General features: G+C 36.1%; 1 protein-coding gene across 2 annotated transcripts; it reads left to right on the top strand.

The window, feature by feature from the left end:
• The first annotated feature begins 15408 nt into the window (after positions 1-15408).
• On the top strand, positions 15409-51695 carry LOC142221409 (calcyphosin-like protein). Of its 2 annotated transcripts, none has more exons than XM_075291126.1 (6): positions 15409-15516; positions 41157-41305; positions 41411-41530; positions 41606-41663; positions 41838-42050; positions 51444-51695. In XM_075291126.1, the coding sequence occupies exons 1-6, from the start codon at positions 15481-15483 to the stop codon at positions 51543-51545; spliced, it is 678 nt and encodes a 225-aa protein (XP_075147241.1). In that variant the 5' UTR covers positions 15409-15480; the 3' UTR covers positions 51546-51695. The 2 variants fall into 2 exon arrangements, with proteins under 2 accessions (XP_075147241.1, XP_075147242.1); XM_075291127.1 differs by lacking the exon at positions 15409-15516 and adding an exon at positions 28299-28431.
• The last annotated feature ends 20394 nt before the right edge of the window (positions 51696-72089 follow it).

Raw genomic sequence — 72089 nt, 5'->3', positions numbered from 1 at the left:
AACCAGCGCTTCAACATTACTTTTTTAATCAATTAATTTTAAATGAAAAAAAAACTATTACACAATCCATACATTGGAAGGTTTAGTGTGACCAAAGTCGTGAGTGTGACCAATGTCGTGAGCGTGATTAAAATCGTGGGCGTGACTAACATCGTGAGTGCGATTGACATCGTGATCGTGATTCAAATCGAGATCGTGATTCAACTCGTGAGCGTGATTCAAATCGTGAGCGTGATACAAGTCGTGAGCGTGATTCAAATCGTGAGCGTGATTAAAATCGTGAGCGTGATTTAAATCGTGAGCGTGATTAAACTAGTTATCGTGATTCAAATCGTGAGCGTGATTTTGTTTTCGTAAGTGTAATTATCAAACATTTTTACTCACGCACATTCACGAAGAATTTTTTTTCGTGACTCACGCTCACGCACGAAAATTTTCAGCTTGATCACGCTCACGCACGCTCACGAGATTGACTCCATCGTGACTCACGGCTCACGCGTGAGTCACGAAAATTTTCGTGAGTCACGAAAATTTCGTGTCACGTGCACACCTCTAGTTTCTACGCAATCCATGGTGGAGGGTACATAATTCGGCCTGGCCGAGCTTACGGCCGTTTATACTTGTTTTCATTAGATTTTTGGGAAACCTATTTAATAATTTTATTTAATGTAAAAAATAAATATTTAATTTCAGAGTAACCCAAATAATTTTGGACAACTTTTTATATTTCCCCTCAGCGTACAATTTAATAGAGAATTGGTAAGTTGTATATTAAAACTTTGGCTTTCTTTCAACTAGAATATTTATTTTATTATATCCTTCACATCGATAACAACACAGTTTTATAAGTTTATATAGAATACTTCATTATTTCTCTAATTGTTTCAAGTACAAATTTTATGAGATACGTTTTCCACAGAAAAGTTGTATTCCTTACACCATTTGATAAAATGTCCCCAAATATGATAAGTTACAAGCTAAAATGAAGAATTACAAAATTATATGTCATTACATGGGGTTAATTTTAACAATTTTCATTATTGCTTCCATTTTTTTCCAGCAAGATATGTTAAAAAAATACCTACGATGAATAAAAAAAGGACAAGTCAAAATATCCAAACAGCGAGTTAAAATAAACTACTTTCTTGTTCCACGGGGCCGTAATTTTTATTCACAAAAACCATTGTATTAAGAACTTTCTTCATAAGTTTTTATAATAAAGTACTTTTGCTTAAAGAAAGTTTAATTTTAATGTATGAAAATTTTCATAATAGTAAAACGGTTTGTTGTTCGTTTAATTATTTAATTTCTCTGTACTGTGGAATGATTGATTTAAAAATAGTTTAGTCGTCGACATTTTAAAGAAACTGTTAACCAATTTTTGTTATCGGGTTTCCCACAAAATAAGCAAGTAAACCAAATTAATACTGACTTTTTAACTTAGTAGGGGTATATTAATCTTATGGTGTTGTAAAAATGAACTAAAATACAATGTTATAGATGAACTAAAATTTATGAGAATTATAAACTAAACAAGTTGAAAAAAATCGTAAGGACTAAAACATGGTCAATATTACTACAGTTTAGTTCATTTTGCAATGGAAAAGGGTTCACTGTTTTTTCAGTGTATGTTGAATAATAAAAACGAATTTTGACAAAAAAAATGTGTTTTTCTTTGTTAGACCGGGGACTTATCAGCCGGGGACTTGGAAGAAAAAATTGGAATTAAAAATTGTTAAAATGTCTTTAGCGCTATATGAAGTTCTAGACATATATGATTTAAGTAAAATGTACTCATTCGAGAAACTTATGAACTCAATTTTAGCAAACTTCACCCATTTAGGAAAACTATGAACTATTTTCATATTTTGTAAAATTGTGTACTTCATTTTTAGAAACTTTTTTTTTATAATTTTTAATTCACGTCGTTAAAGTAAGCAAAACATAATAAAAACAAGTAAGGAAAGTCTAAAGTCGGGCGGGCCGACTATATTATACCCTGCACCACTTTGTAGATCTAAATTTTCGATACCATATCACATCCGTCAAATGTGTTGGGGGCTACATATAAAGGTTTGTCCCAAATACATACATTTAAATATCACTCGATCTGGACAGAATTTGATAGACTTCTACAAAATCTATAGACTCAAAATTTAAGTCGGCTAATGGACTAGGGTGGAACACAATGTTAGTAAAAAAAAATATGGGAAACATTGAAATCTGAAGCAATTTTAAGGAAACTTCGCAAAAGTTTATTTATGATTTATTGCTCGATATATATGTATTAGAAGTTTAGGAAAATTAGAGTCATTTTTACAACTTTTCGACTAAGTGCGATTTTATAAGGAAAATGTTGGTATTTTGACAATTTTTGTCCAAATCAGAAAAACATATATATGGGAGCTATATCTAAATCTGAACCGATTTCAACCTAATTTGGCACGCATAGCAACAATGCTAATTCTACTCCATGTGCAAAATTTCAACTAAATCGGAGCAAAAAATTGGCCTCTGTGGTCATATGAGTGTAAATCGGGGGAAAGCTATATATGGGAGATATATCTAAATCTGAACCGATTTCAACCAAATTTGGCACGCATAGCTACAATGCTAATTCTACTCCCTGTGCAAAATTTCAATTAAATCGGAGTAAAAGATTGGCCTCTGTGGTCATATGAGTGTAAATCGGGCGGAAGCTATATATGGGAGATATATCTAAATCTGAACCGATTTCAACCAAATTTGGCACACATAGCTACAATGCTAATTCTACTCCCTGTGCAAAATTTCAACTAAATCGGAGCAAAAAATTGGCCTCTGTGGGCAAATGAGTGTAAATCGGGCCAAAGCTATATATGGGAGCTATATCTAAATCTGAACCGATTTGGATGATATTTTGCAAGTTTTTCGAGACTCATAAAATATTCGGATGTACGGAATTTGAGGAAGATCGGTTGATATACACGCCAATTATGACCAGATCGGTGAAAAATATATATGGGAGCTATATCTAAATCTGAACCGATCAATAGGGATCGTCTTTGAGCCGAAACAGGACCGTATACCAAATTTTAGGACAATCGGACTAAAACTGCGAGCTGTACTTTGCACACAAAAATACATCAACAGACAGACAGACAGACAGACAGACAGACAGACGGACATCGCTAAATCGACTCAGAATTTAATTCTAAGACGATCGGTATACTAAACGATGGGTCTCAGACTTTTCCTTCTTGGCGTTACATACAAATGCACCAACTTATTATACCCTGTACCACAGTAGTGGTGAAGGGTATAATGACAAAACGTGTTTTCACATTTGTTTTCACTAAAATCAACTAAATTTTATGAAATAAAATAAAGTTAAATTGGCTTTAAAAAATTTCTTTTTTTTGTCTTTTCTTTACATGTTTTCGTTAGATTTGTCTCCTGGGGTTAACTTTGAGAGCATATTGTTCCATTTTCTGTTCCTTTCGATATTAATTCTCTCCGTTATTATTTGAGAAAGTTGTTTTACGCATTGGTTGTATAAATTTGTCTCAGAGTAATTAGAAGAGCGTTGAGCTTTTCTTTTCAAGCATCGTCTGGTGCGTATCAGATTAATAATATTTTGTGGTAAAATGTAATTATTAGTTAGCGACACTTTAGGTGTAGTAAGATCTCTTGCTTTGAGGATGAGATTTGTTAGTTTGGATATCTCAGCGTCAATGGATTGTTTGGTGTTATAAATCGTGGATCTCATAGATATTCTGTCATCAATGAGGTTTTTATATGCTTCCCAATTTGTGCATTTGAAGTTAAAATGTCCTAGATCCATAAAATTCGTTGAAGCTTGTTTGACCCTGCAAATTAGTGGCCGATGGTCAGAAGGAATGTCGTAATCTAATACTTGTAGGCTCAAATCTAGATTAGTATTACTTAATACTATGTCTAAAACAGAGGGATCACGATTTAGTTGATGAGGATAATAAGTAGGTTCGTTTGGGCATTGAAGGAAGAAATTCGAAGATTGTTGGAGGCTGAAAAGACGGTTACCTGCTGTATTGTTCGATGAACAATGCCAAGTAGTGTGCTTTGCATTGAAATCTCCAAGCATTATAAATTCTTTGTTGGTAGTAGCAAGTTTAAGAACATCTTCTGTGAAAAATTCGGTGTATTTGGGAGAATACGCCGTCGTGATTGTAATTGGTTTCTGGTTTATAGTTATCTCAACGGAGATATTTTCAATGATTTTGGTGGCCACTATGCTTAAAAGTTTGTGTTTTAAAGTTTTTCTTACGAATAGTGCTACTCCGCCTCCCCTAGTTTCTTCCCTATCGTTTCGATATATGTAATAGTTTTTTAAGTAAGGTTTGTGTTTTTCATTGAAGTAAGTCTCATTTATTGATGCGATCAATATTTTCTCTTTTTCTAGCACATATTCAAGCTGTTTTAAATTAGAAAAGTTGGATATGCCATTTGCATTCCAATGAAGAATATTTATTGTAGCATGTTTATCGTAAGTCATAAGCTAGACGTACCATGGACATAACAACTTGAATTTGTTCTACTTTTGTTGTGCATTTTTGGAGATCATTCAGAGTAGTAACAAATATGTTAAAGAGTTCTTCAATGTTGAAGAGATCATTGTTTTCTCTTAAGCATGCAGAGTAAGAGGGACCACCGTTTTGGTAGCCTCTGATGTTATTATTATTGTTGTTAATTATGTTATTATAAACAGTGTTGTTGGAGGCATTATGTTGTTGCTCTCGTTGTCTATTGCTACGTTGTTTTATATTAGCACGATTGTTCTTCGATGTTGCATTCGCTCGTTTCTCCAAGTAAAGGGCGCGAAATGGACAATGAATGTCGTTGGCAGAATGGTCAGTGCGATCCCTACCATGTTTTTTGCAATTAAAACACGTGTATACAGCTGGTGTTTTCTCATTATTATTTAGTGGGCACTCATTAGTGTGGTGCAGGTTAGCGCAAATCATACACGCTGGTTGGCGGTGACAGTGCTCACCACCGTGTCCATACATTAAGCAATTCCAGCATTGCGTTGGACGGTCATTTCTATTTTGTTTATGTTTTCTCCATGTAACGATAACATTGCAAATTGATTGTACATTGTGCAAAGATTTTGGATTAAAGTTTTTGCGACGAAACTGTACTTTATAGACTGCATTGTCAGCGCTGCTATATTGTGTGTTGACTTCTGTAACTGATGCTGGTGTTAGGTTATATTCGGTAAGGTCTTCTACGATAGAGTTTGTGGACATCTTGGGTAATCCATAAAGAAATGTTGTATAAAGCCTGTTATTTGGAGTTAAATGAATGAAATTCAATCTTCTTTTCAAGAAGAGTTTTCTTGAAGGTTTCCAATTTCTCAAAATTAGGAAGAAAGATTTTTGTACCTATTGAGGTACGTTTATAGGTGCAATCTTTACCAAATAGTTTTTGAAGTTCGGTAAGAGGTGTTTTTTCATCAACGACCAAAGGTGGGGGCTTTGGCTGATTTGTTTCTGCGATGTTTGACTCATCTTCCAAGTCCATTTCATTTTGGTTTGCTAGAGCACTAAATCTATTGCTTGAAGCGGAAGCAATAGTTGGTAAAAAATTAGTTGGTAATGAAAGCCGTGGTCTTTTTTTATTGGTAGATCTGCCAGAGATCTTCCATGAGTTTTTGGCCCCTGGGGCCATTTTGTCAGTGTGTTTTATTATAAAATGTGGTAATTGTTATCCACTTCACAAAAGTTCAATTGAATAGAGGATGACAACAACACTAATAATGTTCTTATCTTTAATATTAGAAAGTTCACTATGATAACGCACTGAGATTGGTAGAACCGTTCTCTTTGAGAGCAAATATTGAACTCCACTGTGGACTTTTTCCTGTGTATTTAATAGACTACTTTTTTTACTATAACTTAATCACTTCCGGAAAAATATATACTATATTTTGCTGAGCGCCATTGTCTGTCTACGCCAACTTATTCCTGCCCAGTCATCAATATTATGGAATAGCAAAATTAGGCTCCCATAACCTTCATGGGAAGTAAGAAAGTGAAACACACATACACTCTAAAACCCACCACAACCACCACTGTAGACTATGGGCCATAAGTGATATCATTGAGGCCATACTCATAGAATCATATAAGGAATGGCCACAAATGGTTTGATATTTATTACGCTGTTGCTTCCAAAGTCCATAATTCATCCTTAGGTATGAACCGAGGTACATATTGTTCGACAAAACAAATGGACATATTTTACTCTACATTTATTTCTCAACCGAGCGAACAGGCATTCGAGCATTTTATTGATTGCTGCTTTTATTCTTTCCCTGTGCCGTATTGTTTTTGTAGTCAAAGTGACCAAGAACATGTCATTTACCTTTGGATCCAAGCGACAGCCGGCGAGTGTGGAAGCAGATAAACACCCCATTCGGTTAGTCTTTGACCATTGGCCATTGGTCTATGTCAAGGTCTATGCTTATGTTCTATAGACTTATTTATAATTCATTTTTGGGGTGTGATACACCATGTTCCAATTTACACCCAAGGAAAATTGTATTGAAAATGGCAAGCAACAATTTTGTAATAATGTACTTTTTAATTTAAATTTTACATGGAAATCTTTTCGTAGTAATTTGGTATTACATACATGGGTAGTATTCTCAATCACAGCTGTTCATAACACTTCCTTTCTGAAGTAAATTAAATTTTGTGTGCGGAATGAAATTTCCGGTGGCGAAATATTCAAAATACTGCAAAAGACTTTCGGTGGTAATTGTATTTCGCGAGCAAGTGATTTTGATTGCTACAATTTACTCAAAGATGGACTGTAACTCGTTAGCGTTCCAGGACGGCTACCAACATCAAGACATGGTCAACATGTCAATAAAATTGACAATCTATGATTAACAGTCCGAGATCTTACTGACATCGTCGGAATATCGGAGGCATCAGCAAAAACTATTTTAGGTTCCAAATGAATATTATTTGAGTATAAGGCGTCCTTTGCGCAAAGCTATTAACAACAAGTATATACAGCAGTAAGTTCGGCCGGGCCGAATCTGAAATACCCACCACCATGAACCAAATATTATAGTTTCCTTTGAAGATTTCAGGGGGGTTTGATGACAGATATTTTCCCAAACAGATCAGTTCAACCAGTACTCTTCCGAAAGATAAATGTAAAGATTTTACCTATGAAGACTAGATCATATTCTGGATTTATAAGAACAATTTTTGTTTGAGTTTTAGTGGATTCATAAACATCTCTTGTAAGTGTGCAAGAAAATTATGAAATAACGCCTTGATTAGAAATCTAAAATCTGTAGATTTTTACCCAAATTATTTAAATAGTTACGAGAAGTAAAATCTGAAAATTTTACATTCAGTTTGAAGCAATTTTCATGATCAGTTATGTACCCTCAAGATCAATTCTTCAATTTGTGCAAATCGGATAAAAACTACAATTTCTAGAAACTCTAGGAGTTAATGGGGGCTATGCCAAAAACATGGAGGGATACACACAATATTTAGCACATCTAAATTAGTTCTAGAATCTATACCCCTAATCGGAGGGTCAGTTTATTAGAGGTCAAAACCTGGACCGATATATGCCATCTTCGAATTTGGCCTGTGTGCAGACAAAATATGATCCTGTGCCAAATTTCAGGACGATAGCTCCTTTATTGAAGACTGTAGCGTGATTACAACAGACAGACAGACCGACATTGTTATATCGTCTTAGATCAAGAATATATATAATTTATATAGTCGAAAATCGATATTTCGATGTGTTACAAACACAATGACAAACTTATTATACCCCCATAACAATTCTATGGTGGTGTGTATAAAAAGAGACCCTAACTTGGGATATTTGTACTCAATTACTTGCTGAATAATACGCTACCATAATGCCAACAAATATTATTACTTATACGTGAACCTTTCCTAAAAACCACAATCTTCGAGAGTGCATCGATCATGCTCTGTAAATCTTCCTGGGAGTCAAATACGATGGGCAGTGGTTCTAAATCCGCTTTTTGGAAATAATTCTGCAACTTTTAAACGGATAAAGATATAAACATATTTTTTGTTATTTTATGGGAAAGCTGATGTGTTTTCCTCTAAGATTGCAAGTTTGTGGGTCCACGGGCTGACATATAGGTGTTGCAAGTTGGTCACCTCTGGGGTATGAAATTTGATTTAGCTGTCAAATCCGCAATTATGAACCGATTTGATTTTTTCTATGCTGCAATAAAAAAGTTTATTCCTATGCATTGATTTATACCTTCCTTTAAGGATGTTGGTATTGATTCCGAGCCAAAGTTGCAGATTCTTTATAATAAAAACATATTTTAGGAACCAATCTACACTGAAAAAAATATTGACCTAATATAGAAGATTATGCAACTTAAATTTTAGGACTGAAATTAATGCAATGATAAGGACAAAATTCTTTATAATAATGACATTTTAATTAAAAGAAAGTTTATAATCCTTGCTTCAAATTTTTTTCATTAAAATTAGGACACAAATCTTAAAATTTTGCGTCCATCTGTTGAAGTTATAGATCTTTGAAGTAAGGCAAATGTTCCTTAAAATAAAGAAAAACAAACTCAACTGACGTATTGAATTTTTAAATTTAAGATAAAAACGCTTCAAATATAGGCTAAGACTTATTTTAAGGATTTGCATCTTTGGTTTAAAAGTTTTTTAGCATTAAGAAACCCGTTTTTACTTTGAAGTACTTGGCATAATTTGGATTTTGAAACTGGAATTTGTTTGTACATGAATACATTTATTAATATATTGCAAACAGAGAATAATAATTCGATGAATGAGATCTGTATCCAATTTCAATTTTATCGATCCTAGATTTAAAGCCAGGGAGGTCCGTAAAAAATGTCTTTGTTTTAAAGAAGCCGCATCTTTGGCTCGGAATCAATACCAAAATCCTTAAAGAAAGGTCAAAATCTTTGGATCCAAGTAAACTTTTTTTGAGTGTAGCTGTACATCTAGGATCAATAAAATTAAAATTATCATACAGATCTCGTTTATCGAATTTTCATCCTCTTTTTGCGATACATTAATAAAGCTATTGATTAACAATCAAATGTCAGTTTCAAATCCAATTTATAACAGATACATCCAATTAAAAAATGTTTTCTTACTTTCAAAAACAACTTCAAACCAAGGATTATCACTTGGTAAGTCGACCTCTTTTCCAAAAAGCCTCGCCCGTGCGGTGTCCACTAACTGTAAAAGTTTTCTACATCCTACCTGTAAACAGCTGAGAAATATGCAAATCACAAAAAATAACGGTTCTTAACATATGTCTTCACATTGGTTTTGGGGATTTTTATACCATTTTTACACTGAAAAAAAAAAACATACTCGGTTCCAAAGATTTTGTCTTTACTTTAAAAAATTTGGTATTGATTTCGAACCAAAGAAGCGGAGAATACAAGTAAGGATACTTTTAAGACACAATTCTCTTTTAAATTTAGGTTTTGTGTACTTGCTTCTAGGAAGCAAATTTTAATTTTTCGCTTTCTCAGCTTTTTTTCTTCATATGGTATCAAAGTCCTTTAAAAACGAGTTAACGGCAACTTTATTTTCCAAATTAGGACTCGACTTCCAGTAGAAATAATGCTATGTTTGAAGTAAAAAACTTCTTTAAAATAAAGTTTTGAAAAACATGTCCTATATTTGAACGATTTTTTGCTTTGTAGTCAAGATGCAAAAAGACAACAAATTTAAAGACAATTTCATTAAATTTAAAGAATTTTTCTGAATTATTAAAGTCAAGTTGACCTTAGCCTATACATTTTTTCTTTCATGTTAAGATACCCATTTTTAAGTCAAATCACTTAATTATAAGGACAATACGACTTCATTGAAAAGTTTATCGACTTTTGGACAAGGAAAATAACTTTTTTTTAGAGAAATGCGTCTTCTATGCTAAGAAAAATTTGCATTCGTATTTTAAAGACATGAAATCTTTGACCTCACGACAATATTTTTTTCAGTGTAGGAATGGTTAGGTTAAAGTGGCATCCCGATTAAGTTTCACGCTCACTTAGACTATTCAGACTTAGACTATTGTGATATTTAGGAGTGGTGTATTCAGCAATATTTCTTAAAATAACTTTTCCTACAAAAATTTTAACTCCCAAAAAATCCGAATTAAAATAATCGACCTTGCCCTAAAACTTTCAATTTTCGTAATTTTTGTTTTCGATTACATAAGAAGAAACAAGTAAGGAAAGTCTTAAGTCGGGCGGGGCCGACTATATTATACCCTGCACCACTTTGTAAATCTAAGTTTTCGATACCATATCACATCCGCATTAGCGTAGCTAGATAATCTTCGTAGGGGGGGCTATAGCCCCCCTAGCTAAAAATTTATAGACTGAACTTATAACTTCAGTTAATGTTTTATTTCATAAAAATTAATAAAAAAATAGACATCAAAATAACTCGACAATTAATTTATAATAAAGCAACTAAAAGTAGTTCCACACTTTTCCCAGCATGGGAGTCGTTCTAAAGGCACAACTTTAAAAGCACTTCCACAAAGAAGTTAATTATTTTAACTACACAGGAAGTTTTTTAACTTCATTTTTTTCATATTTTAATGCGTAATTCTTTGTTTTATTTAGCTGGGAAAATATCACACAATTTTTGAATTCACATTCAAAACACTGAATTCGGATCACACCTTAAGAAGTGGTGCAAATCAATTGCAGCGGCTGTTCGATGGACATCCGTTCTATGACAAATTCATATTACATTCATCGCTTCTCCGCCAATTTTGCACCACTCCCGGACCCAAAAAGAACATTTTCGCTTCTTTTTTTGGCGACGCTTTTTTGCAGCATTATTAAGATATTAATTTATGAAAGAATAGTTTCTATTTTTTTAATTAAATTGACTAAATCAGACTAAACAAAATAATAAATAATAAACTAAATCACAACCACAGCTTTATTTCATAAATATCAGACTTCAAACATTGCCATCGGCAACTGCTACCACAACCCAAGTAATTCGATTGTGCATGAAAGTCTTTAGCGGGACTTTGTGCGGTTGTATATACTTGTTTAATTTTTATAAAAATGGAAAATCGTAACTAGGTTTTCAAATTCTGGAGGGGGCTAAACTTTTTCTGGGGGGGTCTAAGCCCCCTCCCCAGAGGCCTTCCTACGCTTATGCACATCCGTCAAATGTGTTGGGGGCTATATATAAAGGTTTGTCCCAAATACATACATTTAAATATCACTCGATTTGGACAGAATTTGATAGACTTTTACAAAATCTATAGATTCAAAATTTAAGTTGGCTAATGCACAAGGGTGGAAGACAACTTTAGTACAAAATACGGGAAACATTTAAATCCGAAGCAATTTTGGGGAAACTTCGCAAAAGTTTATTTATGATTTATCGCTAGATATATATGTATTAGAAGTTTAGGAAAATTAGAGTCATTTTTACAACTTTTCGACTAAGCAGTGGCGATTTAATAAGGAAAATGTTGGTATTTTGACAATTTTTGTCGAAATCAGAAAAACATATATGGGAGCTATATCAAAATCTGAACCGATATCAACCACATTTGGCACGCATAGCTACAATGCTAATTCTACTCCCTGTGCAAAATTTCAACTAAATCGGAGTTAAAAATTGGCCTCTGTGGTCATATGAGTGTAAATCGGGCGAAAGCTATATATGGGAGATATATCCAAATCTGAACCGATTTCAACCAAATTTGGCACGCATAGTTACAATGCTAATTGTACTCCCTATGCAAAATTTCAACTAAATCGGAGCAAAAAATTGGCCTCTGTAGGCAAATGAGTGTAAATCGGGCGAAGGCTATATATGGGAGCTATATCTAAATCTGAACCGATTTGAACCGAGACTCATAAAATATTCGGATGTACGAAATTTGAGGGAGATCGGTTTATATACACGCCAATTATGACCAGATCGGTGAAAAATATATATGGCAGCCATATCTAAATCTGAACCGACCAAAATCAATAGGGATCGTCTTTGAGCCGAAACAGGACCCTATACCGAATTTTAGGACAATCGTACTAAAACTGCGAGCTGTACTTTGCACACAAAAATACACCAACAGACAGACAGACGGACATCGCAAAATCGACTCAGAATTTAATTCTAAGCCGATCTAGTATACGGAGGTTGGTCTATGATTACTCCTTCTTTGCGTTACATAAAAATGCACAAACTTATTATACCCTGTACCACAGTAGTGGTGAAGGGTATAAAAAGTGTTGCATACAACATTTTATGGTGTTACCACATTGTTGCCGAAACCCCCTGCAAATAATACACCGTTTGCGTTTGAAAGCGAACAAGTGGTTTGTAAACAAAACAAAATTGTGAAAATATTTCGATTATTGTTAACAGCTATTATTAAACAAAGATATTTTGTTTTTGCTTTTATTTTAAAAATAATTAATATCGAATTTGTTTTCGCGGCACTAAACATACACGCGTCATACACTTTCTTTTGTATTCTCAATAACGCTATTAATTAGGTTGCAAAATAAAGGCGTCTTCAACAGCTGTTTGAAAGTGTAGTCATCTGCACCGAAGACTAGCTACAGTGCAATGGGATACTCTTGTGGCCCGCCGAACAAAAATGTCCGATTATGGGCATAAGGTGTAAAATATGCAACACATTTTTTTTTACCAATCGAAATCGAAAAGATTTATAGAAATGACGGTCTGTGTTTCATTACCTTCTGAAATAAGTAAATTTTATACAAACTTTGTCGGTCATGAAATTCGTATGGTGCTAAAAAGAAATTTTTAACATCAATATTGTATTTTCGCCTTCAAATTGTGCCTGGTTTTATTCTTGTGTTCCTCAAATGTAATCACCACAATCAGTTAAATGTCTCAATCTTCAATCTCAAATCCTTAGTAATCCAGTGAAAACTTGGTAGTAACTTATTGAGATAAGTAACTCGTTACCAAAATCTTTTATGTCATTACCCCCAGCAATAGCTTCTGCGTGGAAATAATGGCTTAATGTTAACGAAGCTTTCAATTGTCGAAACCCATTTTTTATTAGTTCTACCATACAGAAAATATTTAGTGATATTTCGATATATTTCCAATTAAAAAGTTAATTGAAGCTGAAAACTTTTTCAATTAAAAAATTTACTGATAAAATTAACTTTTTAATCAAACTAGAAACATTAAGTCAATTAGAATTGAAAAGTTTTAAATTTTCAATTAAAAAATTAATTGATACATTGATTAATTAACTAAGTTAGTTAAACAAAAGAATGAATTTGTTTAAGTTTTAATAAAAGAAATAATTGATACAATCAATTTTTTAATGGAAATAAAAACACAAAGTCAATTAAGAAAGCGATTGAAAATTGTTACTTCTTTAATTAAAAAACAAGTAAGGAAAGTCTAAAGTCGGGCGGGGCCGACTATATTATACCCTGCACCACTTTGTAGATCTAAATTTTCGATACCATATCACATCCGTCAAATGTGTTGGGGGCTACATATAAAGGTTTGTCCCAAATACATACATTTAAATATCACTCGATCTGGACAGAATTTGATAGACTTCTATAGACTCAAAATTTAAGTCGGCTAATGGACTAGGGTGGAACACAATGTTAGTAAAAAAAAATATGGGAAACATTGAAATCTGAAGCAATTTTAAGGAAACTTCGCAAAAGTTTATTTATGATTTATTGCTCGATATATATGTATTAGAAGTTTAGGAAAATTAGAGTCATTTTTACAACTTTTCGACTAAGCAGTGGCGATTTTATAAGGAAAATGTTGGTATTTTGACAATTTTTGTCCAAATCAGAAAAACATATATATGGGACTATATCTAAATCTGAACCGATTTCAACCTAATTTGGCACGCATAGCAACAATACTAATTCTACTCCATGTGCAAAATTTCAACTAAATCGGAGCACAAAATTGGCCTCTGTGGTCATATGAGTGTAAATCGGGGGATAGCTATATATGGGAGATATATCTAAATCTGAACCGATTTCAACCAAATTTGGCACGCATAGCTACAATGCTAATTCTACTACCTGTGCAAAATTTCAACTAAATCGGAGCAAAAAATTGGCCTCTGTGGGCAAATGAGTGTAAATCGGGCCAAAGCTATATATGGGAGCTATATCTAAATCTGAACCGATTTGGATGATATTTTGCAAGTTTTTCGAGACTCATAAAATATTCGGATGTACGGAAGTTGAGGAAGATCGGTTGATATACACGCCAATTATGACCAGATCGGTGAAAAATATATATGGGAGCTATATCTAAATCTGAACCGATTTTGTCCTAAATCAATAGGGATCGTCTTTGAGCCGAAACAGGACCGTATACCAAATTTTAGGACAATCGGACTAAAACTTTGCACACAAAAATACATCAACAGACAGACGGTCAGACAGACAGACAGACGGACATCGCTAAATCGACTCAGAATTTAATTCTAAGACGATCGGTATACTAAACGATGGGTCTCAGACTTTTCCTTCTTGGCGTTACATACAAATGCACAAACTTATTATACCCTGTACCACAGTAGTGGTGAAGGGTATAATTAATTGAACAATAACTTTTTAATCAAACAAAGAACACACAGTTGATTAAGAAAATGAGTGTAAAGTTTCGCGGTTTTTATTAAACAATTAATTGTTCCAATTAAAAATTTTATTAAAAACTTTAATCGATTTCGGTTGCAAGCCTTGATGAATTGTTTAACTGATTTAATTAAAAAGTATAACGGAATAATTAATTGAATCTTTCAAAAAAACTGATTGAGTTTTCCAATTGACATAAATTAAATTTTTAATTCAATAAATTACAAAATTAATTAATTTCTAAAATCAACATCTATCAAATTTTAATTGAATCAATAAAAATATTAATTGAACATTTTTAAATCAAATCAATTAATTCTTTAATCGATTTCTTTTGCCCAATTAAAACTGTGATTGTTTGTGTCTGATGTCGATGAAAATATCGTCTTTTCGCTATCACGTCTATGCGTACGATTTAGCCCCAGGAAATGCTGTTCTCATAGCACATGTCCCTGTAAATGTAATCACCTTTTCCATTTAATAATAAGTATTTACATATTTTTGAAATAAGTTTCCAGCATGACTATATTCGAATTAACATCATTCTTTGAGTCTATGTTGAAGTTTTTATTTTTATTTGAAAGAATTATTTCTTCCTGGCACACTATGCATGTGTGTGTATGTAAATTTTGTGGGTTTTGTTTTTGTGTGTTTTAACAAACTGCCCAAAACATGACATTCCCTTTTTCATGGTTCACCACATTCCACGCACAGTTCGAAATATTGTTGTTGGCATAGCAGTCAGTCTTAGTCGGATTCGTTGTCGAGCGAAAGTGTAATATCCGTTCCGTAGAACATCCAGAATGTCCAATTACAGAAAGCTGACAAAAAGAAAAGAGGTATTTTTGGGTTTCAAATTGTCGGAATAAGTCTTCTCTTGTGCATTCGGACACAAGTGCTGCGTAAATGTGTCAGTCGGCGTTTGTGTAAGTGCTTCCCTGTTCTCTGTGTGGAGGCATGCACCAAAAGTCAATACAATTCACATTTTTAATCGAGTGATAACAAAGGCAGACGCAATTCCCAAAGAGTCCATCTGTACACAGATCCACATTTGTATCTGCGTCCTTAAGAATACGTGTTTCTGGTGCTGGTGTTCTTTAATTTTTAATATCTTCGATAAAAGGGCGTAATTAAAGTCAAGCCGAATTTAATTGGAATTTTCTCTTGGCTGCGTTTTAATAGCTCTGTTCAGATTGGCAATCGGCTTAAAATCGTTCCCCCTCCCAGTGAGTCGTCAAGTGCAAATGAGAATTTCCATCGAATCAGATGCAAGTGGACGTTATTTGCTCAGCTTGAGGAATGCATGGGACAAAATGAAATCATATGTGAGAGAACAACGAGTGAATAAAAATATTCCACAATTAAAGCATGTATTAAACGCGGCACGCAAAATGGTCGGTCGGAAAGGATATTAGTAGGGAATGTAATTAACCGCCACTCTTAAACGTATGGCATTATATTACACTATTGAGAATGGAAAGGTGATGAAAGAAAGGGCCAAAAGTCGGGTAGTATCAACTAAATTATATCTTGATTAATTGGTTGGTGGTAATTGGATGGAAGCTACACGGACGAAAAAGAATGAAAAACAGTGTTTCGGTGTACAAATTATACGTTTTCCTACGGGAAATGGAACAACTACAGAACCGGTACAGGGCTAGTCCTTCACTAATAGAAAAAATTACTTTCCATAGTCGTGAACGGACGGTGACAAAATGAAACGGAAACGTTCACAAAAAATCAAAACGGAATGTTCACAATTTCGTCCACGGGCGTTCACGATTTCATGAACGGCATTCGTTTTTCTTTGGCCATGAAATAATCGTTAGATGTTATTATGACAACTCCCTCGGTGGTACAATGTGCTAAGAAGACTTTTGGTGCAGAAAACACAGGTTCGAGTCACACTAGCCGAAATTTATTTTTTAAGTTTGTTTATAAAGTCGTAACCATAACGTTTTCAGATCATGAACGTTGGTTGTTGTTTTGACAACGCATGGTGTTATTTTATCGTTGTCAGATTGACACCGCCTGTTCTCAGTTTGACACCACATGTGTGTTGATTCACTTTCATGAACGAATCGTTTTGAAATGAGCACGCCGTGCATGATATTTTCTATGAGTGTTGGTGTCTATGGACCAGTCCCAGTTCTGTTCAAAACGTATAGAAGGCACCGGTCACTTTAACATAGGTTTGTCATTAACGGGGTAAATTTACACTTTAGAACACGACTTGGACTCATTCCAAAGGACACGTCCTGGGGAGCACCCCATAGACAGTTCGTCAGGAACCACTCTCAGACAAATTCTTAGAAATCTGTTTCATTTTTGGCATCCGAATCGCATTCGAAATTAAACAAACTTTTGAAATATGTTGAACAATAGGTTATTCTGAAAATTTTATTTCACTACACAGAAACAAATTTCACCAAAATATTTCCCATTAAAAGGTTGATTGAAGTTGAAATTTTTTTCAATTAATATGTTAATTGATACAATTAACTTTTTAATCAACATAGAAACATTAAGCTAATTATGTCAATGATTAAACATTTCAAAATTTTTAATTAAAAAATTAATTGATACAATTAACTTTTGAATCAAACTCCAAAGACTAAGTCACTTAAAAAAGTGATCGACATTTTTTAATTTTTAAATAAAAATTTATATCATACTATCCAATTTTAATCCAACTAAAAACACAAAGTCAATTAAGAAAGTAATTGAAAATAATTACGTTTTTAATGGACAAAATTAATTGAGTTTTGCATTCAACATCAATTAAATTTTTAATTGAATCAATTAAAAAATTAATTGAAAATTTCTAATATAGTCAATTAATTTTTTAATCAAGTATTTTTTTAATTTCCAATTAAAACTGTGATTTTTACTATCATTTTCGTGATTGAAGACATTTCAATTAAAAAATTAATTGGATCAATTAATTTCGTGATTGAATCAGAATAAAATTTTTTTGTTTGTAAATGTGTAGATCCAATAAGATTTTAATATCAAGCGAGTATGGAAATCAATAAATTACGACTATTTCAAAATAGCAACTAACTGGAGCACCGGTGCCAGTTCTGTGACAGGTCCGTCAGTGGCAATTTGCACCCATTTCCCGTACACAGAAAAAAATTTCACGAAAATTTTTCCAATTAAAATTTTAATTGAGTTTTAAAAAATATTCAATTGAAAATTTAATTGAATCAACAAGTTTTTAATTGAAACAAAAATCAATCACTAAATTAATAGTATCAATTAATTTTTTAATTGGATCAATTATTTTTTTAATTGGATCAATTAATTTTTTAATTGACCTTCAATTAATTTTTTAATTGATACTATCATTTCTGTGATTGAAGACATTTCAATTAAAAAATTAATTGGATCAATTAATTTCGTGATTGAATCAGAAAAATTTTTTTTGTGTGTAGGGTTTTGAACACAAATTTTTAACATATTATTGTTAAGTGCAAACATATAATGTTCATAAACAACTATAATATGTTTGTGACCTTTATTTTAAAATGATGGAATATATTATGGTTGGGACATCTCATATTCTGGATGCAAGCATATATCAATTTCGTATAAACATATATGTGTTCAGAAATGTCGAACAAAGAATAATTACAAGATCTATTTAAAAATAAAGAAATGAATTAACTATTTTGGTTAATAAAATATATGCTTAGGGTAAAACATAATATGTTTGCGCAGTACAAACCATATTCCGTTTGAACATATTCTGAGAATATAGTATATGCTTGAAGCAGACTATGTTTGGTTGTATATGTTACAGAAGCGATTCTTTGTTGAGGGTGTACATATTAATCTGAACGGACATGTCTTATTCAACCGTCGAACTGAACGGACGTGTTTTTTTAATAGCGGATTATTTCATCGTAATAAGTACTTATTACGAATTTCACGTGTGGTGCAAAATCAAACCACCATGCAGCGAAATTCAAAGTCATCCACTGGGTTGAGAATTCAGAGGTGCGAAAAAAGTTTCCCGGACCAAGTCCTCGACGGCAAGATGCTGGATGGTATCAAGGACGATATAAGTTAATAGCATTTGCGCACCAGAGTCGCTTTAAAGCTGTTTTGATGCTAATTGGTGAAGTTTGGGTAGGAGCCGCTTTGGAGTTAGTCGATAAAAAAAGACATACCGGCTAAACCTAGAGCACATGCATGGATACCTGCAAACCCTCCTGAACCTGAGTCAATACTAAACAGACTAAAGGAATGTAACCCAGATCTTCCAACCTCCGATTGGAAGGTTGGTGGTTTGGTTGAGGTGGATGGACCAAGACGACATGCGGTGTTTATATTGAACATTGAGTCGCTGCCACATCTAGCCCAGACCCAAGGACGTGTACGTGGGTGCCTGGCCATAGGAACATACCGGGGAACTGCGAAGCGGATGAATTGGCGAGGCTAGGGACTACCTTACATATTCCAGGGGAACTAGAATCTGTTGGTATGCCCCTGGCTACCTACAAGCTCATACTGCGTGGGAAGGCTGTTATGATGGCAAATGTTCGATGCGAGAATTTCAAGGGTTGTAACGACACCAAGCAAATATGGCCCCATTTAAACTTAAACCGCACACTAGATATGCTAGTGTCCTCGAGACGTCAAATATATCTCCTGATATCTGCTATAACGGGTCGGGTGATTTTGCAAAACCTATTGGCGCGAAGTATAATGACTATTGTATGAGCTGTCATGATGCGGAGGAAAAGGAATCAATTAAACACCTCTTGTATTAGTGTCCTGCGTTTTGTGTAAGGCGTAAACACATTTTAGGGGCATATATCATTAGATTACTGGCGGACCTGGAAAACGTTAACTTAAGCAGTCTGCTAATGTTTTTGGAACAATCTGGTTGGTTCAACAGAAGGAAATAATCGAGAAGGTTCAGCGGTTAAAAGTAGAAGTGTCCATATGTAATAGGTACTTTTAGTTAATGTGGTGTCAAAATGGACTGAATAGTCTAAGTGAGCCTGAATCTTAATCGGGCCGCCACTTTAACCTAACCTATGGCTTCCATGGTATCCATATGAAGGTATACAAAAGCGATCAGCCAAAGGATTCCGAAAGAAAGGATTCAGAAGTGAAAATATCTTGCAAAGCCGAAAGAGACATAAAAACTGCAGACATTGACGAACATCGTATGCGGGAAGTTCCTACAGGCTCAAAACTTATCAAAGCTGAACCGCGGAGTGTTGCGAAAGTCGAGATCTGTGAAGAGGAAGCCCTTGATCACTCAATTGAAGCGGCTGATGTGACGGTGGCTGAAAATTTGGATGGTTCTACGGTTCCTCCAGATAAATCTTCACCATTGTAAGGCCGGTTGTGCTGCCTTAAAAGTTATCCTGATAAAAGGAGACATAGATACTCGTATAGTTCTTATTCAAGAACCATACATATATAAGAATAAGATCTGTGAATTAAGCACTCCGTGTTTCAAACTTTTGCATAATACCGGTAAGGATAAAAATCGAGCATGTATAATTGCTAAAAACGAACTAAACTTGTGACTGAAGGATGTATAAACTTAGAATGTATTCCAGAAAAGTGGAGGGAAACTAAGTCGTTTTCATACCTAAAGCAGGAAAAGCCTTTCACTCGAGTGCGAAGGATTTCCGACCAATCAGCTTATCCTCATTCCTACTTAAGACTCTGGAGAGAATGATACACATTTATCTTAGAACTAGCGTCGATTAAAGATTGCTCCCGAAACGACAGCATGCATACTCTAAGGGCAGGTCTACTGAGACCGTTTTGCATGAACTAGTCAGCTTTATTGAAAGCTCACTATCTGACACAATCGTGGCTTTTCTAGACATCGAGGGCGCATTCAATAACGTCCATCCGAGCTCCATATTAAATGGACTGGCAACTCTGAATGTTGATCCAAGTATACTTAGGCTGCTAGACCAACTGCTAATGAGGAGTGCTATCTGACGCCTTGAGAACACTAGCATATCTAGTGTGCGGTTTAAGTTTAAATGGGGCCATATTTGCTTGGTGTCGGTACAACCCTTGCAATTCTCCCATTGAATATTGGCCATCATAACAGCCATCTCAGGCAGTAAGAGCTTGCAAGTGGCCAGAGGCATACCAACAGGTTCTAGTTCCCCTGGAATATGTAAGGTAGTTCCTAGCCTTGCTAGCTCATCTGCTTCGCAGTTCCCCGGTATGCTCCTATGGCCAGGCACCCATATTAGGTGAATATTGTACTGCTCAGCCATCTCGTTGAGAGATTTGCGGCAGTCTATGGCCGTTTTCGAGTTAAGGAACACAGAGTCCAAGGATTTTATTGCAGGTTGACTGTCTGAGTATATATTAATGCCAATATTTGTTGGAACATTACTTCTCAGCCAATTCACCACCTCTCTTATTGCCAATATTTCAGCCTGAAAAACACTACAGTTCCCTTTAGTGAGTGTGCAAAATACCTTGGCGTTATTCTGGGCAGGAAGCTGAACTTTAGGCTTAATATTGAAGAGAGGGCGAGAAAAGCCACAGTAGCTTTGTACTCGTGCAAAAAGGCAAAAGGAAAAAAGTGGGGACTAAAACCGAAAATTGTGCATTGGCTATACACGGCAGCAGTTAGATTTATAATGCTATATGGTGTTGTAGTCTGGTGGCCGGCACTTCAGCAAGCGACAGGTTTAGATAAAGTTCAGCGTATTGAGTGCTTGTGTATCTCAGGCATATTCAGTAAGACAGGAATAGATTCCCTTAATGTCATGCTGCATCTATTTCCTTTAGACATTTTGGCCAAACAGTCAGCTGCAACAACGGCTGTGCAGTTGCGGTCGGAAAATATGTACGGCCACAGTTCGGTCCTCAAAATAATGCCAGATGTGTCTAACGTAGTGGATTACACTTTGGCGAAACAACTTTTCGACAAAAAGTTTGAAACTCTAATTCCCAACAGTGAGGCGTGGTGTACACATACCCGGGGAATAAAAGATATATAGATTTCTACATTGATGGCTCCAAATTGGATGAATAAGTGGGTTTCGCAGTATATTCAAAAGATCTAAAGAAAAGATTACCTAATCACTGAAGTGTTTTTCAGGCTGAAATATTAGCAATAAGAAATGTGGCGAATTGGCTGAGAAGTAATGTTCCAAAAAATTTTGGCATCAATATATACTCAGACAATCAACCTGCAATAAAATCCTTGGGCTCTGTGTTCCTTAACTCGAAAACTGCCATCGACTGCCGCAAATCTCTCAACGAGATGGCCGAGCAGTACAATATTACCTATTATGGGTGCCTGCCCATAGGAACATACCGGGGAACAGCGAAGCAGATGAGTTAGCAAGGCTAAGAACTACCTTACATATTCCAGGGGAACTAGAATCTCTTGGTACGTCTTTGGCTACCTGCAAGCTCTTACTGCGTGAGATGGCTGTCGTGATGGCAAATGTTCTATGGGAGAATTGCAAGGGTTGTAACGACACCAAGCAAATATGGCCCCATTTAAACTTGAACCGCACACTAGATATGCTAGTGTTCTCAAGACGTCAGATTTCACTTCTGATATCTGCTATAACGGGTCGCTGCCTGATATGCGAATTTGCAAAAACTATAGGTGCGAAGTTTAATGACTATTGTATGAGCTGTCATGATGCGGAGGAATAAGAATCAATTAAACACCTGTTGTGTGAGTGTCCTGCATTTTGTGTAAGGAGTAAGCGAATTTTAAGAGCATATAGCTTTAGATTACTGGCGGACCTGGAAAACGTTAACTTGAGCCGTCTTAATGTTTGTGGAACAATCTGGTTGGTTCAACAAAAGAAAAGGTTCAGCGGTTAAAACTAGAAGTGCTCATATGTAATAGGTGCTTTTAGGTAAATGTGGTATCACAATGGACTGAATAGTCTAAGTGAGCCTGAAACTTAATCGGGCTGCCACTTTAACCTAACCTATGCTTGCCAATTGAGAGTAGTATTCTGAATGAAATAAAATTGTTTCATCGAAAAGTTTTGATAAAAACAATGAAACTCTTTGTTGTCGCAATTCATTTTCTTCCACAAGAAGAAATATTTCGATCTAATATATAATAAACTTAAATAGAAATATGATTTGTGTTAACTAAATTTCTGTGTGAGGTGTGGTGAATGCGGTGAACGTACTAATGCATCAGTTATAGAGACGCCAAACTCTGTCATGACTGGTATTGGGGACACGATGTCTGACCCAGATCCAGGTTATATGAAAGCTATTATCTGCACTCAAATTATCCCTTCCTCCCAATCGAAATTTTTGACAAAAAACATCGTTTAACATTTGCTTTTCGCTGAGAGGAAATTTGATTGGAAGAAAAATATATGGTTTTTGTGATAAAGTTGATTCTTTTAAAGGAATCATAAAAACTAACTAACAAAAAACTTTCGTTTTGATTTTCTATATAATTTAATTTTTCCTCACACTTTCTCACTTCCATGTGGTTTATTTATACCCTGTTTCTGTATGTCGAACGAAACCCCAGTTGGCTGAAAATCAGTCACTCGCATTCGAATCAATTTGGGTTTCTCTATTTTTGAAAGTTCATATCATGGTACAATTATTTGTAAGGTAGCCTCACTAGCCCAAAAATAGCAACAACAATATAAATATAGCTCATCACAATGTCAGGAAAATGTAAGTAAACAAATACAAAAATATTTGTTTGAATTCAATATCACTTATGAGAAATGTTTATTAATGTTATGGAAAACCATTTTGAGTGAAAAATAATCAACTGTGTGCAAGATTTTGCCCATTTTCACAATTTATCCTATTGTAACAAAGGCAATTTTAGATATTTCTTCCTTGTAGTTGAGTTATTTCCGAATTTATAATTTCAATTAATTTTTTTTAACAAAAATTTTAACTTTTGTACAACAATAAGTTTCGACGTTTTGATGAGCCTTTTAAAATCACCTGATTAATTATGTTAAGGCTACCTTATAAATAATTATACCATGGTTAATATCGTTTGTATGAGAGTACATTAATTATCAAAAATGTGTATTTTAAAATTGTTGGTCTGAGCATTGATTTAAATTTCAAAATTGCTTTTACTTTTTTCTTGACACTTATTATATATGTTCGTTTGCTACACGATAACAAAATATGAAGTGACATGCCTGTCGACATAGAGAAACCCAAACATTTTTTTCATTTGAAATACTCTCGTTCGACATACAGAAACAGCACGCAGAGAAGGAATATGATCACCTCAAACATGTTTCAAGAGCAAAATGTTATTTTTGTATGGTGACCATGTAACATGTTTGTCACTAAAATGTTATTTTCTCGTCAAATATAACCTGCTTGCCGAAATCAGATACATGATTTCCGAGAAAATAACATAGTTGCGAAAACCATGTTACATGGTCACCACCCAAAAAAAACATTTTGCTCTTAAAACATATTTGAGGTGACCATATTCCTTCTCTGGGTGAGGGTATTAGTTCTAAACAGTTTTTTTTTATGCAAACAATATAGAAGAAATATTTGATTTTATGAATTTTTAAAATTTTACCATATGTCCGACGGACGACCAAAACGCTGACCATGGAGTCCGTAAGCCAACATACTACACAGAAAAAAATTTCAGTGGCAAAAAATTAATTGTTTATAGTTAAGTTTTACTATTTTTGCGAAATGTTCCACATAAGTACGTCTCACACATTTTATGAACTAAACGTGGGTATAAAGTTCAATGACCGTACATACATATAAGTTCAGTATGAACTAAAGCAAATGAAAATGTTCGTATGATACCGAAAAATAATAAGATTGAACTACTGTATAGCTAAAATGGTCATGATTTGGTACCAATGATTTTCTTCTTTACTTTTAGTTAATTTTTTATTCTATGGGAGGGTGTAATTTCGTAAACTACAGTTAGAAATTACAACAGGGCATTACATTTTCCTGGTTCTAACAACGACTTTTGAAAAATGTGGAGTACAATTTAATTCAATTTTCGTACGAGTACGGTGTATACACTGGGCTTCATGCTATTCTTGTCATCACCAGACAATTATCGCTATAACCATCAACGTACAAGCAACCCATACAATTAAGCGATTATATTTATAGAGCCTACACTGAAAAAAAAAGCATGCCCGGTTCCAAAGATTTTGTCTTTACATTAAAAATGTTGGTATTGATTCCGAGCCAAAGAAGCGAAGAATACAAGTAAGGATACTTTTAAGACACAATTCTCTTTTAAATTTGGGTTTTGTGTACTTGCTTCTAGGAAGCAACTTTTAAATTTTCGCTTTTTCAGCTTTTTTTCTTCATATGCTTTCAAAGTCCTTTAAAAACGAGTTAACGACATCCTTATTTTCCAAATTAAGTCCCGACTTCCAGTAGAAATTATGCTATGTTTCAAGTAAAAACCTCTTTTGAAAAACATGTCCTATATTTGAACGATTTGTTGCTTTGTAGTCAAGATGCAAACAGACAACAAATTTAAAGACAATTTCATTAAAATTAAAGAATTTTTCTGAATTATTAAAGTCAAGTTGACCTTAGCCCAAACATTTTTTCTTTCATGTTATGATACCCATTTTTTAGTGAAATCACTTAATTATAAGGACAATATGACTTCATTGAAAGTATTATCGACTTTTGGACAAGGAAAAAAACTTTATATTAGAGAAATGCGTCTTCTATGCTAAGCAAAATTTGCATTCGTATTTTAAAGACATGAAATCTTTGACCTCAAGGCAATATTTTTTTCAGCGTAGTTTTGGGAGCCCAAAAGCCGATGTAAAGAAACTTTATTTAAGAGAAACATACCCATCTCTTTGACCTCAAGACAATATTTTTTTCAGCGTAGTTTTGGGAGCCCAAAAGCCGATGTAAAGAAACTTTATTTAAGAGAAACATACCCATTATTCTTACTATGCACTATTGGCCAAATGACTACAAAAAGTTGACACCACATTACCCAAAAAAAAACACAATGTTAAAACAATGTGACAACCCGTTTGGCCGTTTCAAGCCGCCGAAGTGGCAACTCTTTGTTATTGAGTTTTTTTTTAATTCATAGTTTAACAAGATGCTTTAGAGATTTTGCTGGTAAAAACAAGTTTTTAAAGTTATAAACTTAATTTAATATGTAAAATTTAAACTAAGGTGTGTACTTTTAGTAAAAATTAACAAAGATTGTAAATGTTGTTTGGTTATTTAAGAAAAAAAATGTGGAAAAAGAATATTTTTTCTTTGCTTAATTTATTGTATGTCCCACCACTGTGACTCAAAATTCAACTTTTTGTCTCCAAACAAAAAATCACTTATCCCATCCGAAATACTCGATGAGAGGAGAAAAGTAATTTCTGGATTTTACCAGATTGGTTGCCGTTTGTCTTTTATGCGCCCCTAAAGTTTTGGCGACAAAATTCGATTTTGAGCGCTTGTTTGCAATTTCCGTATGGCCACAGCTCAAAAAATGCTGTGAATTCATTCTTGAGGTATTTATTAAGCAAAGTTGTAGCTCTTGACTTGGCCAACAAAAATGCTGAATGTATTAAGTTGAAATGATTACCACTTTTATCACCGATTTATTCGGTTTTTCGACTCAGCTCCTGAACTGTTGACAATTTTACCAAACAGTCGGTGGAAGATATGTAGCCTATAAAATTATGAACAACTTTATAGCACAAGCCAAATTCATATGACCACTTATTGTAATTTTATCGACATTTTTGCAGCTTCGAGCATGAAGATGAAAATTTTCCGACTTCATATATTCAGCATTTTTGTTGGCACGAGCTACAACTTTGCTTAATCATCCCCAGTAGTACATGTACAACATTTCAGAGATCGAGGCGCTTCCGTTGATTTAATACGTCAAAAACCGGTCATTTGGCCCATAGTGCGATGTAACAAATACAACTTTCCAAAACTTTTCGCAAGATTTCGAAAGGATGTTCGGCATTACATACATATTACGATAATAATCTTAAACTGTCGGCGTGGTGGTAAAATTTACCCCCTCAAAACCTGTTTTTTTATTAAGAATAAGACGTGTGAAATAAAGTACCTGTTAATTTTGGAAAGTACGTATAATATTGCAAAATATTGGTTTATTTTTATTACATATAATGTGTTATAATCAAAACATGTAATAATGATCAAAAAAAGCAAACATTATTAACTAAAAATTTTATATAAAAGGGGGCCAAGTTTGCCCCACGTTACAAAGTACGCAAACAAATTCACCCCACCAGTTAAAGGTTAAGTTTTTGGTACGAAATAGAGGTATGCACTTGAGTAATATATTACTTACTCACACTCACGATCGAAAAATCTTACGCACTCGGTCACGATATTCTTTGGTAGGACTCACACACGACTCACACTCACGATTATAAATGTCGTGACTCACGAGATATCCCGTGACTCACGAATAATTTTATGAGTAATTTACCTGGGGGACCTGACTTAAAACATGAGCATGATTAAAATAGAGAGCGTTAATTAACTCTGTTACACTCACAACATTTGGTGGTTAATCACACTCACACCGTGGCCATCAAAATTTTCGTGAGTTACAAAAATTGTGTGTCACGTTCACACCTCTAGTACGAAACATCAACATGTGTCTTATTTAAGACATAAAGGCAGAAAGAACAGTGCTTTATATAAACGAAATGGAGTATGATTTTGGAACAAAATGTAGTTTTTATTGCAAAAACAATAATTTTGTAACAAAAAAGTTTATGGTTTGCACTTTTTGGCGAAACCAGACTAGCCTTAGTGGCTAGCCGACTAAGTTTCAAGCTCATTTAGACTATTCCGTCCATTGTGATTTTAGATTATGTTTAAGTGGCAGCCCGATTAACCTAACTTAGCCTAAGCCATCAAGGAACCAAACCGAAAGATCTGTTTATATATGAACAAAACTCTACACTTAAAACTCTATCGTTTTAAAATAGAATTTAAAAAATTTAACTAAATCCGTTATTTCGAAATGGTACAAATAGAATTATATGGTGGTGGATATCGAACGATTCAGACCATTTTATAGTCAATTTTTCTAGAAAACATGGAATAATCTTCATCATTGGAGGGCCAATAACAGTTATTGATCGACTGAAGAATTCAATGGAAAAAATGTAAAAAATTAAACATGTACATCATCCAAAGATAACATTTTTATCTTAAAGATTGTTTGAGGTGATCATATTCCTTCTATGTGTGTACTTAGGATTCGGTAGGTTCTCAAACATATAATTTATATTCTCTTTGTTTTGTTTCGAATTAGAAACTGTAACTTAATTAGTCGTTATCGTGACCATAGATTCAATCGTTAACATTTTTATGAAAAAATGTTGCTGCTGCTTGAATTTAACATTGCCAATGCTTTTTATATCTTAACTATCTAGACTTTAATGGATGTCGCATGTTCTCGGGTTCCTACATGCATTATTAACATGGAAAAGGGGGGACCTCCTACAGTTTAAATTCTGTTTTTTTTTTTTTTTATTGTAGAGCCATTGTTCTTTTTCCAGCAGTTCATGGTAGGGGTGCATTAACCATGTATGTTAGTAGAGGTATCCTAGCTGAAGGTTGTTGATTTTCATACACGTATCCACTTTTGTCTGTGACCACTTTGCATTGTTTCTCAATTTAGTCTGCTGTTGTCAGCCGTAGCAGACAGTATAAAGTTTAAGTTGTCGCTCGAGAGAATTTTCCCAAAACCCAAAATGTCAGACGAAGAAAGTGTAAGTGCTGTGGCGTGATAATGCACCCAAATGTGGTCGTAGACATAAATTGTAATTAAAGCAGTCCAATAGTTAACCCGGATTGTGATATTTACTTACCAAATGTTCCCAAAGACTAATTGCTTGAATCACGCAAACTTTTCTCGGTAAAGTTTATAGCTTTAGCAGCCTTGGACAAGTTTGTATATCATCTGGTGACTTAAAGCATTCCAAAAAGCAAAGGACAACGTCAAAAGCAATATCTCAAGTTTGACATTGGGTAAAAAGCAATGGAATAAAAAGTTTTGTTTTCGGCCATCTTGGCATAACTGGTAATCATTATCGGAATAATCGAAATTCCTAGAATACTGAGAAATTACTTTGATAATGGGTTCATATTTTGTCTTCTCCGTATGGAAAATGTTAACTTAAGTAGACTGTTTTTTAGCAATTCGGTTGGCTCAACAGATTGGATAGATTCAACAGTAAAATCGAAAAATGCCTAGATGTAATAGGGACTTTTATATAAATGTGGTATCACATCGAGGTGAGTCCAACCTAAAACAGGCTGTTACTAAAACCTGCACTGACAAAAATACTGTCGTGAGGCCAAAGAGTTCTTGTCCTTAAAAAACGAATGCGAATTTCGCACAACATAGAAGACGCATTTTTCTGATATTAAGTTTGTTTGCTTGTGCAAAAGCCGATAAAATTTTCAATGAAGTCGTTTTCTCATTATAGTTAAGGTTTTGTCCTTAACTATACACGTTTACACGAAAGTTTACACGAAAGAAAGAAATGTTGTTTGAACAAGATCAACTGTAATTTTCCCCTAGAAAATATATTGTCGTGAGGCCAAAGATTTCATATCCTTAAAATACGAATGCGAATTTTGCTTAACATAGACTTTTTATTTTTACTATAGATGTTGGGCTTTTTCTATTTTTAGGGTTTAAAAATATATTACAAAAAATATTTGGTGGCACTAAAGCCAATTTAATTCTATTTTACTTCACGGTATTAATTTGTTTTAAGAAACTTTCCTTGACTTGAATAATATTTTGCGTACTAAAAATAGGGAATATATACACAAATGAAGTATAAAGATTTATTAAATTCATGTCTCCCACAAAACAGTTCAGAATTTCATAAAATTTTTTAATTTTACCAAAAATGCCCCCATCGTGAACTTCATATGTCGATAAAGACATTCTGGCAATTTTCAACTTAAATTTTTTCCTTCATAGTATACAATATTCTTAAACAAGTGAAAAAAATTAATTAAGTCCAAAAAATATTCTTGAATTTGTCAAAAAATCTTTACACATTTTTGTAAAATAGGCGTGACATCTGCGTTGTACGAGGGCAGTTCGGAAACTTAGCCTAAAGGGTGATACGGTCAAAATTTGGTCAAGGGAAAACGCGTGTAAATCGGTGAAATCGTTTATTTAAAAAATCAAATTAAATTTCTTTTTCAAGTTCAATTAGTATAAAATTCATGAAAAATATTCAGTTAGGCTTTCGCTTTTCCAAATCCGAATTGCCGGGCCTCACGCTTGACACCTGCCATCAGATTTTGTACAGCCACCTTGTCCACCTTCTTCGCCGCAGAAAGCCAGTTTGCCTTGAACTGCTGCTCGTTCTTAGCAGTTTTTTTTTGGTCTTCTTTAGGTTCCGCTTGACAATAGCCCAGTATTTCCCAATTGGGCGGTGCTCTGGCGTGTTGGGAGGGTTCTTGTCCTTGGGAACCACCTGCACGTTGTTGGCGGCGTACCACTCCATGGCCTTTTTACCATAATGGCAAGATGCCAAATCCGGCCAAAACAGTACGGAACAACCGTGTTTCTTCAGAAAAGGCAGCAGACGTTTATTCAAACACTCTTTCACGTAAATTTCTTGGTTGACAGTCCCGGAAGCTATGAAAATGTTGCTTTTCAAGCCACAGGTACAGATGGCTTGCCAAACCAGATATTTCTTTGCGAACTTTGACAGTTTTATGTGCTTGAAAATATCTGCTACCTTTCCCCTTCCTTTTGCCGTATAAAACTCCTGTCCCGGAAGCTGCTTGTAGTCGGCTTTGACGTAAGTTTCGTCGTCCATTACCACGCAGTCAAACTTCGTCAGCATCGTCGTGTACAGCCTCCGGGATCGTGCTTTGGCCGTCGTATTTTGTTTATCATCGCGATTTGGAGTCACTACCTTCTTGTAAGTTGATAGTTCGGCTCGTTTTTTGGCTCGATGCACGGTTGTAGACGATACACCCTGCTTATTTGCGGCATCTCGGAGAGAGAGGTTAGGGTTTCGCTTGAAACTACCGGCAACTCTCTTTGTCGTCGCAGCGGCTTCCGGTTTTCGATTTCCCCCCGATCCAGACTTCCTGGCTGTCGACAAACGTTCCCCAAACACTTTAGTTACATTTGTAACGGTTGATTTGGCAACTTTTAGCGATTTTGCCAGCTTTGCGTGCGAGTAGCTCGGATTTTCGCGATGCGCAAGCAAAATTTTGATACGCTGGACGGCATTTTGACAACTGAAGAGTGAATTCCAAAATCAAAATAGGAGCAACATTCTACACACACACACACCTTCAAAATGAGGGGTGTGCAGGTTTTTTAAATGCAAAATTGAAAGAAATACGTCAAGTTTATATTGACCAAATTTTGACCGTATCACCCTTTAGCACAAAAAGCGCGGTATAAACAGAAAAAAGTTAAGTGTTTTGGAAACTTCCATCTCTGTTATGAACACATCTTAAATTTTGTTTCGATCTGGCAACTCTTTCATATAAAAACAGGTGTTCAAAAAAGACGCATCCGCAATTTTTTTACAATGGAAAAATTAGAAATGCGTGCTTTCATTAAATATTTACATAAAAAAGGTTTATGTGTTAGGTGAAAGTGCTCCTTCATATGCAACAGTAAAAAAATTGGGTTGCTGAATTTAAACGTGGTCATAACAGGTTGGCTGATAAGTCCCCGGTCTGACACATACATGGCGTCGCTAGTATTAAATGCATATTATTTTTATATAGAACCAACCTTCAAATGATTCGTGTCAAAATTTGACGTCTGTAAGTTAATTAGTTTGTGAGATAGAGCGTCTTTTGTGAAGCAACTTTGTTATTGTGAAAAAAATGGAAAAAAAGGAATTTCGTGTTTTGATAAAATACTGTGTTCTGAAGGGGGAAAATACGGTTGAAGCAAAAACTTGGCTTGATAATGAGTTTCCGGACTCTGTCCCCAGGGAAATCAACAATAATTGATTGGTATGCAAAATTCAAGCGTAGTGAAATGAGCACGGAGGACTGTGAACGCAGTGGACGCCCGAAAGAAGTGGTTACCGACGAAAACATCAAAAAATCCACAAAATGATTTTGAATGACCGTAAAATGAAGTTGATCGAGATAGATCAAAGATATCAAAGGAACGTGTTGGTCATATCATTCATCAATATTTGGATATGCGGAAGCTCTGTGCAAAATGGGTGCCGCGCGAGCTCACATTTGACCAAAAACAACAACGTGTTGATGATTCTGAGCGGTGTTTGCAGCTGTTAACTCGTAATACATCCGAGTTTTTCAGTCGATATGTGACAATGGATCAAACATGGCTCCATCACTACACTCCTGAGTCCAATCGACAGTCGGCTGAGTGGACAGCGATCGGTGAACCGTCTCCGAAGCGTGGAAAGACTCAAAAGTCCGCTGGCAAAGTAATGGCCTCTGTTTTTTGGGATGCGCATGGAATAATTTTTATCGATTATCTTGAGAAGGGAAAAACCGTCAACATTGACTATTATATGGCGTTATTGGGGCATTTGAAGTTCAAAACGGCCCCATATGAAGAAGAAAAAAAGTGTTGTTCCACCAAGACAACGCACAGTGCCACAAGTCATTGAGAACGATGGCAAAAATCGAATTGCTTCCCCACCCACCGTATTCTCCAGATCTGGCCCCCAGCGACTTTTTATTGTTCTCAGACGTCAAAAGTATGCTCGCAGGGAAAAAATTTGGCTGCAATGATAAGGTGATCTCCGAAACTGAGGCCTATTTTGAGGCAAAACCGAAGGAGTACTACCAAAATGGTATCAAAAAATTGGAAGGTCGTTATAAAGGGTGATACGGTCAAAATTTGGTCAATATAAACTTGACGTATTTCTTTCAATTTTGCATTTAAAAAACCTGAACACCTCTCATTTTGAAGGTGTGTGTGTGTCGAATGTTGCTCCTATTTTGATTTTGGAATTCACTCTTCAGTTGTCAAAATGCCGTCCAAGCAAGAAGAGCAGCGTATCAAAATTTTGCTCGCGCATCGCGAAAATCCGAGCTACTCGCACGCAAAGCTGGCAAAATCGCTAACAGTTGTCAAATCAACCGTTAAAAATGTAATTAAAGTGTTTGGGGAACGTTTGTCGACAGCCAGGAAGTCTGGATCGGGGGGAAATCGAAAACCGGAAGCCGCTGAGACGACAAAGAGAGTTGCCGGTAGTTTCAAGCGAAACCCTAACCTCTCTCTCCGAGATGCCGCAAATAAGCAGGGTGTATCGTCTACAACCGTGCATCGAGCCAAAAAACGAGCCGAACTATCAACTTACAAGAAGGTAGTGACTCCAAATCGCGATGATAAACAAAATACGACGGCCAAAGCACGATCCCGGAGGCTGTACACGACGATGCTGACGAAGTTTGACTGCGTGGTAATGGACGACGAAACTTACGTCAAAGCCGACTACAAGCAGCTTCCGGGACAGGAGTTTTATACGGCAAAAGGAAGGGGAAAGGTAGCAGATATTTTCAAGCACATAAAACTGTCAAAGTTCGCAAAGAAATATCTGGTTTGGCAAGCCATCTGTACCTGTGGCTTGAAAAGCAACATTTTCATAGCTTCCGGGACTGTCAACCAAGAAATTTACGTGAAAGAGTGTTTGAATAAACGTCTGCTGCCTTTTCTGAAGAAACACGGTTGTTCCGTACTGTTTTGGCCGGATTTGGCATCTTGCCATTATGGTAAAAAGGCCATGGAGTGGTACGCCGCCAACAACGTGCAGGTGGTTCCCAAGGACAAGAACCCTCCCAACACGCCAGAGCACCGCCCAATTGGGAAATACTGGGCTATTGTCAAGCGGAACCTAAAGAAGACCAAAAAAAAACTGCTAAGAACGAGCAGCAGTTCAAGGCAAACTGGCTTTCTGCGGCGAAGAAGGTGGACAAGGTGGCTGTACAAAATCTGATGGCAGGTGTCAAGCGTGAGGCCCGGCAATTCGGATTTGGAAAAGCGAAAGCCTAACTGAATATTTTTCATGAATTTTATACTAATTGAACTTGAAAAAGAAATTTAATTTGATTTTTTAAATAAACGATTTCACGGATTTACACGCGTTTTCCCTTGACCAAATTTTGACCGTATCACCCTTTAATCGTTGTATCGCTCTTGAAGGGAACTATGTTGAATAATAAAAACGAATTTTGACAATAAAATTCGTTTTTCTTTGTTAGTCCGGGGACTTATCAGCCAACCTGTCACAAGCATTGAAGATGAACCACGTAGTGGACGTCCAAAAACAGCAACAACAACAGAAATTGTAGTCAAAGTGCATGATATGGTATTAATTGATCGACAAATAAAAGTGCGTGAAATTGCTAATATCATGGGAATCTCAAATGATCGAGTCCATTTAATTTTGCACGAAGAACTACAGATGAAGAAGCTTTCTGCAAGATGGGTGCCGCATTTGTTAACAGTCGATCAAAAACGCATAAGAATGAACATTCTCAAACTTGTTTGGATCGTTTTAAGCGAAATACAATGGATTTTAAGCGTCGTTTCATAACTGTTGATGAGACATGGATCCACCACTATACTCCAGACACAAAAGAACAATCCAAACAATGGACTGAAGCTGGAGGAAGAGCCCCAAAGAAGGCAAAAACAATTCAATCGGCTAGTAAGATTATGGCAACGGTTTTTTTGGGACTTCAAATGTATTTTATTGATTGACTATCTGCAAAATGGTAAAACAATTAATTCAGAGTACTATTGCAAACTTTTAGATCAATAAATTTACAAATTCGGGAAAAACGTCCTGGCTTACTACACCAAAAAATAATTTTTCATCAAGACAACGCACCAGAGCACAAGAGTGTTTTAACAATGGCTAAAATCAACGAATTAAAGTACAAGTTGCTAACTACTTAATTATAAGGACAATACGTCTTCACTGAAAAGTTTATTGACTTTTGGACAAGGAAAAATACTTTATATTACAGAAATGCGTCTTCTATACTAAGCAAAATGTGCATTCGTATTTTAAAGACATGGAATCTTTGACCTCACGACAATATTTTTTTCAGTGTGGTGGGTTCACTGTTTGTTAGTGAACCCGAGTAAAATTTGAAAGGTCCAATTTTATACATTACATATTATTACAATAGTTGGACATTAAGATTAAAGAATTTGTGTTATTAAGCTATTGAAAAGAAAAAATCATAATTTAAATTGAATTGCAATAGTTTCGCCACCTTGGCAATAAAATATGTGTTTGTCGGCAATGAGGTGAGGAAGCCACCGTGGTGCAATGGTTAGCATGCCCGCCTTGCATACACAAGGTCGTGGGTTCGATTCCTGCTTCGACCGAACACCAAAACGTTTTTCAGCGGTGGATTATCCCACCTCAGTAATGCTGGTGACATTTCTAAGGGTTTCAAAGCTTCTCTAAGTGGTTTCACTGCAATGTGGAACGCCGTTCGGACTCGTCTATAAAAAGGAGGTCCCTGGCATTGAGCTTAACATGGAATCGGGCAGCACTCAGTGATAAGAGAGAAGTTCACCAATGTGGTATCACAATGGACTGAATAGTCTAAGTGAGCCTGATACATCGGGCTACCACCTAACCTAACCTAATGAGGTCGAAGGACTGTTGAAACCACTTCCTAATTTTAAAGAAACTTATTGTCTTAAATTCAATATTGCAGCTCTAAAAGAAATCCCAAAACAACTTTCAGTACAAATTGATTCAATATTAAAGGCCATGGAATTTTTAAATCCAGAAATAGCATTGACAACATAAGTTCACAATAAATTTATCGTGTCTTGGTAGCAATGGAATAAAATTTTTCTAAAATGAAAACGAAAGTTTTTAGCAACGTTGAGTGCCTAACAATTCCAGTCTAACATATAAAATGGCGATTTAGATTCTAATAAAAAGTGCAACATTTTCGAAATTGGTTGCAAAATATAAACGACGTTGTCGTTGCTTTTGAATTTAGGATCCCTCACAAAATCATACCCTCCACCCTAACTTTGTCATTCCGTCCCTGCTGTTGGTCCGTCTGTTAGAATCGAAGAAAGATATTGACTTGAAACTTGGCATAAGTAGTTGTTATTGATGTAGACCGGATGTTATTGAAAATGGGCCATATCGGACCAGTTTTAGGTATAGCTTCCATATAACCTATCCCCAAGTTTGTCTTGCAGAGAATCTTGGAAGATCAAATTTCATCCCCATATAAACCCATACCCAGATTTAGTTTGGAGGAGTAACCTTAATCCGACCCCGTTTAAATTCGATACGCGATGTTAGTATATGCGCTCTGACAACCATACATATTGTCCTTATAGGTCCATAATTATATATAGTTCCCATATAAACCGTCCTCTCAAGATTGAAATTCGGAAGGCTAATGGAGGAACAAATTTCATCTAAACACGGTTGAACTTTGGTCCTCTAATTACCATGCAAAAACTATTTCATATCGGTTCATACTTATTTATAGACTCATTTATATCAAAAACAATAAAGAATGAACGAGACTTAGAAGGTATATATTCTGCCTTATTTATCTTAAATAGAGTCCTTATGGAATACAATTTAGAAGAATGTTAGGCCGTTTTAATATACCTTGCAATCGGTAACTGTTACTACAACCGTAGTAATTGATGACAGTCTTCAGTAGAACTTAGTACGCACACAAGATTCGGCCTGGCCAAACTTTCGGACGTATTTCCTCCATTACACGCAGAGAAGAAACATGATTGTCACAATCATATTCGAAGAGCAAAATAATATGATAGGAGCTATTTTTGCGGCGACCATGTAACATTTTAACCTGCAACCATGTTGGCTCAGTGAACATGGTTCTAAGAAAAATATAATTGTCCTCATCTAAAATGTTATTATATTGTTAAAAAGAATTTTGTTTGATTGAAAAGACAATGGCCACAATTTAAAATGTTATGGTATTCATTAAAAATGTTTTTCTTCTAGTTAAAAGAACATGGTCACAACCTAAAATGTTTTGATCTTTATGAAAAAACTTTTTTCATCGTCGAAAAAGGACGCCACTTGAGAAAAGTAGACACAAAATTAACTTTATTTATTTGTTTTTATTTATTTATAAACTAATTCATTGTTTATTTGTATTTATAATGCCGTTCAAGCAAACATCATATATTTTTAAACACTCTATTTTATTTCAATCTCAACAATAAGTAATTATTCAATATTTACATCGTGCCCATCAAATGTACAAGCGCAGATATCATGTAACTGCAAATAAAAATAAATGATCCATATAGTAAAATGCAGACCAAAACAAGTATATACAGCCGTAAGTTCGGCCAGGCCGAAGCTTATGTACCCTCCACCATGGATTACGTAGAAACTTCTACTGAAGACTGTCATCCACAATCGAATTACTTGGGTTGCGGTAACTTTTGCCGATGACAAGGTATCTTAAAACTTCCTAATACCGTAATATATACCACGTACTCCATACGTGGTATATATTAAACTTAAAATGGCCGATTAAAAGTTTGACAAAATTTTCTATAGTAGTAAAATTTTGACAAAATAAAATTTTGACAACATTTTCTATAGAAGTAAAATTTTAACAAAATTTTCTATAGAAATAACATTTTGACAAAATTTTCTATAGAAATAAAATTTTTACAAAATTTTCAAAAGATTTAAAATTTTGACAACATTCTCTATCGAATTAAAATTTTGACAACATTTTCTACAGAAATAAAATTTTGCCAAAATTTTCTATAGAAATAAAATTTGACAAAATTTTCTATAGGAATAAAATTTTAACAAAAATTTCTATAGAAATAAACTTTTGACAAAATTTTCTATAGAAATAAAATTTTACTAGATTATTTTGCTCGAGTGGGAAGCATGATTATGAACCGATATGGACCAATTTTTTTGTGGTTGGGGATCGGCTATATATATTAACACCACGTTGCAAATTTCAACCGGATCGGATGAATTTTGATCGTCCACGTGGCTCCGGAGTTCAAATCTGGGGATCGGTTTACATAGGGGCTATATATAATTATGGACTGATATGGACCAATTTTTGAATGGTTCTTAGAGACTATATACTAATACTATGCACCAAACTTCAGCCGGATCGGATGAAATTTGCTTCTCTTAGAGGATCCGCAAACCAAATCTGGGAATCGGTTTATATGGGGGCTATATATAATTATGGACAGATATGGACCAATTTTTGCATGGTTGTTAGAGACCATATACTAACACCACGTACCAAATTTTAACCGGATCGGATGAATTTTGCTCCTCTAAGAGGCTCCGGAGTTCAAATCTGGGGATCTCGTTTATATGGGGGCTATATATAATTATGGACCGATATGGACCAATTTTTGCATGGTTGTTAGAGACCATATACTAATACCATGTACCAAATTTCTGCCGGATCGGATGAAATTTGCTTCTCTTAGAGCAACTGACCCCCAAGCCATATAAACTGACCCCCAAGCCATATAAACTGACCCCCAAGCCAAATTTGGGGGTCAGTTTATATGGGGGCTATACGTAAAAGTGGACCGATATGGACCAATTTTTGCATGGTTGTTAGAGACCATATACTAACACAATGTACCACATTTCAGCCGGATCGGATGAAATTTGCTTCTCTTAGAGGGTGTGCAAGCCAAATTTGGGGGTCCGTTTATATGGGGGCTATACGTCAAAGTGGACCGATATGTACCAATTTTTGCATGGTTGTTAGAGACCATATACTGATACCATGTACCAAATTTCAGTCAGATCGGATGAAACTTGCTTCTTTTGGGGCAATCGCAAACCAAATTTGGGGGTCCGTTTATATGGGGGCTATACGTAAAAGTGGACCGATATGGACCCATTTGTGCATGGTTGTTAGAGAACATATACTAACACCATGTACCAAATTTCAGCCGGATCGGATAAAATTTGCTTCTCTTAGAGCAATCGTAAGCCAAATTTGGGGGTCCGTTTATATGGGGGCTATACGTAAAAGTGGACCGATATGGCCCATTTGCAATACCATCCGACCTACATCAATAACAACTACTTGTGCCAAGTTTCAAGTCGATAGCTTGTTTCATTCGGAAGTTAGCGTGATTTCAACAGACGGACGGACGGACGGACGGACGGACGGACATGCTCAGATCGACTCAGAATTGACAAAGTTAATATACCCCCATCCTATGGTGGAGGGTATAAAAACAGGTACATTTTTATACCCACCACCATAGAATGGTGACTGGGGTGTAATAAGTTTGTCATTCCGTTTGTAACACATCGAAATATCGATTTCCGACTATATAGAGTATATATATTCTTGATCAGGGAGAAATTCTAAGACGATATAACGATGTCCGTCTGTCTGTCTGTCTGTTGTAATCACGCTACAGTCTTCAAAAATGAAGCAATCGTGCTGAAATATTGCACAAACTCGTCTTTTGGCTGCAGGCAGGTCAAGTTCGAAGATGGGCTATATCGGTCCAGGTTTTGATATAGTCCGCATATAGACCGATCTCCCGATTTTACTTCTTGGGCTTATAGAAACCGCAGTTTTTATTCAATTTACCTGAAAATGGAAATCTAGAGGTATTGTAGGACCACAAATACGTGTGCCAAAAATTGTGAGTATCGGTCCAAATTTTGGTATAGCCCCCATATAGACCGATCTCCCGATTTTACTTCTTGGGCTTATAGAAACCGCAGTTTTTATTCAATTTACCTGAAATTAGAAATCTAGAGGTATTGTAGGACCGCAAATACGTGAGCCAAAAATTGTGAGTATCGGTCCATGTTTTGGTATGGTCCCCATATAAAACGACCTCCCGAGTTGGGGTCTTGGGCTTATAGAAACCGTAGTTTTTATCCAATTTGTCTGAAATTGGAAATCTAGAGGTATTTTAGGACCATAAAGAGGTGTGTCGAAAATGGTGAGTATCGGTCCATATTTTGGTATAGCCCCCATATAGACCGATTACCCGATTTTACTTCTTGGGCTTTTAGAATCCGAAGTTTTTATCCTATTTGCCTGAAATTGGAAATCTAGAGGTATTTTCGGGTCATAAAGAAGTGTTTTAGTATAGCCCCATAAGAACGATCTCCCGATTTAACTCCTTGGGTTTCTAGAAACCGTAGTTTTTATCTGATTTGCCTGAAATTGTAAATATTCTAGTATTTTAGGCTCACAAAACGTGTATCGGATTAAGTTTTTATCGGTCCATTTGGTAATGCCTCCATATAGACCGACTTCACTTCTTGAGGGTGTAGAATGCGCACTGATCATGAAAATTGCTTGAAACTCAATGTAAAATTTCCAGATTTTACTTCTACAGATTTAAGATTTCAAATCAAAATGTTATTTTATAATTTTCTTGCACACTTACAAGAGATGTTAAACAAAAATGGTTCTTAGAAATCCAGAATCTGATATAGTCCTCATAGGTGAAATCTTTAAATTTATCTTCGGGAAGTGTCCTCAAGTCCTCAAGCCCTCTTGAAATTTCAAAGGAAACCCTAATATTTGGTTCATGGTGGTGGGTATTTAAGATTCGGCCTGGCCGAACTTACGGCTGTATATACTTGTTTCAATTACACTTTCCTTTTTTGTGTTCACATAAAACCACGTGCCACTTCTGAATAAATAAATTAACACAAAACAGTAATTCCGTATTCTCCGTCCATTCCAAGAAACAATCAACACACGACTTATGCGTAATGAAAATCGTATGTACCTGCTCAATGTTTTTATAAAATTCTTTTCGCTGCAAAAAAGTTAAAAAATTAAATCGTCGCGAAAAAAATTTAAATGATCTTTATGGCCATGTAATGGTTCTGGACATATACTTTTTTCCCAGTAAAAAAGTCAAAAAATTGAATGGTCAGGTACATTATTTTCCCGACCATTTAATGGTCTCAAATGTTAAATGATAGAACATGTTTGCGGTACCATTCAAAAGCTTATTGCCACCATACATTTTTCTCCGCTTGAAAACTATTTTTACAAAGGCAAAATACATGGTTTTCGCGGCAATTACCTACTCTAGATAAGCATTAAATGGATGCGGCAACCATGTCCAAACATGGTATTTGTTACTCGTTTTAGGTTAAATTATAGTTCTACAAATGTTATCCGTTTAATCCTGGAAATGTTCAAACAAAACTATTCTGCACACGATGAAGTCTTCCATTAATTCTCATTGCCTTTTACTTCAATTTTTATGAACTGTTTAAAATTATAAGCTACGGATGATTGTCTCGAAACATCTTCGTTGAAAGTTAAGTCGTAAAGGTATATTCCGGTAGGTTGACAATTAATTGAGACAAATGCATTGTCATTTATATCAGTGTCTCCATTCCATCCATGATGGAAGTTTGTAACGATTGCAGGTGGTACGACGACTAATTAAGACTTTTTTTAATTCTTAAAATTTTTCCCCCAGAGCAAGACGAAAAATCTGTATTCGCACGAAGCAAAACTCATTAACAAATCGCAACGGGAATTGGCCGATGGTACTGAAAAGGACACATTAACTAAATTGCGTTTATTGTGTTTCAGTCGTGGGGCTACCGGCATCTCAGGCCTTGGCAGGTATATGGCCTGTGCTCATCGTCAAATTGAGATAAATTTTTTAATACTTTTTTTTGTTCATTTTATTACGTATGCTTTGTTCCCGGATAATTATTACGACAAAAGAGCATTTCGCAATATGGACGATGATGGCAGCAAGGCATTAAATGAAGATGAATTCGTCAAAGGTATACGTGATTTTGGCATGGACTTGAGTGAGGAGGAACTCAAAGAATTGTTCCAACAGTAAGTTGTGATAGCACCAGTTATGACAAACAGTGAAATTATTAATACTAATTTTGGCATTTGGTGATAACTCAGGTTTGATGATGATGGCAGTGGGTCCATAAATATGACAGAGTTCCTGCTGAAATTACGAGTGAGTATATCTTTGGGATCCATTGAGTTCTGAATCACGCATACATCATCAGTTTGGATGTGTGTCCATCTAGCCAAGAATAATTCATTTGAACAAACACTTCTCATATTTATTGTGTTTTTTCCCTCGATTTCTGTTATCTTTTTTTTTTTAAATGCTTGGCATTTGTAATAGCCACCCATGCCGCAGTGTCGTCTAGACATCATTGATCAAGCCTTTGATAAAATGGATGCAGATGATGATGGAGTCATTACAGTGAATGACTTGAAAAATGTTTACTCTGTGAAGGAGCATCCTAAGTATGAAACTGGCGAAATGTCCGAGGACGAATTGCTCACAGATTACTTGAATAATTTTGAAGGTGGACGTGGAAATAATGATGGCATTGTAAGTACAGCTTCTACAACTTCAAATAATGATGTAAAATTGCATTGACGAGTATAACAGATAAGTTTTCTTAGATTTTATATTGAGGTCGCCACTGGGGTTTTGTGTGGGTGCATCACTAGTGCTGTAGTTGATTTTAAGCTATGTTCGGAAAATTTGAATTTGGATTTACATCTAAAAATTTGTAATTCCAATATCGGGAGTTGTATGGTAGATAGAAAGTTGAAACTTTAAAGTCGTATAGTCCGTAGACATATGTGGACATACGCAGTGTAGAAGGCATGACATGGTTCCTATCTATATTTGAACAAAAAACGAAAGGTAGTGGTCACACTAACAATCATTTAAGTAAACCTCCCAGCAAAAAAAGCGTCGCCAATAAAGTAATGACAATGTTCTTTTAGGATCCGGAAGTGGTGCAAAATTGACGCAGAAGCGATGAATTTAACATGGGCTTGTCACAGGACGGAAATCCTCCATTTCAACAGCCATTGCACTGAATTTGCATCACTTTTTTAGGTGTGAATTCAATGTTTTGGATGTAAATTAAAAAATTCTGTGATATTTTGTCAAATAAATAACTTTTATAATTTTTTATAATTTTTAATGGATTCTAACGCTTGTCTGAAACGTTTGACCTCAAATATATTCAAAAATTCACAATTTTTTCAGATTGGATTTAGCATTTTTTTCGACAACATTTAAATAATTTTTTACATTTTATGAATTCTTTCTCTGTTTTTAACAAAAAAAAACTTCGAATAATCCAAATGTTTATATTTCTTTATGGAAACGTTTTTCTCCTATTCCACTACTTGCTTTTGAATAAGAGTTGTTGACCTGTGAAAGAATTTCAAAATTAGAATAATTGATTCATAGAAACTAAGGAATGAACGAAAAAAGCCGAACCTGTCATAACAGTGATGACAAAGATATCGCAAAAAAATTTATACCCTTAATCATGTTTAAGTCATTTAAGCAGCGTCTAGCCAAAATTTCGAGTCGCCACGCCCACTCGTTTGGGAGTGGGCGTTTAAGTCATTTAAGAAGCGTCTATCCAAAATTTCGAGTCGCCACGCCCACTCGTTTGTGAGGTAGAGAGTGTTGCCAGTGGGGAATTTTGGGCAATTGTGGGTATAAAATGGTTCGTTTTGTAATTATTAATGTATTATGTGTTATTGGATTTTTATACCCTCCACCCTAGGATGGGGGTATATCCGTTTGTAACACATCGAAATATTGCTCTAAGACCCCATAAAGTATATATATTCTGGGTCGTGGTGAAATTCTGAGTCGATCTGAGCATATCCGTCCGTCCGTCCGTCTGTTGAAATCACGTTAACTTCCGAACGAAACAAGCTATCGACTTGAAAAATGGGCAATATCGGTCCACTTTTACGTATAGCCCCCATATAAACCGACCCCCCAAATTTGGCTTGCGAATCCTCTAAGAGAAGCAAATTTCATCCGATCCGGCTGAAATTTGGTACATGGTGTAAGTATATGGTCTCTAACAACCACGGAAAAAATGGTCCACATCGGTGCATAATTATATATAGCCCCCATATAAACCGATCCCCAGATTTGGCTTGCGGAGAATCTAAGAGAAGCAAATTTCATCAGATCCGGCTGAAATTTGGTACATGGTGTCACCATATGATTTCTAACAACGATGCAAAAATTGGTCCACATCGATCCATACTTATATATAGCCCCCATATAAACCGATCCCCAGATTTGGCTTGCGGAGACTCTAAGAATAGCAAATTTCATCCGATCCGGCAGAAATTTGGTACATGGCGTCAGCACATGATCTCAAACAACCGTGCAAAAATTGGTCCACATCGGTTCTATGTATCTCCCATATAAACCGATCCCCCGATTTGGCTTGCGGAGCCTCTAAGAAAAGCAAATTTCATCCGATCCGGCTGAAATGTGGTACATGGTGTAAGTATATGGTCTCTAACAACTATGCACAAATTGGTCCACATCGGTCCATAATTATATATAGCCCCCATGTAAACCGATCACCAGAGTTGACTTCCTAAGCCTATTGGAAGAGCAAAATTCAGCTGATTCAGTTGAAATTTGGTACGTGATGTTAGTATATGGTATCCAACAACCATGCAGGAATTGGTTCATATCAGTTCATAATTATATATAGCCCTCATATAAACGATCCCCAGATTTGATCTCCGGTGCCTTTTGGAGAAGCAAAATTTATCCGATCTGGTTGAAATTTGGTACGTGGTGGTCGTATATGATATTTAACAACCATGCCAAAAGTCCATAATCATATATAGCCCCATATAAACCGATCCCGAGATTTGGTTTTGGAGCCTCTTGGAGGAGCAAATTTCATCCGAGTCAGTTGAAATTTGGTACATTGTGCTAGTATATGGCCGTTAACAACCATGCCTAACTAGGTCTGCATCGGTCTATAATTATATATAGCCCTCAGATAAATCGATCCCCAGTCACACAAAAATTGGTCCATATCAATTTCATAAATGTATATAGCCCCCATATAAGCGACCCCCATATTTCAATTCTGGCTCTCTACGTACCGTGCAAAAGTCCATATTGATTCCTAATTATTTGGAGACTTAACTATACATAACTTTTTTGTCTAATATATACCACGTATGGACTAACTTACAATTTAGAAAACGATGTTAAGAAGTTTTAAGATACCACAAACCAAGTAATTCGATTGTGGATGACAGTATTTCGTAGAAGTTTTTACGCAATCCATGGTGGAGGGTACATAAGATTCGGCATGGCCGAACTTACGGCCGTATATACTTGTTTAAATTTTTTGTTATTATTACAGTAAATATATTTATAGATGTGCACGTGAGCGAAATTTCACTTACGCTCACGCGCATTCACGAAGAAATATTTATACTCACGCACGCCATGTTAGTTGAATTCACGTTCACGCAAATTCATGAAATGAAAAGTTATACTCGCGCACTCTCTCGCACGAACAAAGTATATGTCTCACGTTCCTGCATGATTGGTGTGAATCACTACAAATCTCGTGACTCGATGCAGTGACTGATCAATAAGTAACATTCTTAACTCATGACGGAACTATTAGCAAAATTCAAATATGTTTCACAATGAAACAACGGACTTTATTGAAATCTTAAGCGTGATAAAATCCGTGAAGGTGATTAAAATCGGGGAGCTTGAATCGTGACGTGAATTTGTTCGTGAGTGTGATTTTTTCTTTTACCTGTCTGCGACAAATTTTTCTTTAGTCCCATTCACCCACATTCGTTTAAATTTCATTCACGGCTTCGCGTGAATGATTGGTGATTCACGAAAATGTTTTGTTTTTTTTTTTGTTGTTCTAAACCCATGCCAGTTTAACTGGCGGTCTAAAAAACATAAGTATAGTAAAGGGCCAATATTCGTGCTAATCCACCAGTATGTTGCCAAAAATGCTGATATCTTCTTCTTCCCTTTTTACGATTCCTTTCAAATTCCTCTTCCACATCATTGCCGCATTCCTCGTCACTGAGACATCCTAATCGAAGTTCAAAATTTGTTTAATGTCATTGTTTTTCAAACCTTTTTCTCTTGGCCCCATGTCCAAAAATATGTAATTTTACTATCAATTTTGAAAAATTTCTCACTTGTTGTTTTTTGACTATTCTAAGATTTGACTTCCACAAGTATTTTACTTGATATGTACTACAACAGATTTAATAAAAACGTTCAATACTATTGTTGTAAATTTTGAAAAAAATCTCATTTCTAAAAACCATTGTCCAAATTCGCAAATATTTTTTCTTGAGCCCCGTGCGTATTAATGAAAATAAACATTCTAAATGACAACCAAATTAGCTGTTTTTTAATTCAACTCAAAGATAACACTTGTAGCTTTCGATGCCGTTTTAGTTTTATGAACAAAAAAACAAAAACAACGCTGACAGTTAGTCTCTAAATACAAAAAGTTTCGAAATGGTCGAAATGGTTAAAAGCGGTACGAATTATTAGAACGAGATGAGACGAGGGAACGAGTTGAACGATAAATCCAAATCATTACGCTGAACGATTTAGCCCAAGACTAGCATGAGGGTCGAAGAGAAGAATCCAAATTTCCATATTTCCACCAATAATTCAAATAATTTGGTGAGAAGCATACGGATAATTAGTATATAAAGATATCTTTGGACAATATTGGTATAAAAGTATGACCACATAACCAAAAATGTACAATATCTGTATTTTTCTACCCTCCACAAAAAATGGGGGTATACTAACTTTGTTATTCCGTTTGAAGCACATCAAAATATTCCTTTAGGTATAGCCCCCATATAAACCGACTCCCCTGTCAAAGGCAAACCTTCCTCGATGTGGCAAATATTTTGACGTTTGGATAAATTGGAAATCGCCTAAAGCTATGGTTATAAGGCGCTGTCTGGACATCTACCAATGTATATCATTTTGATCCCTTACATCAGTACTAAAATAAGAAATATTTTGTAACACACAAAATACAAAAACTTTTACAATGGAGAGTTTCTTCTGATATAGTGGGATTTATTTTTGTAACAGTAAAAATTGTATAGAAAAAAAAAACTTATTTCGATGTAACCATCATAAAACAGAGTCACTATTTTTCACTATGCAGACATGTTTAGTCGCTATTCTCAAAAGAAATACACCATTTAAATTTCGAATTAAACTAACTATCATAATAAAAGTTACTATTTGCAAATTTCATAAACAAATTATGAAAATATTTATACCCTTCACCACTACACTAAAAAAAACAACCAGGAAGAAAACTTTCGGTTCATTTTAGAAAATTTGAACTAAACACACGCAGAGAAAAATAATGATTGCCACAATCATATTCGGAGAGCAAAATAATATGACAGGAGCTATTTTTGCGGCGACCATATAACATTTTCACTTGCAACCATGTTGGATCAGTGAACATGGTTCTAAGAAAAATATAATTGTCCTCATTTAAAATGTTATTACATTGATAGAATTTTGTTTGAATCAAAAGCAATGGCCACGATCTAAAATGTTATGGTATTCGTCAAAAATGATTTTTTTCCACTTAAAAGAACATGGTCACAACCTAAAATGTTTTGATCTTTATGAAAAACAACTTTTTTCGTCGTCGAAAAAAGGACACCACTTGAGAAAAGAAAACACAAAATTAGCATTATTTATTTGTTTTTATTTATTTAAAAACCAATTTATTGTTTATTAGTATTTATAATGTCATGCAAGCAAACATCACATAATTTTACACACTCTATTTTGGTTCAATTTCAACAATAAGTAATCATTCCATGTTTACGTCGTGCCCATCAAATGTACAAACACAGGCATCATGTAACTGCAAATACAAATAAATTATACCATGAAAAATGCGGAACAAAAAGCAGGTACATTTTTTCAATTACACTTCCCTTTTTTGTGTTCACCACGTGTCACTTCTGAATAAATAAATTAAAACAATAATTCCGTATTCTCCGTCCATGCCAAGCAACAATCAACACGTGACTGGCGCGCAAAATGAAAATCGTGTCTACCTGCTCAATGTTTTTATAAAATTCTTTTCGCTGCAAAAAGGTTAAAAACTTAAATGGCCACCAAAAAAAATGTACATGGTCTTTATGACCATGTAATGGTTCTAGAAATGTCTATACCTAATCTATAAAAATATTTTTTTTTTCCCTGAAAAATGTCGAAAAATTGAATGGTCAGGTACATGCTTTTCCAGACCATGTAATGGTCTCAAATTCTATCATTTAAATAGTAGGTTAGGTTAGGTTAGGTTAGGTTAGGTTAAAGTGGCAGCCCGATTAAATTTCAGGCTCACTTAGACTATTCAGTCCATTGTGATACCACATTTAACTAAAAGTACCTATTACATATGGGCACTTCTAGTCTTAACCACTGAACCTTCTCTATTATTAACTTTTGTGGAACCAACCAGATTGCTCCAAAAACATTAACAAACTGCTTAAGTTAACGTTTTCCAGGTCAGCCAGTAATCTAAAGCTATATGCTCCTAAAATTCGCTTACGCCTTACACAAAAAGCAGGACACTCACACAAGAGGTGTTTAATTGATTCCTTTTCCTCCACGTCATGACAGCTTATACAATAGTCATTATACTTCGCACCTATAGTTTTTGCAAATTCGCCTATCAGGCAGCGACCCGTTATAGCAGATATTAGGAGTGCTATCTGACGCCTTGAGAACACTAGCATATCTAGTGTGCGGTTTAAGTTTAAATGGGGCCATATTTGCTTGGTGTCGTTACAACCCTTGCAATTTTCCCATCGAATATTGGCCATCATAACAGCCTTCTCACGCAGTAAGAGCTTGCAGGTGGCCAGAGGCATACCAACAGATTCTAGTTCCCCTGGAATATGTAAGGTAGTTCCTAGCCTTGCTAACACATCTGCTTCACAGTTCCCCGGTATGTTCCTATGACCAGGCACCCATATTAGGTGAATATTGTACTGCTCAGCCATCTCGTTGAGAGATTTGCGGCAGTCTATGGCCGTTTTTGAGTTAAGGAACACAGAGTCCAAGGATTTTATTGCAGGTTGACTGTCTGAGTATATATTAATGCCAATATTTGTTGGAACATTACTTCTCAGCCAATTCACCACCTCTCTTATTGCCAATATTTCAGCCTGAAAAACACTACAGTGATTAGGTAATCTTTTCGCTATTCGAATTTCCAGATCTTTAGAATATACTCCGAACCCCACTTGTCCATTCAATTTGGAGCCATCAGTATAGAAATCTATATATCTTTTATTGCCCGGGGTCTGTGTACACCACGCCTCACTGTTGGGAATTAGAGTTTCAAACTTTTTGTCGAAAAGTGGTTTTGCCAGGGTGTAATCCACTACGTTAGGCACATCTGGCATTACTTTGAGGACCGAACTATGACCGTACATTTTTTCCGACCACAGCGATAGCTCGCGCAACCGCACAGCCGTTGTTGCAGCTGACTGTTTGGCCAATATGTCTAAAGGCAATAGATGTAGCATGACATTAAGGGAGTCTGTTCCTGCCTTACTAAATGCGCCTGAGATACATAAGCTCGCCATACGCTGAACTTTATCTAAACAAGTCGGTTTCTGAAGTGCCGGCCACCAGACTACAACACCATATAGCATTATAGGTCTAACCACTGCCGTGTATAGCCAATGCACAATTTTTGGTCTTAGTCCCCACTTTTTCCCTATTGCCTTTTTGCACGAGTACAAAGCTACCGTGGCTTTTCTCGCCCTCTCTTCAATATTAAGCCTAAAATTCAGCTTCCTGTCCAAAATAACGCCAAGGTATTTTGCACACTCACCAAAGGGAATTTCAGTACCCCCTAAGGAAATGGGCCTAACCGTGGGAGTTTTGCGATCTTTGCAGTACATGACTATTTCTGTCTTTGCTGGATTTACACCAAGACCATTATCTTTCGCCCATTTCTCAGTCATCCGGAGAGCTCTCTGTATAATATCTCTGATTGTGGATGGGAATTTTCCCCTGACTGCTAGCGCCACATCATCTGCGTATGCCACCACTTTTATCCTTTCTTTTTCTAGAGAAACCAGAAGGTTGTTTATAGCAACATTCCAAAGAAGAGGTGATAGAACTCCTCCTTGGGGAGTGCCTCTGTTCACATACCTTTGTATGTTTGCTTGCCCTAGTGTGGCTGAAATACGTCTCTTCATTAGAAGTTCGTCTAACAGCCTAAGAATACCTGGATCAACATTCAGAGTTGTCAGTCCATTTAATATCGAGCTCGGATGGACGTTATTGAACGCCCCTTCGATGTCTAGAAATGCCACGATTGTGTATTCTTTGATAGATAGTGAGCTTTCAATAAAGCTGACTAGTTCATGTAATGCGGTCTCAGTAGACCTGCCCTTCGAGTATGCATGCTGTCGTTTCGAGAGCAAACCTGAATCCACGGTAGTTCTAAGATACATGTCTATCATCCTCTCCAGGGTCTTAAGTAGGAATGAGGATAAGCTGATTGGTCGGAAATCCTTCGCACTCGAGTGAGAGGCTTTTCCTGCTTTAGGTATGAAGACGACTTTTGTTTCCCTCCACTTTTCTGGAATATATGCTAAGTTTACACATTGTTTATATATCACCGTCAACCAGGGGATAATTCTTCCAGCCACTGCCTGTAACTCTTGTAACTTTAAATAGTAGAAAATGTTTGCGGCATTAGAGAACCATTTAAATGCTTATTGCCAGCATACATTTTTCTCTGTTCGAAAATTATTTTTACAAAGACAAAATACATGGTTTTTGCGACATTTATATGCTCTAGATAAGTATTAAATGGGTGCGGCAACAATGCCCAAATATGTTTTTTCTGTGCGTGCAGTATTGCAAACACTGGAATCTCACTGATGTCACAAAAATAAGTAAATATTTTTCGAACAATTCAAGAAAATTTATTAGACATAATTAAGTCCAAAATTTTGTAGTTTGAAGGAAAAAATTGGAGTTCAAAATTGCAAGAATGTCTTTAGTGACATACGAAGTTCATGATGAACGCATTTGTAGTAAAATTTACAAATTTAAAGGAATAATGGACTATGTTGTGAGAAATACGAATTTATTAAATCTTTATGCTTAATTTGTGTATAATTTTGTCCGCATTTTAGTTAATTTAACTAACGTACGCAAAATATTATTGGAGTAAAGGAAATTTTCTCCAAACATAATAATTCAATGAACTAAAATAAAGTTAAATTGGCTTTAGTGAAATAGAGAGTTTAATATAAAGACATTTTTTAGCGACCTATCTGGCCTTAAATCTAGGATCAATAAAATTAAAATTAGGATACAGATCTCTTTTATCAAATTTTGTTTCTCTTTTCGCGGTATATTAAAAAAGCTATTCACGTACAAACAAATACCTATTTAAAAATCCAAATTTTAACCGATATCTGAAAGCAAAAAAAAAAAACTTTAAACCAAAGATGCTAAATCCTCAAAATAAGTCTTAACTTATATTTGAAGCGTTTTTATCTTAAATCCAAACATTCAATATTTCAGCTATTTTAAGGACTATTTCTTTAAACCAAAATGTGTTTCTTTACTTTAAAGAAAGTTTGCCTTACTTCAAAGACATTCTCTAAGGTCGAGGGACGTACATTTACAAAATGTCCTAAATTTAATGAACAAAAATTTTGAAGTAAAGATTCTAAACTTAATTTTAATTAAAATTTAATTATTTTAAAGAAATTTGTCCTTAATATTTTGTAAAGTGCGCATCCTTAAATTTAGGTTGTGTAATCTTTAATATCACGTTAATATTTTTTTCAGTGTATTTACCTTTTCTTTTAAGAATTTTTATATTTTCCATTTCTTTTTTCCCAACAGATAACAAAGGAGGAGTTTGTTAACTATTATGCGTCAATAAGTGCGTCCATAGATAACAATATGTACTTCGATTTAATGATGAGGCGTGCATTTGCTCTTTGAAATACATCTTGGAAGGATGGAAATTTTGTTGCCATGCGAACGTATCTTCAAAGTCTGTGCTTAATATTTTATGGAATATCGAATATCTGCCTACATTAAATATAAATGTTCCAATAAATGTTTTCAGTGAAGTTTAAATACACATATAAATATTGTTTTGCTGCATAAGGCTAGAAATTCCCAATACTTTTTTTGATTAAGACATTTAGGAGTATGGCTAAAGAACAAACATTTTGGGAGAGTGAAATTGTTTCAAAACGCCTGAAAAATAAATTTTCTGGAGATCGGCAAACTATGATAAACAAATCAAAAATATTATGTTTCACCCTAAGCATATTTTTTAAGGCTCTGAATATACAATTGAATGTGTAAATTCAATAATTGCTCAGTTGCTCTCTGGCTATTGATTGATTAACACGTTTTTGTTATGGCTCCGAGTACAAAGTTCGTTTGTTGCAGATGTTATAAAGTTATTGCAAATAATATCTTCGTAAAATGCGAGATTTGCCGTCGAAAGTATCATAAAATGTGTGCGGGTATTCAGAATGAGAATGAATATAAATTCTTGAAATCATCTGTTAATATTGTATATAATTGCGATGATTGTGTTGCAATTGCTCGAGATTTAATTTCTTCTATCTCGGTATTATCAAATGAGATTAAAGAGTTAAAGTCTCAATTTCTTTCATTTGCTAATGTAGCTAATGAGAAATCAACCCAGAAGCAACAAATAAATTTGCCCTCTTGCTCACGTATAGTTAATCAGGAGAACTATACAAATGCTCAATTAGCTTCTCACAATTCAGCCGATGCGGTTAATTCTACAAACAATTCAGCTGTTAATGTTGCTGCTAATGATTTAGAGATTCACAGCGAATTTGATCATAATTCCCCTTCGTTTGATGTAGTGGAAAGTCAACACACACATTCTGCGTTTAATGTTGTCTCTGCAATAACGAATTCAGTTGTTGCTGTCAATCGTGCTAATGAGAACAATGGTAATGTTGAAGTACTGAGAGAGAATACTGGTTTTGTTGCTCAGAATATGAGTATCCCAACGAACAATTCTAGATGGGCAAGTAATAGAAGGCATAATAAAGTGTGATATATGGAGATAATGCGGCGGGAGAATTGGAGATGGTGTCCAATAAAAATTGGGTGCATATTTCATTCTTTAAGCCGAATGTTACAGCTGAGCAAATTTTAAATTATGTTGTGAAACATACTTCTATTGATATGAATAATATGGAATGTTATAAATTGGTGAAAAAAGATGCTGATTTGTCCACTATTAAGCGCATCTCCTTTAAGTTGGGAATATGTGGGAGATATTATAATGAGCTTTTTAACCCAGCATTGTGGCCTGTTGAAGTAAAAGTACGGCCATTTCATTTTTTTCAAAGAAATCAACCGGTGGCCGCCGATATATGAGACATAATGGGATGTGTGGAAGCTTAAGTTTGAAAATATATTACCAAAATCTTGGTGGAATGCGTACTAAAACTAATGACATTTTTAATGCCTCTCTTGAATCTGAATATGACGTTATTGTACTGGTAGAAACATGGTTGAATGCTGATTTTTTAGATGAAGAGTTATTTGATTCGAAATTGTTTTGTGTTTACCGTAAGGATAGAGATTATCTAAAAGCAAATTGTCTTAAAGGGGGTGGTGTTTTAATAGCAGTCAGAAGAGCGTTGTCAACCTCGAAATTGGTGCTTATGAATCCTGATACTATAATCGATCAAGTCTGCATTGCAATAACAGGCAGTAATGGAATGCTCATTCTATCGGTTTCATATGTTCCACCGAATAGTAGTGATTGCTTATACAATGCTCACATTCAAAATATAACTGATTTATATATGAAATATTCTCATTCTCAATTTCTAGTGATTGGTGATTTCAATCTTAGCAATGTAATTTGGTCCTTAAAATTAGACGCTGATGTATTATGTCCACATAATGTAAACAAAACTTTTGAAATTGATGTTATTGATGGTTTATATTCTTTGAATCTAGTTCAAATTAACAAATTCTTCAATTGCTTATCTAAATTGTTAGATTTAGTATTCATAAGTGAGGATTTGAAATGTATCGTAGGTGAATGTTTAAATCCCTTTTGTAAGTCGGACATGCATCATGTGCCTCTAGAGTTAGAGGTTACATTTTATTCTTACTTTAAACTAAGCTCAGATAGTCTCAAGCTTGATTTTAATAAATGTAATTTTAATTTCATAAATAGGTTGATGGGAGATATTAATTGGAGTCATATTTTTCATAACCGCAATCTTTCTGAGTGTTACGAAAAGTTTAAATCCATTCTTAATGATTTAATTGAATCCTATGTTCCGCGTATGAAGGCTAAAGTATATAAGTTACCTTGGTACACCAGGCATTAAAAAACAAACGCAATAAACTTTATAAGCGATATAATGCAAATAAAAGTACTGCGAATAGAGATCTCTACATTAATTCGCTTCGTGAGTTTAATTTCTTGAATAAGTTCTTATATAAACAATATATGCTCAATATTGAGAATGGCATTAAAGAGGATCCAAAAGCTTTTTGGCGTTATGTTAATTCTAAAAGAATTCATTCTCATTATCCTTTTGTTATGTTTTTAGATTCTAAAGTTTCCACTTCAACTATGCAAGCTGTTAATCTCTTTGCTGATTTTTTTAGCTCAAATTTTGTCTCTAGTGACCTTTTATATAATTCTCAAGTAAATTATAATGCTGCTGTTGGCTTTTCTTCGCTTGATATAAGCATAAATGATATACAGTTTGGGATTTCTAAACTGAAACCGTCATATCGTGTTGATTCTGACGGTTTTTGCGGATTTTTTCTTAAAAATTGTGCCAGTTCTTTGGTTGAACCATTGCTGATGTTGTTTAGAATGTCTTTAGAAGAAGGTATTTTTCATGACAGCTGGAAGTTGGCGTCGATTACTCCGATTTTTAAATCGGGTGCTAAGGATAATATATCCAATTATAGACCTATTTCTAAATTATGTAATGTTAGTAAAATTTTTGAGCACATTGTGTTTGAGAAGCTATACTTTGCAGTAAAGTCCATTATTTCCCCCTTTCAGCATGGATTTGTCCGTGGAAGATCAACTACAACAAACTTAGCTTTATTTTCCCATTATTGTATCTCTAATTTTGAGCGTGGTTATCAAGTTGATACAATATATACTGATTTATCCAAAGCTTTTGATAAAGTGTCTATTAGAATACTTATCCAAAAATTAGCTGCTTTAGGTTTTCATTCTTTATTTCTACAATGGATTAAATCTTATTTGCTCGATAGAAATTATTTAGTGAATATTGATGACTGTTGTTCTTATGTGTATGTTGCTACATCTGGGATTCCTCAAGGTAGTATACTGGGACCTTTGTTATTTGTTTTATTCTGAAATGGTCTAAAATTTTGTTATATGCAGATGACCTGAAGTTATATATGCGCATAAGTTGTATTAGTGATATACGCCGTCTTCAAGAAGATCTAAATAGTCTTGCAGATTGGTGTTCTTCCAATTTCCTGACGATTAATGTCGGGAAATGTCGCAAGATCTCATTCTATAAATGTAAAAATCCAGTTTTCTATGACTATAAACTCAATGGATATAGTATTGAAAGAGTTGAGGAGGTTAAAGATTTGGGTGTTATATTTGATTTCAAATTTACGTTTGTTAGTCATATAAATACTATTATACCAAAAGCGTACTCCTTACTCGCTTTTATTAAGAGAAATTGTAAACATTTCAGGGATCCATATTCACTGAAATTAGTATATACAGCATTGGTACGATCTCATCTTGAATACTGCTCATGTATTTGGAGTCCTTTCTAAGGTATTTATTCGGGACGCATTGAAAGAATTCAAAAAAGATTTATTAAGTTCGCATTACGTTTTATACCGTTTTCGGATCCTTTTCCTTCTTATATTGATAAATGTCTCTTGAAAATCGAAGAACATATTTATCGCAAGTTTTCTTGTTTAAAACAATCTCTTGTTTTATTGATTGTGCTCAACTTCTTGAGTTAATTTGATTTAATATACCGCAAGATCTTTGCGTAGTAGAGCTTTATTTTATACTTGTATACACAAAAGTAATTATTCAGCAAATGAGCCTATTTCTCGTGCCTTAAATGAATTTAATAATATCTTCAATTGTTATGAACTTGATTTTAGTTTAAGTTTATCAAAGTATTTAGAAATTCTAGAATTCATATATTTTTGATTTTGATATATGTATAATTTTTAAGTTTTTTGTCTGTAAGGAATTCTTGTAATCCAAAGACAATGAATAAATAAATATTTATTCATTTATTTATTCATTGTCTTTGGATTGGAATGAATAATATTTAGACAGAACCATTTCAAAGTTTCAATTTTGCTCATTTATCCATTAAAAAATATCTATCTCACGCAGAGCACCACTTGCTCTCGTTTGATTCTCTCACAGTACCACTTTGATATCTTCGTTATCTATCTCCGTCGCCATCTTTATTTTTATACCCTGCTCCACACTGTGGAACAGGGTATTATAAGCTAGTGCATATGTTTGCAACACCCAGAGGACGAGATAGACACATGGTGTCTTTGGCAAAAATGCTCAGGGTGGGCTCCAGAGTCGATATAGCCATGTCCGTATGTCCGTGAACACATTTTTGTAATCAAAGTCTAGGTCGCAGTTTTAGTCCAATCGACTTCAAATTTGGCACAAGTATGTGTTTTGGCTCAGAATAGATCCCTATTGATTTTGGAAGAAATCGGTTCAGATTTAGATATAGCTCCCATATATATATTTCGCCCGATATGGACTTATATGGCCCCAGAAGCCAGAGTTTTAACCTAATTTGCTTAAAATTTTGCACAAGAAGAACAATTAGTACTATAGTCAAGTGTGCCAAATTTTATTGAAATCGGTTCAGATTTAGATATAGCTCCCATATATATCTTTCGCCCGATATGGACTAATAGGGTCCCAGAAGCTAGAGTTTTACCCCAATTTGGTTGAAATTTTGCACTAAGAGTACAATTAGTAGTGTAGTCAAGTATGCCAAATTTTATTGAAATCGGTTCAGATTTAGATATAGCTCCCATATATATCGTTCGCCCGATTTACACTCATATGACCACAGTGGCCAATCTTTTACTCCGATTTAATTGAAATTTTGCACAGGGAGTAGAATTAGCATTGTAGCTATGCGTGCCAAATTTGGTTGAAATCGGTTCAGATTTAGATATATCTCCCATATATAGCTTTCGCCCGATTTACACTCATATGACCACAGAGCCCAATTTTTAACTCCGACCAATTTTTAAATCCGATTTAGTTGAAATTTTGCACAGGAAGTAGAATTAGCATTGTTGCTATGCGTGCCAAATTTGGTTGAAATCGGTTCAGATTTAGATATAGCTCCCATATATAGCTTTCGCCCGATTTACACTGATACGACCACAGAGGCCAATTTTTTGCTCCGATTTAGTTGAAATTTTGCACAGGGAGTAGAATTAGCATTGTAGCTATGCGTGCCAAATTTGGTTGAAATCGGTTCAGATTTAGATATAACTCCCATATATAGCTTTCGCAAGATTTACACTCATATGACCACAGAGGCCAATTTTTTGCTCCGATTTTGTTGAAATTTTGCACAGGGCGTAGTATTAGCATTGTAGCTATGCGTGCCAAATTTGGTTGAAATCGGTTCAGAGTTAGATATAACTCCCATATATATATGTTTTTCTGATTTCAACAAAAATGGTTAAAATACCAAAATTTTCCTTGTAAAATCACCACTGCTTAGTCGAAAATTTGTAAAAATGACTCTAATTTGCCTAAACTTCTAACACATATATATCGAGCGATAAATCATAAATAAACTTTTGCGAAGTTTCCTTAAAATTGCTTCAGATTTAAATGTTTCCCATATTTTTTTACTAACATTGTGTTCCACCCTAGTGCATTAGCCGACTTAAATTTTGAGTCTATAGATTTTGTAGAAGTCTATCAAATTCTGTCCAGATCGAGTGATATGTAAATATATGTATTTGGGACAAACCTTTATAAAGGGTGATTTGTTAAGAGCTTGATAACTTTTAAAAAAAAACAAGTATATACAACAGTAAGTTCGGCCGGGCCGAATCTTAAATACCCACCACCATGAACCAAATATTAGGGTTTCCTTTGAAATTTCAGGAGGGCTTGAGGACTTGAGGACACTACCCGAAGATAAATTTAAAGATTTCACCTATGAGGACTATATCAGATTCTGGATTTATAAGAACCATTTTTGTTTGAGGTTTAGAGGAATCATTAACATCTCTTGTAAGTGTGCAAGAAAATTATAAAATAACGTCTTGATTTGAAATCTTAAATCTGTAGAAGTAAAATCTGGAAATTTTACATTGAGTTTCAAGCAATTTTCATGATCAGTGCGCCTTCTACACCCTCAAGAAGTGAAGTCGGTCTATATGGAGGCATTACCAAATGGACCGACAAAAACTTAATCCGATACACGTTTTTGTGAGCCTAAAATACCAGAATATTTACAATTTCAGGCATATCAGATAAAAACTACGGTTTCTAGAAACCCAAGGAGTTAAATCGGGAGATCGTTCTTATGGGGGCTATACTAAAATATGGACCGATACTCACCATTTTCGGCACACCTCTTTGTGACCCGAAAATACCTCTAGATTTCCAATTTCAGGCAAATAGAATAAAAACTTCGGATTCTAGAAGCCCAAGAAGTAAAATTGGGAAATTGGTCTATATGGGGGCTATACCAAAATATGGACCGATACTCACCATTTTCGGCACACCTCTTTATGGTCCTAAAATACCTCTAGATTTCCAATTTCAGACAAATTGGATAAAAACTACGGTTTCTATAAGCCCAAGACCCCAAATCGGGAGATCGATCTATATGGGGGCTATACCAAAATATGGACCGATACTCACAATTTTTGGCACACGTATTTGTGGTCCTACAATACCTCTAGATTTCCAATTTCAGGTAAATTGAATAAAAACTGCGGTTTCTATAAACCCAAGAAGTAAAATCGGGAGATCGGTCTATATGGGGGCTATACCAAAATATGGACCGATACTCACAATTTTTGGCACACATATTTGTGGTCCTACAATTCCTCTAGATTTCCAATTTCAGATAAATTGAATAAAAACTGCGGTTTCTATAAGCCCAAGAAGTAAAATCGGGAGATCGGTCTATATGGGGGCTATACCAAAATATGGACCGATACTCACAATTTTTGGCACACGTATTTGTGGTCCTACAATACCTCTAGATTTCCAATTTCAGGTAAATTGAATAAAAACTGCGTTTTCTATAAGCCCAAGAAGTAAAATCGGGAGATCGGTCTATGTGGGGGCTATACCAAAATATGGACCGATACTCACAATTTTTGGCACACGTATTTGTGGTCCTACAATACCTCTAGATTTCCAATTTCAAGTAAATTGAATAAAAACTGCGGTTTCTATAAGCCCAAGAAGTAAAATCGGGAGATCGGTCTATATGGGGGCTATACCAAAACGTGGACCGATACTCACCATTTTTGGCACACCTCTTTATGGTCATAAAATACCTCCAGATTTCAAATTTCAGGCAAATTGGATAAAAACTACGATTTCTATAAGCCCAAGACCCCAAATCGGGAGGTCGGTTTATATGGGGACTATATCAAAACCTGGACCGATATAGCCCATCTTCGAACTTGACCTGCCTGCAGACAAAAGACGAGCTTGTGCAAAATTTCAGCACGATTGCTTCATTATTGAAGACTGTAGCGTGATTACAACAGACAGACAGACAGACAGACAGACAGACAGACAGACGGACAGACGGACATCGTTATATCGTCTTAGAATTTCTCCCTGATCAAGAATATATATACTTTATATAGTCGGAAATCGATATTTCGATGCGTTACAAACGGAATGACAAACTTATTATACCCCCGTCACCATTCTATGGTGGTGGGTATAAAAACGCATAAAATTTGCAAAATCTCATCGGTTCTTTATTTGAAACGTTAGATTGGTCCATGACATTTACTTTTTGAAGATAATTTCATTTAAATGTTGACCGCGGCTGCGTCTTAGGTGGTCCATTCGGAAAGTCCAATTTTGGGCAACTTTTTCGAGCATTTCGGCCGGAATAGCCCGAATTTCTTCGGAAATGTTGTCTTCCAAAGCTGGAATAGTTGCTGGCTTATTTCTGTAGACTTTAGACTTGACGTAGCCCCACAAAAAATAGTCTAAAGGCGTCAAATCGCATGATCTTGGTGGCCAACTTACCGGTCCATTTCTTGAGATGAATTGTTCTCCGAAGTTTTCCCTCAAAATGGCCATAGAATCGCGAGCTGTGTGGCATGTAGCGCCATCTTGTTGAAACCACATGTCAACCAAGTTCAGTTCTTCCATTTTTGGCAACAAAAAGTTTGTTAGCATCGAACGATAGCGATCGCCATTCACCGTAACGTTGCGTCCAACAGCATCTTTGAAAAAATACGGTCCAATGATTCCACCAGCGTACAAACCACACCAAACAGTGCATTTTTCGGGATGCATGGGCAGTTCTTGAACGGCTTCTGGTTGCTCTTCACTCCAAATGCGGCAATTTTGCTTATTTACGTAGCCATTCAACCAGAAATGAGCCTCATCGCTGAACAAAATTTGTCGATAAAAAAGCGCGAAACACATTTCGAACCGAACACTGATTTTGGTAATAAAATTCAATGATTTGCAAGCGTTGCTCGTTAGTAAGTCTATTCATGATGAAATGTCAAAGCATACTGAGCATCTTTCTCTTTGACACCATGTCTGAAATCCCACGTGATCTGTCAAATACTAATGCATGAAAATCCTAACCTCAAAAGAATCACCCTTTATATAGCCCCAAAACATTTGACGGATGTGATATGGTATCGAAAAATTGAGATCTACAAAGTGGTGCAGGGTATAATATAGTCAGCCCGCCCGACTTTAGACTTCCTTTACTTGTTTGTTCCATTTTTATGTTAGCCTGCAATCAATGCAGGTTGGTTTAGTGTCCAAATTGTTTTTACTATATATTATTACAAATTTACCCGTGCTTTTTAGACAAGAAACTCTAATAAATATTGTTTTAATTTAATTTTTTTCTCTATTCTCTCTTGCCTTATCTGACGTTTCTAAACATATACAGCAATCCCTCGATTTACGTCATCTCGGTTTACATTGTTTCGATTTACGTCGTCGATTTTCTTGCCAACTTTATCAGAAACGCCTTCCATAAGTGAAATAAGTACCAACGATGATGACATCGAAACATTTACGTCGGGTTACGTCGTTTCGATTAACGTCGTAAAATTCCGGGACCGATCACGACGTAAATCGAGGGATTACTATATATGTTTATAAAGGGTGATTCTTTTGAGGTTAGGATTTTCATGCATTAGTATTTGACAGATCACGTGGGATTTCAGACATGGTGTCAAAGAGAAAGATGCTCAGTATGCTTTGACATTTCATCATGAATAGACTTACTAACGAGCAACGCTTGCAAATCATTGAATTTTATTACCAAAATCAGTGGCAGAAAATCCGCTTTTTTATCGACAAATTTTGTTCAGCGATGAGGCTCATTTCTGGTTGAATGGCTACGTAAATAAGCAAAATTGCCGCATTTGGAGTGAAAAGCAACCAGAAGCCGTTCAAGAACTGCCCATGCATCCCGAAAAATGCACTGTTTGGTGTGGTTTGTACGCTGGTGGAATCATTGGACCGTATTTTTTCAAAGATGCTGATGGACGCAACGTTACGGTGAATGGCGATCGCTATCGTTCGATGCTAACAAACTTTTTGTTGCCAAAAATGGAAGAACTGAACTTGGTTGACATGTGGTTTCAACAAGATGGCGCTACATGCCACACAGCTCGCGATTCTATGGCCATTTTGAGGGAAAACTTCGGAGAACAATTCATATCAAGAAATGGACCGGTAAGTTGGCCACCAAGATCATGCGATTTGACGCCTTTAGACTATTTTTTGTGGGGCTACGTCAAGTCTAAAGTCTACAGAAATAAGCCAGCAACTATTCCAGCTTTGGAAGACAACATTTCCGAAGAAATTCGGGCTATTCCGGCCGAAATGCTCGAAAAAGTTGCCCAAAATTGGACTTTCCGAATGGACCACCTAAGACGCAGCCGCGGTCAACATTTAAATGAAATTATCTTCAAAAAGTAAATGTCATGGACCAATCTAACGTTTCAAATAAAGAACCGATGAGATTTTGCAAATTTTATGCGTTTTTTTAAAAAAAAAGTTATCAAGCTCTTAACAAATCACCCTTTACAAATTTTAATGTGTAACCCCCATATGCAATAAGGTTACAGAATACTTCAAGCCTACTTTTGCCATATAAATTCATTCGATAAACTGTCAATAAATTGTTTTACCATATATAAATCCGTAGACATTACATTTAAGAAAATGTGATGATGATGTGATAATATGGAGTACTATATTAACATATATGTCCCAAACATATTATACTAGTTTATGAACATTATATGCTTTGCAATGCTCTTTCTTTATGTCATCTCCGATCTGTATGATATAAATTTTGTCGTTATATTCGATAGGTAAACTCGTATTTAGAGTCTCAACCGTAAACAGATATTTTGAAACCGATTCTGAACTGTGTTCTTTATCTACACCGAAAGAACTTTCTTCGTTAACTTTAGGAAATTTTCTTCTTTAGTTATTCTTCTTCATTATAATTATTAAATTTTCTTAGATATTCACAAATTTTACGAGGAATATACGAATTTGTACTTCTAACGAAAATATTTTCTATTCAATCGTCGAACGGAACGGACGTGTTTTTCAATAGCGGATAAACTCATCGTAATAGGTACCTACTAAGAATTTCAAGTGTGGTGGGATATTAAGCCACCATGCAGCGAAATTCCAAGTCATCCACTGGGTTGCTAACTTCAGGGCCCAGTGGACGGGTATCGACTGGAGTTATAAATCTGGGCAATGACCAAGAGTTAGGCCCAATTAGTCGACCTGTAGACGGGTCGACAGGTGGCGACACTATGACAAGTCGAACTTTTTCTAAGGTAACGACATCAAAAGGAGGTAATCCCTCACGAAAGAGATTCAAGGAACGCAGAAATGTTTGTTTATCCTAAAGAGGTTAGGATCAGTCGACCCAATCACGCTGTCGGCTAAGCAAAGCGATTCCTTAAAATGGGCTCAAGGAATTCTTGAGACTGGAAAAAGGGAACGATCGCCGGATGAGCTGCCATCCTCCAAAAGGGATCAAAGATCGTTTGCCTCAGTTGCTAAAGACAGCCTTGTGATGGCTATCATTAATAAAGGAGCATTGGACGGTATGGTTCCAAAGCAAAAATGGGGGGAAATTGAGAATGCTCTGTCTGTCGTCTACTCACAGGTGCTGGAAAAGTTTCCCGGCCCAGATCCTCGACACCAAGAGGCTGGTTGGTATCAAGGACGATTTAAGCTAGTCGCATTTGAGGACCAGAGGTCTATAGAATGTTTTAAAGCTGCTCTGATACTAATTGGTGAAGTTTGGGAAGCAGCTGCTCTAGAGTTAGTCGAGAAGAAAGACATACCGGCTAGACCTAGAGCACATGCGTGGATTCCTGCAAACCCTTCTGACCCTGAATCTATTTTAAATACACTGAAACGATGCAATCCAGATCTTCCAACAGCCGATTGGAAGGTTGGCCGTTTGGATGAAGTGGATGGACCAAGACGGCATGCAGTGTTTATATTGAACACTCATTCTTTGCCACATCTAGCAAAGTCCCAGGGCCGTGTATGTTATGGCTTTCATTATATCCAAATGAAGGTATATAAAAGCGATCAGCTAAAGGATTCAGAAATGGACAAGCCTCTGTCTGAATCAGAAGTAAGCGGATCCTCTTGCGAAGTCGAGGGAGATACCAAAGTTGAAGACATGGATAGACACCGTATGCGAGAGGAGGTTTCTATTGCCTCAGAACTCATCAAAGTGGAACCTATGGTTATTGCGAGAGTCACCGAGATCTCTGAAGAGAACATTCTTGATGACTCGATTGAAGCGTCTGATGTGACGGTTGTTGAAAATCTCGATGGTCCTACGGATCCTCCAGGTAAATCTTCATCATTGTAAGGCTGCATGTGCTGCCTTAAAAGTTCTCCTGATGAAAGGGGGCATAGATATAGTTCTTATTCAAGAACCATATGTTTATAGAAACCAAATTAGTGAATTAAGTACTCCGGGGTTCAAACTATTGCAGTATGTGGTAATGATGTAAATCGAGCCTGTACAATTGCTAAAAACGAGCTCAACTTGTTGCTGCTTCCTTCAATGTGCAATACAGACACTGTCGTTGCCAGTTTAGAAATATCCAAATGCAAATATTGGGTATCTTCGGTCTACATGGGACATGACAGGGAGATGCCTCCATATGCCGTTAAGACCTTAGTGGAGGAGTCACTGAAAACAAAGACGAAACTCATTATGGGATGCGATGCGAATGCACATCATAGTATATGGGGAAGTAGTGATACTAATGCAAGGGGAGAGTCGCTAATAGAGTTTATTTTGCGTACTAATCTGGTAGTTTGCAACAAGGGAGATGCCCCAACCTTTGTCACTAAAAACAGGCAACAGGTTTTGGACATCACCTTGGCCTCGCAATCTCTGAATGAAATGATATCTGAGTGGCAGGTTTTAAGTGAACACAGCTTCTCAGATCATTGCTACATCAGTTTCAAATTTGATGTTCATATCACCAAGACCATATTTCCGCCAAATGTTAGGAAAGCTGACTGGAATAGGTATAGGGAATAGTTCAATATGATGATACCGGAAATAACAGAGACAAATATGAAAAAATGTGCAAAATATCGAACACGCAGTGAGCGGATTACTAAGGCCTTCAACATCTCACTGAAAGCTGCATGCCCTAGAGGAAAGCCAAGGGGGAAACATCGACCACCATGGTGGTCTACGGAATTAAGTAATATGAGGAAATCCTGCAGGAAGCTCTTTAACAAGGCAAATTCCACCAGAGCCCCTGAGGACTGGGACGCTTACAAGAAGAATCTGAAAGGATACAAGCGAGAACTGAGAAAGGCTCAGCATAACTCTTGGAATGATTACTGCAGCAGTATTGAGAATACGTCCGAGGCTTCCAGACTACGGAAGGTTCTAGCATCCACCAACACACACATTTTCCTGGAAATCAGACGGTTGAACCATGTACTGGCGGTGCCACAGTTGCTCAGCGGTCGTTTCCTGTCGAGGAAATTGTATCGGAAACTAGAATAAGATGGGCGCTAACTAGCTTTGGACCATTCAAATCCCCCGGACCAGATGGAATTACTCCGGCGGAGTTACAAGCTGTAACTGATAAAATTATCCCCTGGTTGTCGGTGATATATAAAGGATGTATCAACTTATCATATATCCCAGGAAAGTGGAGGGAAACAAAAATCGTTTTCATACCTAAAGCGGGAAAAGCCTCTCACTCGAGGGCGAAGGATTTCCGACCAATCAGCTTATCCTCATTCCTACTTAAGACTCTGGAGAGGATGATAGATATTTATCTTAGAACTAGCATCGATTCACGTTTGTTCTCGAAACGACAGCATGCATACTCGAAGGGCAGGTCTACTGAGACCGCACTACATGAACTAGTCAGCTTTATTGAAAGCTCACTATCAAAGAATACACAATCGTGGCGTTTCTAGACATCGAAGGGGCGTTCAATAATGTCCATCCGAGCTCGATATTAAATGGACTGACAACTCTGAATGTTGATCCATGTATACTCAGGCTGTTAGACGAACTGCTAATGAAGAGAAGTATTTCAGCCACACTAGGACAAAGGTATGTGAACAGAGGCACTCCCCAAGGAGGAGTTCTATCACCTCTTCTTTGGAATGTTGCTATAAATAGCCTTCTGGTTACTCTAGAAAAAGAAAGGATAAAAGTCGTGGCATACGCAGATGATGTGATGCTAGCAGTCAGGGGAAAATTCCCATCCACAATCAGAGATATTATTCAGAGGGCCCTCCGGATGACTGAGAAATGGGCGAAAGACAATGGTCTTGGGGTAAATCCTGCAAAGACAGAATTAGTCATGTACTGCAACGATCGCAAAACTCCCACGGTTAGGCCTATTTCCTTAGGGGGTATTGAAATTCCCTTTGGTGATTGTGCAAAATACCTTGGCGTTATTTTGGACAGGAAGCTGAACTTTAAGCTTAATATTGAAGAAAGGGCGAGAAAGGCAACTGTAGCTTTGTACTCGTGCAAAAAGGCAATAGGAAAAAAGTGGGGACTGAAACCAAAAATTGTGCATTGGCTATACACGGCAGTGGTTAGACCTATAATGCTATATGGTGTTGTAGTCTGGTGGCCGGCACTTCAGAAACCGACTTGTTTAGATAAAGTTCAGCGTATGGCGTGTTTGCGTATTTCAGGCGCATTCAGCAATACAGGAACAAATTCCCTTAATGTCATGCTGCATCTATTGCCTTTAGACATTTTGGCCAAACAGTCAGCTGCAACAACGGCTGTGCGGTTGCGCGAACTATCGCTGTGGTCGGAAAAAAGTTACGGTCACAGTTCTGTCCTCAAAATAATGCCAGATGTGCCTAACGTAGTGGATTACACTGTGGCGAGTCCACTTTTCGACAAAAAGTTTGAGACTCTAATCCCCAACAGTGAGGCGTGGTGCACACAGACCCCGGGGAATAAAGAATATATAGATTTCTACACTGATGGCTCCAAATTGGATGGACAAGTGGGGTTCGGAGTATATTCTAATGATCTGGAACTTCGAATAGCGAAAAGATTACCTAATCACTGTAGTGTTTTTCAGGCTGAAATATTAGCAATAAGAGAGGTGGCGAATTGGCTGAGAAGTAATGTTCCAAAAAATGTGGGCATTAATATATACTCAGACAGTCAACCTGCAATAAAATCCTTGGACTCTGTGTTCCTCAACTCGAAAACGGCCATCGACTGCCGCAAATCTCTCAATGAGATGGCTGAGCAGTACAATATTCACCTAATATGGGTGCCTGGCCATAGGAACATACCGGGGAACTGCGAAGCGGATGAGTTGGCAAGGCTAGAGACTACCTTACATATTCCAGGAGAACTAGAATTTGTTGGTATGCCCATAGCTACCTGCAAGCTCATGCTGCGTGAGAAGGCTGTTATGATGGCAAATGTTCGATGGGAGAATTGCAAGGGTTGTAACGACACCAAGCAAATATGGCCCCATTTCAACTTAAACCGCACACTAGATATGCTAATGTTCTCGAGACGTCAGATATCACTCCTGATATCTGCTATAACGGGTCGCTGCCTGATAGACGGTTTTGCAAAAACTATTGGCGCGAAGTATAATGACTATTGTACGAGCTGTCATGATGCGGAGGAAAAAGAATCAATTAAACACCTCTTGTGTGAGTGTCCTGCATTTTGTGTAAAGCGCAAGCAACTTTTAGGAGCATATAGCTTCAGATTACTGGCTGATCTGGAAAACGTTAACTTAAGCAGTCTGCTAATGTTTTTGGAACAATCTGGTTGGTTCAACAAAGAACAAGTAAAGGGTGATTCTTTTGAGGTTAGGATTTTCATGCATTAGTATTTGACAGATCACGTGGGATTTCAGACATGGTGTCAAAGAGAAAGATGCTCAGTATGCTTTGACATTTCATCATGAATAGACTTACTAACGAGCAACGCTTGCAAATCATTGAATTTTATTACCAAAATCAGTGGCAGAAAATCCGCTTTTTTATCGACAAATTTTGTTCAGCGATGAGGCTCATTTCTGGTTGAATGGCTACGTAAATAAGCAAAATTGCCGCATTTGGAGTGAAGAGCAACCAGAAGCCGTTCAAGAACTGCCCATGCATCCCGAAAAATGCACTGTTTGGTGTGGTTTGTACGCTGGTGGAATCATTGGACCGTATTTTTTCAAAGATGCTGTTGGACGCAACGTTACGGTGAATGGCGATCGCTATCGTTCGATGCTAACAAACTTTTTGTTGTCAAAAATGGAAGAACTGAACTTGGTTGACATGTGGTTTCAACAAGATGGCGCTACATGCCACACAGCTCGCGATTCTATGGCCATTTTGAGGGAAAACTTCGGAGAACAATTCATCTCAAGAAATGGACCGGTAAGTTGGCCACCAAGATCATGCGATTTGACGCCTTTAGACTATTTTTTGTGGGGCTACGTCAAGTCTAAAGTCTACAGAAATAAGCCAGCAACTATTCCAGCTTTGGAAGACAACATTTCCGAAGAAATTCGGGCTATTCCGGCCGAAATGATCGAAAAAGTTGCCCAAAATTGGACTTTCCGAATGGACCACCTAAGACGCAGCCGCGGTCAACATTTAAATGAAATTATCTTCAAAAAGTAAATGTCATGGACCAATCTAACGTTTCAAATAAAGAACCGATGAGATTTTGCAAATTTTATGCGTTTTTTTTTTAAAAAAAGTTATCAAGCTCTTAACAAATCACCCTTTATATACGGCCGTAAGTTCGGCCAGGCCGAAGCTTATGTACCCTCCATCATGGATTGCGTAGAAACTTTTTCTAAACACTGCCATCCACAATCGAATTACTTAAGTTGCGGTAACGCTTGCCGATGGCAAGGTATCTTAAAAACTCCTAACACCATCTTCTAAATTGTATGTAAGTCCATACGTGGTATATATTAAATCAAAAAAGATCGATCCAATACGTATATAATTCAGTTTGACAAAGAAGACATAAAATTTTGACAAAATTTTCTACAGAAATAAAATTTTAACAAAATTTTCTATAGAAATAAAATTTTCACAAAATTTTCTATAGAAATAAAAATTTTGACAAAATTTTCTATAGAAAGAAAATTTTGACAAAAATTTCTACAGAAATAAAATTTTAACAAAATTTTTTATAGAAATAAACTTTTGACAAAATATTCTATAGAAATAAAATTTTGGTAGATTATTTTTGGCTCGAGTGGCAACCATGATTATGAACCGAATAAAATTTGAACTAAATTTTCTATTCGCAAGCCAAATCTGGGGATCGGCTTATATGGGGGCTATATATAATTATGAACCGATGTGGACCAATTTTTGCATGATTATTAGAGACCATATAACAATATCATGTACCAAATTTCAGGCGGTTCGGATGAAATTTGCTTCTCTTTGAGGCTCCGCAACCCAAATCTGGGGATCGGTTTATATGGGCGCTATATATAATTATAGACCGATGTGGACCAATTTCTGCACGGTTGTTAGAGACCATATAACAATACCATGTACCAAATTTCAGCCGGATCGGATGCAATTTGCTTCTCTTTGAGGCTTCGCAAGCCAAATCTGGAGATCGGTTTATATGGGCGCTATATATAATTATGGACCGATGTGGACCAATTTTTGCATGGTTGTTAGAGACCATATATCAACATCATGTACCAAATTTCAGCCGGATCGGATGAAATTTGCTTCTCTTTGAGGCTCCGCAAGCCAAATCTGGGGATCGGTTTATATGGGGGCTATATATAATTATGGACCGATGTGGACCAATTTATGCATGATAGTTAGGGACCATATACCAACATCATGTACCAAATTTCAGCCGGATCGGATGCAATTTGCTTCTTTTTGAGGCTTCGCAAGCCAAATCTGGGGATCGGTTTATATGGGGGCTATATATAATTAAGGACCGATATGGACCAATTTTTGCATGGTTATTAGAGACCATATACCAACATCATGTACCAAATTTCAGCCGGATCGGATGAAATTTGCTTCTCTTTGAGGCTCCGCAAACCAAATCTGGGGATCGGTTTATATGGGGGCTATATATATTTATGGACCGATGTGGACCAATTTTTGCATGATAGTTAGAGACCATATACCAACATCATGTACCAAATTTCAGCCGGATCGGATGCAATCTGCTTCTCTTTGAGGCTTCGCAAGCCAAATCTGGGGATCGGTTTATATGGGGGCTATATATAATTAAGGACCGATATGGACCAATTTTTGCATGGTTGTTAGAGACCATATACCAAGATCATCTACCAAATTTCAGCCGGATCGGATGAAATTTGCTTCTCTTTGAGGCTCCGCAATCCAAATCTGTGGATCGGTTTATATGGGGGCTATATATAATTATGGACAGATGTGGACCAATTTTTGCATGGTTGTTAGAGACCATATACCAACACCATATACCAAATTTCAGCCGGATCGGATGAAATATGCTTCTGTTAAAGGCTACACAAGCCAAATCTGAGGGTCCCTTTATATGGGGGCTATACGTAAAAGTGGACTGATATGGCCCATTTTCAATACCGTCCGACCTACATCGATAGCAAGTACTTGTGCCAAGTTTCAAGTCAATAGCTTGTTTCGTTCGGAAGATAGCGTGATTTCAACAGACGGACGGACGGACGGACGGACATGCTTAGATCGAATCAGAATTTCACCACGACCCAGAATATATATACTTTATGGGGTCTTAGAGCAATATTTCGATGTGTTACAAACGGAATGACAAAGTTAATATACCCCCATCCTATGATGGAGGGTATAAAAATAATCAAGAAGGTTCAGCGGTTAAAATTAGAAGTGCCCATATGTAATAGGTACTTTTAGTTAATGTGGTATCACAATGGACTGAATAGTCTAAGTGAGCCTGAATCTTAATCGGGCTGCCACTTTAACCTAACCTAACCTAACGAAAATATTTTCTCATTTTTTTACAAGCCTATGAATATTTTTCGAAATTTGTCGTGTTAATGGTTCGTCATAAAAAGAACGAAAATGTTTTAACAATGTCATTCCGTTTGTAACATATCGAACTAATGGTTTCAAACTCCAAAAAGTATATCCGTGGACTTATGGCAAAACCCGCATAAGTCGAGATAGCACAATTTCTCATTTCTTTTTTTTACGGCGCATCTTTCTGTCTAGATCGGGAAATATAGAATCGTGAAAAACAACATAACTCTCGAATTTTTAATTTTTACAAAACAACATATCTCATCATATGTTGTCAAATACATTCCAAATAGTTGTAACAGGTTGGCTGATAAGTCCCCGGTCTAATAAAGAAAAACACATTTTTTTGTCAAAATTCGTTTTTATACCCTCCATCATAGGATGGGTTTATATTAACTTTGTCATTCCGTTTGTAACACATCGAAATATTGCTCCAAGACCACATAAAGTATATATATTCTGGGTCGTGGTGAAATTCTGAGTCGATCTAAGCATGTCCGTCCGTCCGTCCGTCCGTCTGTTGAAATCACGCTAACTTCCGAACGAAAGAAGCTATCGACTTGAAACTTGGCACAAGTAGTTGTTATCGATGTAGGTCGGATGGTATTGAAAATGGGCCATATCGGTCCACTTTTACGTATAGCCCCCATATAAAGGGACCCTCAGATTTGGCTTGTGTAGCCTTTAACAGAAGCATATTTCATCCGATCCGGCTGAAATTTGGTATATGGTGTTGGTATATGGTCTCTAACAACCATGCAAAAATTGGTCCACATCTGTCCATAATTATATATAGCCCCCATAAAAACCGATCCACAGATTTGGATTGCGGAGCCTCAAAGAGAAGCAAATTTCATCCGATCCGGCTGAAATTTGGTAGATGATCTTGGTATATGGTCTCTAACATCCATGCAAAAATTGGTCCATATCGGTCCTTAATTATATATAGCCCCCATATAAACCGATCCCCAGATTTGGCTTGTGAAGCCTCTAATAGAAGCATATTTCATCCGATCTGGCTGAAAATTGGTATATGGTGTTGGTATATGGTCTCTAACAACCATGCAAAAATTGGTCCACATCGGTCCATAATTATATATAGCCCCCATATAAACCGATCCCCAGATTTGGCTTGTGAAGCCTCTAATAGAAGTATATTTCATCCGATCTGGCTGAAATTTGGTATATGGTGTTGGTATATGGTCTCTAACAACAATGCAAAAATTGGTTCACATCGGTCCATAATTATATATAGCCCCCATATAAACCGATCCCCAGATTTGGCTTGCGGAGCCTAAAAGAGAAGCAAATTTCATCCGATCCGGCTGAAATGTGGTACATGGTGTTGGTATATGGTCTCTAACAACCATGCAAAAATTGGTTCCCATCGGTCTATAATTATATATAGCCCCATATAAACCGATCCCCAGATTTGGCTTGCGGAGCCTCAAAGAGAAGAAAATTTTATCCGATCCGGCTGAAATTTGGTACATGATGTTGGTATATGGTCTCTAACAACCATGCAAAAATTGGTCCATATCGGTCCTTAATTATATATAGCCCCCATATAAACCGATCCCCAGATTTGGCTAGTGGAGCCTCTAAGAGAAGCATATTTCATCCGATCCGGCTGAAATTTTGTACATGGTGTTGGTATATGGTCTCTAACAATCATGCAAAAATTGGTCCACATT

The sequence above is a fragment of the Haematobia irritans genome, chromosome 1 (assembly GCF_050003625.1).
Source record: "Haematobia irritans isolate KBUSLIRL chromosome 1, ASM5000362v1, whole genome shotgun sequence".
Classification (NCBI taxonomy): domain Eukaryota; kingdom Metazoa; phylum Arthropoda; class Insecta; order Diptera; family Muscidae; genus Haematobia; species Haematobia irritans.
Note: the sequence above shows the minus strand (reverse complement) of the source record. Positions and strands in the feature narration are given on the sequence as shown.

What these genes read in the sequence shown, in the direction of transcription:
- LOC142221409 (XM_075291126.1), top strand. Translation starts at nt 15,481, where the DNA reads ATGTCCAATTACAGAAAGCTGACAAAAAGAAAAGAG. An exon ending in AGCTGACAAAAAGAAAAGAG is followed by an intron (nt 15,517 to 41,156) that starts GTATTTTTGGGT and finishes TTTTTCCCCCAG; the next exon opens with AGCAAGACGAAAAATCTGTA. An exon ending in AGTTCCTGCTGAAATTACGA is followed by an intron (nt 41,664 to 41,837) that starts GTGAGTATATCT and finishes CATTTGTAATAG; the next exon opens with CCACCCATGCCGCAGTGTCG.